The sequence below is a fragment of the Haliotis cracherodii genome, unplaced genomic scaffold (assembly GCF_022045235.1).
Source record: "Haliotis cracherodii isolate W230 unplaced genomic scaffold, xgHalCrac1.p SCAF_14, whole genome shotgun sequence".
NCBI lineage: Eukaryota > Metazoa > Mollusca > Gastropoda > Lepetellida > Haliotidae > Haliotis > Haliotis cracherodii.
The window spans coordinates 29,232,219-29,293,166 of record NW_027266269.1 but is presented as its reverse complement, the minus strand read 5'-3'; the positions used below and the strand labels follow the sequence as shown (position 1 = coordinate 29,293,166).

Sequence of the window (60,948 nt, the reverse complement as noted above, 5' to 3'; positions counted from 1 at the left end):
AACACATACTAATGATTATGGAGAAATGAACAACATTCGAGTGTTCTGACATTGTTAGTTGATTCATTTTCAATCCATTCAGATATCAGCTAAATCCATTGAATTATGATTCATATATAACAAAACGATGACACCATTTTCGAACTTTATTGTGGTGAATGGTTGGTCGAACAAGCCAAGAACACGTGTATTGATGACCAAATATTAAGCAATTACAGAGAATGAATATTTGAATTTTCGAAATTCATGTAGGAGTATTCTTTTTTTTGTAGGCCAACACAGCATTGCTAAAACCAAAAAGACACTGATGAACTAAAAACTACATGTTGATGAGGTCTTGGTCTACATGGTTGCTACAATCTAAATTGCACCGAAAAGAATTTAGAAGGAAAAGAATCCTTGGACATTAAGGACTTAATTTTATTGCCCCACTTGAAACGAAATAAAAATTAACATGTCAAAGGAAAAAAAGAAAATTAAAAAAAATGTTGACGAAGTAGTTTCAGGGGCAGATCCCTTTGACTGAATCAAAGCTATAAGGACTGAATCAAAGCTGAGCTTGCTTACCATGTGTTCATCAATGCATATTTCTGAATGTGATTTAATAATCATATCTTTATAAAACAATTTTTTAAAAGGGTAATATTTAATTCATATGACATAAGTCGGGAGGTGAATAGTCTGTGTGATACATGGTCCGCTGATTGTCATATCATGTGTGTGCATATCAGTGGCTCTGCATAGTCCATCTCAGCATCACGCCATGAACGAAGCTGCCACTGAAATTTAATGTCAATTCCTATATCTGGTGTTACTTTGACACATTGACATAAACGATTTTCTGGTCTGTGAAAGGCATTTAGAAGTGATATCCATAAGGAATCAGAGTCCATTATGCGATTCCAACTCTACCATACGCATGCATATATGAATCACTATCAAACAGTGATGCTAAGTTTTTGCTAAAAGTCACAAACACACGCAAAGACAAGTCAACTGTTCTCTAAAAAACCGCGGGAACATATTGTACAGACACAATAGGGAATTGCATCTGACATATTTTGTGTCACTGATACGTCAAATTGGATAAGCACGCAATGGCAGGATAATCCTATCCTTATTGCCAGTAAAATAATTATTTTATTATACAGGTAAACAATGTAACCGTTTCTCAGCTTAGAAGTTGATATGTTTTCTCTTTAACGCTACACATCGTGGAATACTAATTTACAACCTTTAATATTACGAGTATCTCAAATAATTGTGATTATACATTTTTGCGAACATATATAAATTCATACTTACATAAACCTGCGTTTGAGCCTGAAATGAAATTATGGAATTGTTAACCAACAAACTCTATCAACTTACAAAATTTACAAAATGATATACTAGTATTACATAATACTACAACCACTATTATTGTATTTGTTATTTATTACGCTTGAAGCCTGTTGAGGACAAGTATTCCAAAGTACCTGAACATATTAACCTAACACATAGTGATATGAATTAAATCTTCACTCACTCACCAAAACTCACCCAAAACTCACTCAGTGACCCCAAACTCACTCACTCACTCACTCACTCACTCACTCACTCACTCACTCACTCCACATATATGCAATACAATCCTTCTCATAGACAAATAAGATTTTCATAAAACTATATGACATGCATTTCACAAATTTATAAATGAAAGGAATTGCAAAAAAGAACGCTTTGTGACAGAAAAAACACTTCGTAAAACAAAGTTACCTCGTTTCCAAGTCGTCGACATCATTTGGATAATCAAACCGCTGGATAAGATAAGGAAAGGTGTGTTATCATTACCCAAGGGGCAGGCGTTATGCGTTTACATTGTTTAAATGTACCATATACACAATATCATACATAAGCATACTTAATAGATTGGGGTAAAGGATTATATGGAAGGATAGGGAAAGCAGATCACAAAGAGACGATATAGTGTTATATTCAGAGGGGACGCATCTAGTACCGAATATTGTATTAGCATGCACACAAAAGCATTTCATCAAAAAGGTATAACGTTAGCATACATGTATATTGTATTAGTAGCATCATCATATTCAATGAAACCTCGATAGTAACCTGTTTGTCCTGAAACCTCATCTTTCGGCCAAATTGGGAATAGACTTACATATTTTAATACTTGCGACAACACGCTTTCCATAATATTTGTTTGTTTGTTGTTTAACGCCGCATTTAGCAATATTCCAGCTATATAACGGCGGTCTGTAAATAATCGAGTGTGGACCAGACAATCCAGTGAATGACATCATGAGCATCGATCCTCGCGATTGGGATACGATGGCATGCATCAACCAAGTCAGAGAGCTTGACCAGCCGTTCCCGTTAGTCGCCTCTTACGACAAGCATAGTCGCCTCTTGTGGCAAGCATGGGTTGCTGAAGACCTATTCTAAACCAGAACTGCACGGATCACAATTCGTTGTGAAAATAAATGATCAAATATGTTCATGTAAAAGATAACTAGACTTTCATTTCAACAATTGCATGATTGCGTCATGTGACAACAGTAACTACTAAGAAAGGATAACGTATGTCACAAAGGGTACTTAGAGTAGTTTCAGTTGAACAACCTGATTTTTCTTTTGATGCAAGTGAGTGGACGAGTATGGTTTTACCCGCTGTTAGCAATATTAAAGCAATATCACGATAGGGGACACCAGAAATGGGCCATTTATCCATTTGTACCAATGTGTGGAATCGAACCCGTGTCTTGACGTGACCAGCGAACGCTTGAACCACTAGGCTACCATCGCCCCTCTCACAGTAGTACACTTATGTGATATTTGAAGTGTGTAAAACTTGACATTCCACAAATCGACCTTTTCCATTAATTGTAGCAATAATTATGTGTTTTATCGTGTCAGTTCAAATCTTGCAAGTGTAAGAAAGAAAAAAGCCAGATAGCAAAATGAACATATTTGATAATGTTTAAACCAATGCTTCAGAGGGTTTATATTAATTGTAAATATTGCCATTTCCAGTTAGCCATAAAGCTTAAGGTCCCTTATTACCCCCTTTGCTACACAGACGAAACCAGTAGAAACGGTACCGTCCGCATTAACGAGGTTTTACTGTATACCAGGAATACAATCTAAAGCATAGGAATCATGAAAGATGGCGTAGACAGCTTACTGACCCTGGATACTGACTGTTGACAGCACAATGTTTTATAAATAAAGCGGCAAAGCCCTTTCTATACCCAATAGAAATCTGCATGAAGCAGAGTCGATGGTACGATTCCGAATACGTCATGAGCATAGTTTATGAATCATGAAAAAGTGATAACATGTGTTCGTGAAAAGGTGAACGTTTCCTGCCCCACCGGTGGCAGAACTCTACGGAATTAATAGCATTGATGCCATGTCCTTTATGTAGGACTGATTTCGAACATTATTACTTGTGAGTGACCATATTTGGAACTGCACACTGAGGTGTTTACAATAACTTCTTTGGGGACGTCAAGGGGAATGTTAATCCGGTAGGGGCCATATTTGGAACAATTCATGACATTAGATTATAATAATTTTGGCATGTCTATCATAGAAATATTGGCATCAGTCAATTCAGGCCTCAATGTCCAGGGAGGGAGTAAGTTTTTACGCCGCTTTTATCACGTAATACCACGGCGGGGGCACCAGAATTGGGCTTCACACATTGTACCTATATTGGGAATCTAACCAGGGTCTTCGCGCGTGACCAGCGAACGCTTTAACCACTAGGCTACACCACCGCCCCATCAATGTTAAGAGGTGTATATAAACTGCGGTTCGCAAGGTCATAAGCAATATTTGTTGAAGTGCGATAAGGTGAAATGAAATGGGGTTTAACGTCGCGTCCAAGTTTAATGCACTTATATAGCGACGTGCATGCACATGTGTGTGTGTGTGTGTGTGTGTGTGTGTGTGTGTGTACGTGTGTGTGTGTGTGTGTGTGTGTGTGTGTGTGTGTGTGTGTGTGTGTGTGTGTGTGTGTGTGTGTGCTTGTACTAGTCCGTACTGATGCCGATTTAAAGTGCTGGCCCACTGAGATACCATGCCGCAGTTTAACATGAATACCTCACTCAGACACAGTATACTGACTCCGAGCCGACCAGTCCTTGTTTTAGCCCTTTTATGCTGAGCGCCAGACAGGGTTACAACAAGTACCATCATTTAACATCGTTTGGTATGACGCGGTTCGGAATCGAACCCCACACCTTCCGCTCTCCGGCCGGAAGCTCTACCACTAGACCACGGAGGCGGTCGTTTGTTGAGGTAGTGAAATCGATTGCACAGTCCTTGTCGAATTGTTTTTAAACCAAGAATTCCAAAATGGACACATTCATGTGTCACGCTACAAGACGACCCCCTCGGTGGTAGAGTCAACAGAACAACAGTGTGGAAGGTCGGTCGTTCGATCCCCTGGCCGCGTCATACCAAACGACATTAAGAGGGTACTTGTTGTTACCCTGCCTGTCCCTCGGCCTTATGCAGATTAAACGTCTCGGAGTATACTGTATGTGAATGGGGTATCAATGTTACACTGCGGCTAGCACTATACAACCAGCATAAGTCCGGACTAGTGCAAGCATTAGCACACACACACGTGCATGCAAGTCACTATAAGTGTGATCATCCTGAACGGGACGTTTTAAACCGTTTAAATCGTCTTAAATATGTTTAATGCCTGCCATATAATAATAATAATAATAATAATAATAATGATGATGATGATGATAATATAATGATGATGATGACGATGATGATGATGATGATGATGATGATGATGATGATGATGATGATGATGATGTACTCACCCGTTCCTCCGAGGCCGAATGGGTCGTTGGAATTGGGTCCAGCCCCCGCCGGAAGCACGGGATCAAAAACAGCAGTGGACCAGGAGTTGGATACCCGGGGTTTGGGCTGGGTGTTACCGAACAATGCTGACAGGAACCCTCCGGCTGGGCTACCTGCTGCGCCTCCACGCGCATTGGCTGGAATATAAAGAGTGAGTGAGTGACTTGGGTTCAGCACCACTTTGAACACGATCTCATTTACATCGTAGCAGGTCAGGTTCATAAGAGATTTGATTGATTGGTTGTTGTTTAAGGCCGCACTCAGCAATATTCCAGCTATATGACGGCGGTCTGTAAATAATCGAGTCTGGACCAGACAATCCGGTGATTAATATCATGAGCATCGATCCACGCAATGGGGATCGATGACATGCATCAACCAAGTCAGCGAGCCTGACCACCCGATCCTGTTAGTCGCCTCTTCCGGCAAGCATAGTCGCCTTTTACGGCAAGCATGGGTTGCTGAAGACCTATTCTACCCCGGATCTTCACGGGTCTCATAAGAGAGCAAAGACCGATGTGATGTGGGTCTCAGGCCTTTGCCGCTATGTTGAAACCTATGAGCAGGGTTATGGGGTTTGGCAAACCTAGAAAGGTAGTCGGCGCTAACCGGGATTCGAAACAAATTCAGAATCTGGAATTCGAACCACCGATCAAAGATTAATGGAACATCTGAGGGAATTTTGGGGCGTGAGTGAGTGAGTTGGGTGAAACACCGCTTTGAACACAATTTCAGTCATATCACGACCCGTGAAGATCCGGGGTAGAATAGGTCTTCAGCAACCAATGCTTGTCATAAAAGGCGACTATGCTTGTCGTAAGAGGCGACTAACGGGATCGGGTGGTCAGGTTGCTGACTTGGTTGATGCATGTCATCGTATCCAAATTCTGTGGATCGATGTTCATGATGTAAATCACCCGATTATTTAGAGACCGCCTTCATATAGCTAGAATATTGCTGAGTGCGGCGTCAAAACAACAAACAAACAAAAAAACAGTCATGTCACTGCGTGCCATCTTATTGTGGGAGGAAAGTCCGAAGTGATGCACGGCTTAGATGTTTTCCATTTTGGTGAAATTAGCGAACATGGTATGGTTCTGGTTTTGGACAAGCACCGAGGCAGCAAAAGACACTCACAACTGCTATTTACTATTAATGTAACATTACTGTTATCGCATCCTAATTGTGTAGATCAAGGCTCACGATGGCAATCACTGGATTGTCTGGTCCAGATCCAGACCGCCGTCATATAGCTGGAATATTTCTAAGTACGGCGTTAGTAAATAATGCAACATTAAGCCGCACGAATGATTCTTTAATCCGGAAATGTGTTCTTGTGGGTGACAATCTACACCCAAGAACGACACAGTCCGGTTTAACGAGGTTTGGCTGTATAAGCCGTACAAACCTGCTGGGGGGTCGGGCATGTCGATGCCGAGGGCATTCATCATCAACATCGTCATTGGATTACCCATCATGCTCATCATGTTGTTTCCTGAAGAAAGGAAACATTCCGAATATAAAATTGGACAGGGACTAAACTGAGACAAGTTTTCGCGAACAGGTATCATCACTATTTGATAGTGATTCATAAACACATGCTCATGATATAGTCTGAATCGAACAATCGACTCTGCTTTATGCAGAGATTTCTATTGGATATGGAAAGGGTTTTGTCGTTTTATTTAAATAATGTCATGATGTGAATTATGACTTTTATCTACTCAATAAAAACAAGACCATTGCTATAATTATACGTGAAATATTACTTTTTTGGTCGGAGTCGGACAATAGATTCTGCATTTGGCAGACATCTTTTTGCGATTATGGTTAGATTTAGTTTCTTTCATTTTACACATTCAATTAAAATAGCAAGGCCATTGAGATATAGTGAATAACACATCTTCCAGTTTCATCTTAACGACAATTCAAGGTTATTAAAAGCGCAAGGGTATTCAGAACTACCTCCCATAGATCCAGCTCCTCCCATGGCTCCTCCCATGGCTCCTCCCATTGATCCTCCCATGGATCCTCCCATGGATCCTCCCATGGCTCCTCCCATTGATCCTCCCATGGCTCCTCCCATTGACCCCATGCCTCCGGCACCACCTGTGCTTCCACTCCCTGCCGCACCTCCACTCATCCCTGGCATCATAGACATCATGGCCATTGCGGCGCCTAAGCCCTCTCCTCCCCCTAAGAGACCAGCCATACCACCCATACCACCCATACCACCCATGCCACCCATACCACCCATACCACCCAAACCACTCATGCCACCCATACCAGTCATACCAGCCAAACCACCCATGCCAGACATCCCACCCATACCAGACATCCCACCCATGCCAGCCAAACCGCCCATACCAGCCATACCAGCCATACCACCCATACCACCCATTCCTCCCATACCACCGCGTCCGCGAGCTGAATAAAAAAGTAAAATTTAAATTTAAGCACATGTAATAAGGTTGTTCACAAAATACATTACACATTCGTTAATAAATAATTGCATAACTAAGCTCAAAGTAAAGGAGTAAATAAAATTAAATTTAATATTTGAAATGCGCAAAGTGGTTTTTCATGATTTTCCTTAATTGACGCATAACGTCCTCATGACTTCGCCTCGAAGAGCTGAAAGGCTGCTGATATGTCGTTAAGCAATACGAACGAACGAACGAACGAACGAACGAACGAACGAACGAACGAACGAACGAACGAACTGATCATATTTGAACAAACATTTTCCATTGCAAATCAGATTGAGAACCGAGCGATTAGTGACTGCACGGGTGAGCAACGCCACTGGTCTTGGAATTGGGACAGGTTGAACACCACGTCAAACACACTGTTGTCCTCTCGTGGTATAAGGTATATATCTAAATAAACTTACTGGGGAGCTCGATAGGATCTCCTGACATAGCTGACATCATAGCTAGCATGTTGAACATGGACATATCTGAAAAGAGTTTAAATGAAAGATTTAGAAACAATAATGCATGTTCCGTGCATCTCTAAAGTGCTATTCGTGAATATGTCAACAGAGACTGAACAAGAGAAACTAATGTGCTGTCTACATAACGTCCTAACCTTACTCCAAAAGCTATAGGACCCGTGAAGATTCGGGATAGAATAGGTCTTCAGCAACTTGCCGTATAAGGCGACTATGCTTGTCGTAAAAGGCGACTAACGGGACCGGGTGGTCAGGCTCGCTGACTTGGTTGATGCATGTCATCGATCCCAATTACGTGGATCGATGCTCATGATGTCAATCACTGGATTGTCTGGTCCAGACTCGATTATTTACAGACCGCCGTCATATAGCTGTAATATTGCTGAGTGCGGCGTTAAACAACAAACCAACAACCAACCAAAAGCTACAGTGGTCTAGACAGACTGAAAGTATCTCCGGATAAAGTGTTATTATCGATTGAGATATCGATTATATAGTTTCAGTAAAATAATGTATTTCATAGCTGAAGACATAAGGTTTCTTTTCAGTCTTTTAATCAATGAGGTAAATTTCTTATGCTCGAATCCTACAGAGCTTTTGACGATCCTTTAGAAATAATTTACTAATAGCATGTTGATACATGTGAGCATATTGACCGAAAATGCTTTATGTCACCATAATAAATAATAGTGATATACGTATGCTTTCCCTCCTCAATACTAATATGTAAACGTCAACGCCAGGGAAAAATCCTCCGAATCAAATTCCACTGGACGTAAAAGGCTAAATAGTTGTGGAAATGTGATGAAGGCATCAGTGAAAATCAGTACTGACACCAGGTTTACATAAGATGCTTTCCCCAAGTATCTATCACAATGAATCTACAGACGAAGGAGAAACGCTACGTCTTATCCTTGATTAATTACACCAGGGCCCACTTGCACAAAGCGATCTTAGCGCTAAGATGATCTTAACTCCCATTCTTTAACATAGGCTTACAATGGTCTTAGCGCTAAGATCGTTTTGTGCAAGTGGGCCCTGATTGGAGTCTCTGCCAAACATTTGTGTTTCGTGTGTTTCGTGTGAATATATAATATGTAGATGACCTCCTGTCTCACGTGGTTCAGAATAGTGACTTTGATTAATACATTGTGGCCTTACAAAATCATTCACCATAAGTGAGGTGAGGTGAAATAAGTTTAACGTCGCGTCCAAGATTATTGCACTTATGTAGCGACGTGCATGAGCGTGTGTATGCTTGTACTAGTCCGGACTGATGCCGATTTATATTGCTAGCCCACTGAGATACCATGCCGCAGTTTAACATGAATACCCCACTCAGACACTGTATACTGACTCCGAGCCGACCAGTGTTTGTTTTAGCCCCTTACTGTCGAGCGCCAGACAGGGTAACAACAAGTACCATCTTTTAACGTCTTTTGGTATGACGCGGCCGAGATCGAACCCCGGACCTTCCGCTCTCCGGGCGGAAGCTCTACCACTAGACCACGGAGGCGGTCATTCACCACAAGTGATTTGTGTTGCATCTGTTGTGATTACCGTTCTGCTTCCTTTGTTTCGCTGCTCCCATTGGCAAACTGAATGGATTCTGTTGTTGTGGTTGTTGCTGTCCGCCTCCATACTGACCCAGAGGTCCTTGTCCTTGACCGTGACCTAGATTCTGACCTTGTCCCTGACCTTGTCCTTGTCCCATCGCTGCAGACATTCCCAAAGCATTAGGCTGTCCCCATCCGGTCCCACCCCATCCAGACCCACCCCACTGGGATCCTCCCCATTGTGGCTGTCGCGGGGTCATAAACTGACCTTGACTTGTGAATGCTGGCAGACTTTGCGGGTTCCTCATACCAAACTGATACTGATTTGTCTGTTGTTGCATGTTGTGTGTTTGCGATGGGTGCATGAATCCTCTGTTGCCCATCATATTAAACATGGACTGTTGCTGTTGCTGTTGCTGTTGCGGCTGCGGTTGCGGTTGCTGCTGTTGTTGCTGTTGCTTTTGTCTTTGAAGTTGAAGTAGTTGCTGTTGTTGTAAATAGTTCATTTGTGTGTTTCCAAATGGGAAACGTTGAGATGTCTGTTGATTAGGAATTGATTGTTTCTGTGTTGCCTGGCTTTGAGTTGCCTGTTGGTTTGTATACGGCGTCTGGTTTTGTGTTGTTTGAGTTTGAGCTGCCTGTTGGTTTGTATACGGTGTCTGGCTTTGAGTTGCCTGTTGGTTGGTATACGGCGTCTGGCTTTGAGCTGCTTGCTGGTTTGTATACGGATTCTGGCTTTGAGCTGCCTGCTGGTTGGTATAAGATGTCTGGCTTTGTGTTGTTTGAGTTTGAGCTGCTTGCTGGTTGGTATACGGCGTCTGGCTTTGAGCTGCTTGCTGGTTGGTATACGGCGTCTGGCTTTGAGCTGCTTGTTGGTTGGTATATGATGTCTGGCTTTGAGCTGCTTGCTGGTTGGTATACGGCGTCTGGCTTTGAGCTGCTTGCTGGTTAGTATATGATGTCTGGCTTTGTGTTGCTTGAGTTTGAGCTGCCTGTTGGTTGGTATATGATGTCTGGCTAGGATTTGTTTGTTGGTTGGAAGTTGTGCCCGTTAGCTGAGCGGTTTGGCTAGTTTGTTGCGATGGCACTGGAGCAGCGTAAGGAAGCAGCTGAGAGTTTGTGCGTGTGGTCAGAGTCGATCCTCCATAGGGGACGGCTTGAGTATTACGTGTAGCCCCTTGAACACCACCTGTTGATGGAGCCTGTGAAATAATGGGCATCCCAGAAGACATAGCCTGAGACCTTGTCTGAGCATTGCTGAGAAGGTTGAAGAGTTGACTGGTCAAATCAGTCATAGTTGAAGGCATATTAGCAGCCTGACCTGATGGCTGTGTCTGAACTTGGGGGTTGGTCTGGGCAGTTGTGCCTACAAAACAAAAAGAACAAAAACATATAAATGCGTCGCCGAACTAAAATTCGTAATGAAATATTCAACGTAAAATCCTCACATGGATCATAATGTATACAGCTTCTTACAAACACAGAAGAATGTACACTAAAACCTAGTTAATCATATAGTGTTCACAGCAATGTCATCCTTATTACCAATGTCAGATTAACGAATTATGGATGTTGATCTTTGCTGCCTCAAAATATCTTGACTTTCTAAACACTGTCGTCCTAAAGACAGGGTTTCCAGACTAAGGGGTTCTAGAAAATATGGTTTCTACTTTTCACAACCTTAGAGGTAAATCGAGCATTCGCTTTCTACGAATATTTCAAAGGTCATATGACTCTTGATCGAACACTGTTTGGTCATACTTACAACATTCAAGGCCTCAGAAAAGATTTCAAAAACATATAGTTGTAATCTCGTGGAGAACATTTCCAAATCTGACACATCAGTGACACAATTATGTCTGATGGCTTATACCATATGTGCCAGTGTTTTAGTGGGTAAACAATTGAATTTTGATTCATAAGTAGATATTTGTAATGATTATGGAAATGATTTTAGTCACCGTCATGTATTGTACACGAGAGCGTGTTGTGACTGAGTTCAGTGCTGGCAGATGGCCTGTGGATTTGAATAGTGACTTTGATTTATCCATTGTGGCCATACAAAATTACCGTATTCGACGTAATAAGCGCCCCGCTCTTATAAGCGCCCACGGCGATATTTGCACATATATTGGCTAGTGAACAATCCTAATTAGCACCCCTTCCGATAGATCAATGTACTCAAGACTTATCTATTCGTGTATAATACGCACTCGTGTGTTATGCACCCTTAATAATGGGCAACTGAGTTCTGGAAGAATATATCTGGCGTATGCAAACATTTTAGGCTGTCAGCATAAACCACGGAATTTACGATTTTTCAACTCTGTTTTTTTTCACCAAAATAATATTCTAATAAGAGCCCACTATTCCTAATTTTGAGAGCGCCCTGGGCGTTTATTATGTCGAATACGGTATTCATCACAAGTGAGGTGAGGTGTAGTTCGTCACCACTCGCCCCTTTCCGTAACCTGCAAGAAGACTCGTTCCCCTGTCGATGAATGTTATGTGCGAAAATACGACAAACCAATCAAAATGCGCGTATGGTTTCAAGTTCTTCGTCAAAGAATCCCTCAGAAATAATTTTTGATTTTACATACGTCTTGTATCTAAAAATATACCCAACACACAGTTAAATGTGTTCAATCATACTGTATAATTCCGCATGTCCCGATGTGCTGTAAATTGCTTCTGAAATATATATAATATATGGGGAAATATATGTGAACCATTACGCAAAGAGTTGACAGTTGTTTTAGGTATGCCCGTTTGCGCTAAGACGGAACCCGGTCACAAAAATGGCCACGAGGGGGGCACGAGTCGCTATTCGGCTTGTCCCTGAATAACACGAGTTGGTCACGAATGGTGAGGTGAAATGGGAAATGATTTGAGTTAGGGTCATGTATTGTACACAGGAGCGTGTTGTTACTCCTGCATGTACCGTTGCATGACCTTTGTCCTATTTCCGATATGACTTCACTGCTGACAGATGGCCTGCGGATTTCAGGTAGTTCCATCATGCTGGAGTACGTGAACACGTTCCCTGGGGGTGACGAGCACGTTCCCTAGGGGTCACAAGCGTGATCCAGCTGACATGTACAGTCATCACGCCGGCCATAGCTGTCACGTTTCTGTCCTGTTATATATTATTGCGACGCAACTGTCAGCGATGCCTACTTATCCTACGTATAACAGCGATAAGTCTCACAATACACTATGACCGTATTATACATGCAGTCTATAAATGGACCATTATTTTAGTTGTGTGATACGTTAAGGCTGCACAAGTAATACTATTCTATGCTGGAATTAAGACTATCATGCAATGGGCCCTTGTCGTCCTTTATAGACTACCCAGAAGTTGCGAGAAGGGATATCTTGATTAACATTCTGAATGATACCGTAAAAAAGTATATAGTTCTTAGTTATGCTTCTGAAGTATTTCAGCAAAATAAAAAGGTTCTAAACTCTGTTAAGTGGGATATACAGTAAACTACGTTTATACCGAACACGCTTATAACGAACTGACGGATATAACGAACATAATTTTGGTCCCTGTCATTTGCTGTAAATATGCTTATAACGAACTACGGTTATATCGAACTAAAATCAGTGGTTCCTTTAAGTTCGTTATAACTGTAGTTTACTGTACCAGCATCTCGTCGATCTAAATATATGACACTTTTTATTGAAAATAATGTCTTTGTGAGGACATTTCAGACCTACTTCTTGCCCCATCCTCAAGAGGTTATTCATAAAAAAGTGCCATGTATTCATGTTCTTCCAACTTCTAAATGCACATCAGCTACTTCATCTCGTCCATCTGCAGATCTGAACAAAAGCGCCATTTTGGGGCTACAATGATGTCATAAAACAAGTTCTGTCGTCATCAACACATCAGTGAGTTAAATCAGCATTCTTTCAGCCATATATCGACGAGAACTGAATCCATCAAACTTATTTACAGAAACAATTTGTCCAACAGAACTAAACGGAATATACTTATTGCCAATACCACGAGCATATGGTAAACACCGCTTCCCTTTGAGTGAATATATTTAGGATGTATAGTAAATCCTAAACTATCCTATACTATCCTCATTACTGAGATGGGGCACGGGTGGGCCAGTCGTCTAAGGCGCCGCGATTCGCTGTGCAGAGTTGCGTCCCTTAGGCACGCCAGAAACCTATGATTGTGGGTTTGAATCCCGGTTCGCCCCGATTATGTTTCTAGGTTTGTCAGCACCATACCCGTGCTCGTGGGTTTCACCGAAGTGGTAAACGTCTGAGACCTGCATCACTTCGGGCTTTCCTTCTACATTAAGCTGACACCCCGTGATATGACTGGAATACTGTTAAAAGCACCGTTAAACCCATTTCACTCACTCATTACTGAGAACGTTTTCCCACGCACGCCTTATGTTATGTATTTAGTATCATATTTTACCTTTATATATAATAAAAGAAAAGCAGGCCTACAAAAAACTTTTTTTTCTCTGTCTTTCATGTTGAAAGCCAAATGGCTAAGATTTCAAATGATATGAAGATTAAGTGAATAAACCTTTTAACAACAGTCTTCATAAAGTACATATTTTCATTTACATAAGGTTTTTTTAAGTACAAGACAAACCTTTCAGTCTGTTTATATTTGTTGAAGACTAATAATAAATAACAACGTGTATTAGCCTCGTAGCGTTTATTAATTGTATACGCTGTATACAAAGGAGTTTTTCTTATTTTGTTTCAGGTTATCTTCTGGTGTTGACGTTTTCTACATATTTCCTTGTCCTTGATAGGATGATAATTGAAGGTTATATAAAGTACTTCTGACAGATGTGTCTCATAAGCGTCTCCGAACAAAAAAGTCATCTGAGTGTCTAACGTTCTTTTTACAGAGACATGTGTCATTCACCTAAAGCTAAAAAAAGCAACCATAAATCTGATAAAAATCGTGATTCTCAGCTTTACATTTTACAGCGATTTATGATAGCATACAGAAGGAAGTACGTGTGTGAGATGCATCGGCACGAAATAATAATATGTTATAATGTTGTTGTTGTTGTTGTTGTTGTTGTTGTTAGCTGCAAATAATGGAAAGATCAACAGGGTATCTAACATTAAGCATTTGCTCTATTCCAATGGATTCGGTAATATTTGGGGAACATTAATCTGTCGGTAACGTTCTGACATTTATTTGATAATTTACATTCCGATTAAAGTCCTCCAATATTCAAAATTGCCATGACGCCCGTCACAACAGTTAAAAAACTATAATTATTCTCTGCATCAAGAGTCATTTGTATTAGAAATGTATCTAAATATAATTAATATTTTTTAAATTTAGACATTGCCTTGCAAAACTGAGATACAGATTCTATCAGATACGAATTGAAACCGGACTGCAGACAACCAAGTGAGTGAGTGAGTGAGTTGGGTTTAACGCCGCGTTTAACATTATTCCAGTTATATCACGGCATGTCAGCTTAATGAGGGAGGAAAGCCCGAAGTGATGCAGGTCTCAGACGTTTACCACTTCGGTGAAACCCACGAGCACGGGTATGGTGCTGACAAACCTAGAAACATAATCGGGGCGAACCGGGATTCAAACCCACAATCATAGGTTTCTGGTGTGCCCAAGGGACGCAACTCTGCACAGCGAAACGCGGCACCTTAGACGACTGGGCCACCCGTGCCCCTTGCAGACAACTAAGAGGGGAGTGTATGTTTACTGTGTACCAACATGTACATAGAGGATCAGTACCATTTTATCCTTGGTTGTAACAGGTAGCAATCCATCAGGAACTGTTATACACATCAACATTCTGTGTCAATCATTGTACAGGAAAATACGGTTATAACGAACACGCTTATAACGAACTGACGGATATAACAAACTTACTTTTTTGTCCCTAAAATTTGCTGTAGTTATGCCGTATATATGCTTATAACGAAATTCGGTTATAACGAACTAAAATTAGTGATCCCTTTGAGTTCGTTATAACCGTAGTTTACTGTATATATAAATTTAATATGCTCATGCCTAGTAAAAATGAGAATTTAAAAAAAAAAAATTAATTTAAAAATTTAAAGAATTGTGCAATGAGTGTATATAAGTCTACAAAATAACATGGTCTCTCTGATATGGACCACTGGCCTACACACCTTTGTGAATAAAACAGATTAATATAGGCCCGTCACAGCCTTCGCCAACAGCAACACAAGAACACAGGCCTCTGTGCCGACAAGGTAAGAATTATGTGAAAGATAAAATCATCATTCACCATTATGGCGGTAAGTAAAAGCAATAAATAAGGCTATATTTATGTTAGCCATGATGGATGTTGGTTCCCATAAACAAATATTTCCACAGAAAGCGTGACGTTTCTCCGCGTGACGTATACTCTCACGGTTCACCTGTAGCAGGGTTAAGTACTGTTGACCAATTGAGGATCCGTACCAGCAGCGGATCCTGGCAAGGTCAAGGGACGCAACTTTAGATATACACACAGGGACCATTGAAATTTACGAGGAAACAAATCAATCGATGCAAAACATTTGTTTCCGAGATAAAAAATATAATACATCTGTTATACATACACCTGACTGTTTGACAATCTAGAAGTTGTTTGATTGCATGTAGCAACTTTTTTATGTAGATTCTGACACCGTTATCAAGATGGAGAGCCGGACTCTAGCTTGATAATGGTGTGAAAATCTACATCAAAACATCACTACATGCGATTAACCAGAAGTTGTTATACATATAAACATTTATATGGTATATAAAGTTGTAAGTTTTTATTATGTAAACCTGGTTTTCAATCCAGATATCATTTGCAAGAATTGCACATGCGGAGCCCGCCACACTATATGTAAGTGAATAAACACGCTGCTTTCATGGGTTAAGAAATAAGCGGTGATGATACACAGACGCTATTTAAAAATCATTGACGTATATGGATGCGCATTCCTATAAGGGTCGCTTCTTATGATTTGCAATGGAATCTATTTCGCTGGATATTCGAGACTGATTTTTCTCGTTTTATAGTTTCATCAAACATTCATTTAATTCGTCAGCAAAACGAGAGAGAGAGACAGACAGACAGAGAGAGAGAGACAGAGAGACAGAGAGACAGAGAGAGAGAGACAGAGACAGAGAGAGAGAGACAGACAGACAGAGAGAGAGACAGAGAGAGAGAGAGACAGAGAGAGAGAGAGACAGAGAGAGAGAGAGACAGAGAGAGAGAGACAGAGACAGAGAGAGAGAGACAGACAGACAGAGAGAGAGAGAGAGAGAGAGAGAGAGAGAGAGAGAGAGAGAGACAGAGAGACAGAGACAGAGACAGAGACAGAGACAGAGATTGCATGGCCCATTGTTGAGGTGTTTCGTCAAACAGAAAACCCAGGATCGAATCCCCACATGTGTAGCTCATTCATGGTATTCCAAGCCATTGACATTGACACTGATTGAGGCGGTGCATGTTCATTTATCATGGAGACTAGCATCGACCAATCAATCAGACACATCACGATTTCTGTTGATTCACACCTCCTGTTATGTAGGGCAGTGTCATGGCCCATGAACGTTAATCATTTGTTCAAAACTTCGTTTAGGTAAAATACTCAATTTTGTTTACCGTGACATGTGACTTTACTGTAAAGTGAATATTATGAAGTCCTATTGAACGTTTACTGCTCTAGTTCACGGCAACGAGACGACCTGTAAACTTCTTTTAAGTAAATGCTCAATTTTGTTTACCGTGACATGTGACTTTACTGTAAAGTGATTACTATGAAGTCCTATTGAACGTTTACTGCTCTAGTTCACGGCCACGAGACGACATGTAAACTTCTTTTAAGTAAATGCTCAATTTTGTTTACTGTGACATGTGACTTTACTGTAAAGTGAATATTATGAAATCCTATTGAACGTTTACTGCTCTAGATCACGGCCACGAGACGACCTGTAAACTTCTTTTAAGTAAATGCTCAATTGTGTTTACCGTGACATGTGACTTTAATGTAAAGTGAATACTATGAGGTCCTTTTGAACGTTTACTGCTCTAACTTTTACAGTAGATGCTCAATTCAGTTTCTCTATTGTACTTCAACCGCTTTAAATCACGCATGCGCAGCTGTATGCCTGAGTTGAAGGAAATGTCTATGAATGACAGTTGTAAATATATATCAGTTACAATATATAAAAGACGTTTCGAGAATAGGTCACGAGATACAGGTATAACAGACAGTTTATAGCGAATGAATAGTGTAGGCCCGGTGTTTGGCCTTTGAGTGAGTGAGTGAGTTTGGATTTACGCCGCTTTTAGCAATATTCCAGCAATATCACGGCGGGGGACACCAGAAATGGGTTTCACCCATGGTACCCATGTCGAGAATCAAACCCGGGTGTTATTCATGACGAGCGAACGCTTTAACCTCTAGGCTGTCCCACTGCCAGTTGACATTAAGATGTTTCGAGCAGGCGATTCTATATTGTACTTATTGTCATTTTAAGAAAGATAATAAAGAAAAACGTACGAAAAGTGACCACTGTCGAGAGACTTCAGTGACGTCATCCTATTGGTTTTGACGTAGTGTTAACACATTGTGTAATACCAAAACGCATGCGTATGTACTCTCGGAACACGTTTCACGAACAAATATTGAAAGCTCTCAACATCCCTTGGCTTATTCAACGACATTGTGTGTGGTGATGATAGATCACTGGGAGGAGCTTATGCACACTCGATGACCCCAGCAACCTTGTTGCTAGGCTGACGTCACATGGCATTGTTTCGCCGATGGATCTTGCAACAAAATTCCACAAATTACGTCATCGGGTGACGTGATTGTAAACTTTGAGGTGCAAGGCCCCGTTCCACAAGGCGATCGTATTGTAGCGCAACGACAGTCGTTAGTCTAAGTTAAAGTATGTGAATTGCAATAGCCTTAGCGCTACAATAATTTTGTGGGACGGACGCGCCTGAATTCTAAAGGTGGACTATTGTATGATATTAAATTAACTTTTGACGTGTTTGAAGTATTATTCTGTTAAACTCGATTTGACTATGCCATGGATCGTGTAGGTGTCAGCCTATTTACACTCAACAGTATAATTCTAAGAACATTATAAATGACAAGTAATAAATAAAATACTAAAGTCGCTCCCGTGTAAAACCAATTTTATGAAACTCTTGAATAGCTGTGGTATCTGCCTCGCTTTCGCTCGTCAGATACCAGAACTATTCACTCGTTTCATAAAATTGGTATTACACGGGAGCTAGTTTAGTATTCTATATATGGCTTCAAAAGGCACTGACAATGACTAACGTACCTATGCAATATAGGACGAGTATTTCTCTCAATCTTGTGTGAATTAAACTTTCACAATCAGTGAACGTGATTGAGGACAAATTCTTCTAACTTAGATTTTCCTCTCCCAGCTGGTATTAACAAACTTCAAAATTCAACATATACTCCCCGACAAAAGAAACGCAAATACCATACATGTTGGTTAATGTATGAAGAATTACTCATATTCAAGATATATTAGATTAGTTCGATGCACAAACCAACATACTGGTATGTTGTGTGAACTGACGCTCATGCACGCATTACATGTGACGTCATAGATCCATGCCTCGAGATGCCCCATTTGTCTCGCCCAGGATTAGGTTGTAAAGTTGGGAAATCACGTGTTGCATATCGTGATAAGAAAAAAGACACTCTGTGGCAATACTTGTCTGATTGTTAGTTTTGTCATTAAGTTTATATGTGTGAGGATATCTCGCTATAGGACCGTGTGATCAAAGAAACATGTGTTTAATATATCTTAATTCTCAACGTCATAAAACTATCGGGACATGAGACAATTACGTCATAATTAGCACAACACGCATTCGCGTTTGCCTTGGAGCAATTGACGGGCTATGGTAGAGCGGGGATGTGTTTCCACGTTACTACAAACTGCATGTCTTCGTTAAATTGACTCCAGATATAAGTCATTATAGTGTCGGTGATGTTTAACATGACAGATCAATATGTGTTCTTGTCAGGAAGTTAGTAGTAGGCTAGTATAAGTTATGATGGAAATAACCTGATGGAAATAACCTGATGGAAATAACCTGATGGAAATAAGGTTTTTTTCTTCTATTATTTAACGACCCGCTCTGCAAACTTACAGCTAAATGACGGCGGTCTCAAAATAATCGAATCTGGACCAGATAATTTAGTGATTGGCATCATGTGAATAGTTCTACGCAATTGGGATTATTATTATTATTATTATTATTATTATTATTATTATTATTATTATTATTATCATCTGTGTTCATATTGCTCAGAAATTCACACATAATGTATGCTCTTTGTGCTGTGATGTGTCTATCACAGTCTATTTTGAAATGCCAAGCAGATCTCAACACGATTAACAAACAAAAAAGAAAAAAATGAAAGTAAAAGCGTGTTAGGAGAAAGGCTTGTTCGTAAAATGCATAGAAGCGTAACACGCTTTCAAAAAAAAATTAAAATATTACACCATTACACTTGTCAGTACAATACAGACACGTAATTCCAAAAAACGTCAATCATAAATAATACATGTAATCCTTACCTGCAAGCACAAGAAGCCCTATAACAATCCGAAACATTTTTTTCTTTATAATCCACGGAAATGGTGTGTCGTCTGAGCCAGGTCTTCTGTAGGATCTCTGCTAAACCACTACCCCAAGTTGCAGACGGTGTACACCAGTGTAAATATACCCGTCTCACAGCCGAAACCACGCCCCCTGTTGTCGTGATGGTATAAAGCAAGGACGGACATTTATATGTCATATGTCCATCACAGGACACATCAATCTCCATCGTGAAATGTACTACATGAAATGTACAACGCTCTGTTCTCAACGGGCGGCGTGTCTGTTGACGGGAAGGGTCGCATTCCTGTTCTGACGTAATGGATTTTGTCCTGTTTCATTGTTCTGTGTGTCTCATAAAGATAACTAGGAGACTCGCAGATGCTTTATGATATCGTATGAAAATTCACGTTTCTTAAACTCTTTCACACAAAGGTTAAGGGATATCTACTTGCAGAACTGGTGTCAAAATATATATTTATTCAGTACATTTCTGTATTTTACAACGTTAAAAAGACACAGTAATGCGAAACAGTATCATCTGATAGTGTTAAAAAAATAAACATGCTGTATGAAAATGTAGTTATTCTTTACATGAATTTAACAGAAGTTGAGGATATATTGATATGCCAAAGAATTGAAGAACCTTATGTGACCTTAGATTAGTGACCCGTGAAGATCCGAGGTAGAATAGGTCTTCAGCAACCCATGCTTGCTGTGAAAGGCGACTATGCTTGCCGTAAGAGTCGACTAACGGGATCGGGTGGTCAGGCTCGCTGACTTGGTTGATGCATGTCATCGTATCCCAGTTGCGTGGATCGATGCTCATGATGTCAATCACTGGATTGGCTGGTCCTCACTCGATTATTCTCAGACAACGTTAGTTGACGATGTATTGATATGCCAAAGACTTGAAGAGCATGTTCACTGTGATTAGATTAGTTACCCGTGAAGATCCGGGTTAGAGTTGGTCTTCAGCAACTCATGCGTGCTGTGAAAGGCGACTATGCTTGTCGTAAGAGGCGACTAACAGGATCCGGTGGTCAGGCTCGCTGACTTGGTTGATGCATGTCCATCCCAATTATTTCGATTATTTACAGACCACCGTTATATAGCTGGACTATTGCTGAGTGCGGCGTTTAACAACATACAAACAAACAAACGTATCTGTTTCAGTTTTTAGTTTCTAGTTGTATGTCTTTTCGATCAGAAATAAGTATATCCCATCTAAATATATGAAAGGACCAGACTATATATTTTAATGCACTTATGTAAGTAACAAATATGTCCATGTATTTGTACAATGTACAAACATATCTCCCTACATGTACTATAAGGCAATATATTATTCAATATTACATATACATGGTACTACAGGCCTACTAAGAACGGGGGTGGTCGGGTAGCCTAGTGGTTAAAGCGTTCGCTCGTCACGCCAAAGGCCAGGGTTCGATTCCCCACATGGGTACAATGTGTGAAGCCCATTTCCGGTGTCCCCCGCAGTGATATTGCTGGAATATTGTTAAAAGCGGCGTAAATCCATACTCACTCACTCCTAACAACGGGGAGCGGTTGCGTAGCCGGGTGGTTAAAGCGTTCATTCGTCACGCCAAAGGCCAGGGTTCGATTCATTCCCCACATGGGTACAATATGTGAAGCCCTTTTGCGGTGTCCCCCGCCGTGATATTGCTGGAATTGCGTTGTAAAACCATATTCACTCACCAACTCCCAAGAACGGGAATAAATCAATAGAAACTTACAGGGATGTACAAATGATAAACTGCGGGGCAAAATAAAGTATCCATTTGGAAATTCGAAACTAGTAACGTCGGGTAGCTGAGTAAGTGGCCACGTTTAGCAGCTTGACACCTGAGTGTTTCTCAAGTTTCGGTACTGCCCAACACTGAAACACAGGTGTGTCTCTTTAGGCAACAGGGGCACGGGTGGCCCAGTCGTCTAAAGCGCCGCGATTCGCTGTGCAGAGTTGCGTCCCTTAGGCACGCCAGAAACCTATGATTGCGGGTCCGAATCCCGGTTCGCCCCGATTATGTTTCTAGGTTTGTCAGCACCATACCCGTGCTCGTGGGTTTCACCGAAGTGGTAAACGTCTGAGACCTGCATCACTTCGGGCTTTCCTCCCACATTAAGCTGACACGCCGTGATATGACTGGAATACTGTTAAAAGCGGCGTTAAACCCATCTCACTCACTCACTTTAGGCAATAGACCATGTTCGAAATATGCATCTGTTCACCCAGCGGTGAATGGGTACCCGGTAGAACGAGATTGTAATGTGACTCAACCTTGCGCTTCATATCCTCCTAAGGGAGTTCAGAATGAAATTGGAGGCCTGGGTAATAATAATGAGAATTATTATTTCGAGCATTCTCTTGGTAATGGAATCTGACGCATAAGTTTGTTTGTTGTTTAACGCCGTACATCACTTTTGACTTGGTTGATGCATGGCATCGTATCCCAATTGCGTGGATCGATGCCCCTGATGTCAGTCACTGGATTGGCTGGTCCAAACTCGATTATTTACAGACCGCCGTCATATAGATGGAATATTGCTGAGTGCGGCGTTAAACAACATTCAAACAAACAAATAAAAAATGGCATTTCTCCTCAGCACAATTAGGGTAATTAACAAACTCTTTCATTCAAAGGTACATTTGTATAGCGGCCCGTCTCAACATGTAATGGGGCGACTGCGCATCGAAAAAGGGGCGGTGGGGTAGCCTAGTGGTTATAGCGTTCGCTCGTCATGAATAAGACCCGGGTTCGATTCCCGACATGGGTACACTTTGTGAAGCCCATTTCTGGTGTCCCCCGCCGTGATATTGCTGGAATATTGCTAAAAGCGGTGTAAAACCACATTCACTCACTCACTCACTCTGGTAAACGTCTAAGGCCTGTTTCACCTCGGCTTTTTTCACGTTTTGATACAAACCAGACTCACTCACTAACTCACTAACTCACTAACTCACTAACAACAATAGGTCTTCAGCAACCCATGCTTGTCGTAAAAGGTGACTATGCTTGTCCTAACAGGATCGGGTGGTCAGGCTCGCTGACTTGGTTGATGCATGCCATCGATCCTAATTGCGTGGATCGATGCTCATGATATCAATCATTGGATTGTCTTGTCCAGACTCGATTATCTTACAGAACGCCGTCATATAGCTGGAATATTGCTGAGTGCGGCGTTAAACAACCAACCAACCAACCAACCAACCAACCACTAACTCACTGACGTTGCAAAAAGATCATTCAACTTAAGGTATAATGCACTTTTTCCCCTACGGCGTGATACTGAAGCCGCACCTGACACGTGTGTCGTACAAGTCTGACCTCGTTTTATTGTTTTGGTTTTATAAACGTGACATGGCCATGGTCATAGGTTGAAGGTCACAAAGTAACAGGTCGCGATGCACTGTTTCATAGAGCGGCATACGACTCTTGCTCAGTAGTTGTTTGATCAAGGCTACAACATTCAAGGTCTGTGACGGGTGATATCGGTGGGGCGAGGACCTGGTATCCTTACTATTTAATAGTTATTCATAAACACATGCTCATGATATAGTCGGAATAGAACAATCGACTCTGCTTTACGCAGAGATTTCAAGTGGACATGGAAAGGATTTTGTCGCTTTATTTACCACAAAACCTACAGACTAATAATCTGTGTTTGTTTCCTATTTGCTTATTTAACGCCGTACACAACTATACGGCGGTGGTTTGTAAATAATCGAGTGGTGGCCAATCTTTCCAGTGATAAATACTAGATTGAAACTACCGGGCAAAAATAATATACAATTAAAAATTGGATTTGATTAAAAAAAATTACAAACGTACGGTGGCCCATACCCGCCACTGGTGAGATCAGTTTTCACTGTATGCCTCTATATTTTATCTGACGACCACCAGATACTTCCACTGGTGAGATAATTTTTCACTGTATGCCTCTTTATTTTATTTCAGGTCATATTTTATTACAGGTCACCACTGGTGAGTTAATTTGCCCCTGTAAACCTCTATATTTTATCTCACCAGTGGAAGTTTCTGGCGGCCGCGAGATAAAATGATCTCGGCATACAGTGAAAAATGATCTCACCAGTGGCGGGTATGGGCCACCGTACAAACGCTACTAGGCTGAAAAGAGTTTCCGAAACACTGAAAACCTAAGACCCAAAGCCCTACTAAGATACCCTTATTAAATACACCACATGAAACAATCGTTTTCTCTTTGTTTCATTTTTAGCCACCATCAAACAAGGGCGTCCCTCTATGCTTTCTTTATTTATGACACACAATCAAGTAAGTCCTCGAGCCTGACAGCCCATTACGTGGCCTGTTACGGGAGATGAGGATGCAAGCTTATCAAACACGGAACATGATAAAGAACAATAGAAGATCATAAACATCGCAGCACGACAAAGTACGAGAAGGATCGGTTGCATCACCCTCATCCCTGGCATAGTATTTGCATTGTTGCCTCGGAAGTAATTGATTAATGAAACAATAAATTCAATCAAGGATTACAATGGACATTTGCTCAACCCCACGCCAGAGGCAATGAGATTAGTGGCGCGTTGTGTTGACGGTTGACTGCTTCTATGTCTGTGTCTTCCTTGCTCTCCCTTTAGAATCGATCTTCAGCAACTCTTGCTTCTCGAAAGAGGCAACTAACGGGATCGGGGGTCTGTCCCGGAGACTCGGTTGATGAATGTCACCGTATCGCAATTGTTTTGTTTGTTTGTTTGTTTGTTTGTTTGTTGTTTAATACCGCACTCATCCCAGTTATATGATGTCGTATGCAAATAATCGGGTCTGGAGCAGACAATCCAGTGATTGACATCATGAGCATCGATCCACGCTGTTGAGATACGAGGAAGTCAGCAGGCCTGACCACCCGATCCCGTTAGGCGCCTCTTACGGCAAGCATGGGTTGCTGAAGACCTATTCCTACCCCGGATCTTCACGGGTCTCCGTAGATCGGTGTTCATGATATCAGTCACTGGATTGTCTGATCCAGACTGGATTATTTTTTTATTTTCGTAAATAAATTTTTATTGATCCCAGAGTTGGAGATTAATACAGTATTCCGTCAAAAACATATTGCGGATAGCATAGAATGGCACAATACACTCATAAAAAAAAATAAAGAGTTGGAAACAAACATTGTCCTATTTCAAACCTAAAACGGTTGCAACACACAATCAGACCATTTTCTTATGTTAAAGTTACTTTTACCCAATAAAACTCTATGATTGATTAAAGTATTAGAGTAGTTAGAACCAAACCAAATAAGATATTTCGTCAATCTATTTTTGTGTGGAAGATAATTATTAAGCCAAAGTTCAAGATCATTCCAAAATTGTTTAGTTTCATTACTATTCCCAAAAGACATGGCTAATTTCTTCATTGACAGGACCCGTGAAGATCCGGGGTAGAATAGGTCTTCAGCAACCCATGCTTGTCGTAAAAGGTGACTATCCTTGTCGCAAAAGGCGACTAACGGGATCGGGTGGTCAGGCTCGCTGACTTGGTTGATGCAAGTCATCGATCCCAATTGCGTGGATCGATGCTCATGATATCAATCACTGGATTGTCTGGTCCAGACTCGATTATTCACAAACCGCCGTTCTATAGCTGGAATATTGCTGAGTGCGGCGTTCAACAACCAACCGTCTTTCTCTGCCCTGTAAGATAGAAGAAGATATCATAAATGCGTTTTCATACATGTTACACCATAAAAATGTGTTGGCAGATGACCAAAACGGTTTCCCCTGAAAGCGAACTACTCGGACGACCCCCATGATATGCACGACTATAGAACATACAGCCCAAGGATCATATTCAGCGCGAATCTGGGATTCGAACCCAAGGTCATAGAATCAAAGCGCGCCCCAGGGATGTAAGTCTCCACGTTAGACGACTCGGCATCCGGGACTTTGCTGTGCTGGTACATAAAACTGACATGCCGAAAATACGTTCCAGTGACTTAAAACTCACTGTGTCACTCCATTCGCGACGCAATAAGCTGGGGTATTAGTGATGGATTTCAAGGGAAATCATTAAAGTTTCTAGTTCCCTCATCACACGAACTCACCACATAAATTAAACACTTGACCGAGTTATGTTTAATAAATTATGTTGTGGAGTAGTGTATGTCTATATAGGCATTATTCAGTTGGCCTACACTTCATGGGAATACAATCTGATGCATGAGGGAGGTGAAATGGGGTTTAACGTCGCGTTCAAGATAACTACACTTATACAGTGACATGCGAATACGTGTGTGTGGCTGTTTGTACTAGTCCGGACTAATGCCTGTTTTGGTGTGCTTGCCTATTGAGATTCCATGCCGCAGTTTAACGTGGATAGCCAACTTAGTGGATAGACACATTATATATAGCAGACTTAGAGCCCATCAGTCCTTTTTGTATCTTCGTAATGCCGAGACCGCCTCCGTGGTCTAGTGGTAGTGCGTCCGCCCGGAGAGCGGAAGGTTTGGGGTTCTATCCCCGGCCGCGTCATACCAAAAGACGTTCAAAGATGTTACTTGTTGTTACCCTGTCTGGCGCTCGGCATTAAGGGGCTAAATCAAGGACGGGTCGGCTCGGAGTCAGTATACAGTGTCTGAGTGGGGTATTCATGTTAAACTGCGGCATGGTATCTCAGTGAGATAGCACTATAAATCGCCATCAGTCCGGACTAGTACAAGCAGCCACACACACACGTGCATGCACGTCGCTTTATAAGTGCAATAATCTTGGACGCGACGTTAAACCCAATTTCACCTCACCTCACCTCTTAATGCCGAACGCCAGTTAGGTTAACGCGTACGTTTCAAGTATTGGTTGGACGTCGACTCGCCTCGGGATTCAACGACCGGCTTTGCGCTCTCCATGCGGACGCTCTAGCCACTAGACAAGTCGGTTAAATGTGACATTAATTTCTAAACATTGTTGTAATTCCATTGACGATACATCGTAGAATTAGAACAAAACAACACTCAAGGTCACCGAGAGGTCAACATACATTTGTAAACAGCGTATGAGACATTCAGTTCTTCTTGACAAATGATCGATTGACCATTAATAAATCTAACTTCGGTCAAAACAGAAGTTGAAAACAATTATGTAGCATTATATATTTGTATTTACATTACGTTGATTCGTTTTACCTTTCGGGAATAGTAAATTGTTTGTTTCTTTGTTTGTTTATATATACAGCGTGTTGTGTAATACGTTATTCTTTTCATGTATCTACTTCTGTCAGAGAAGGCTTTGTTCTTTGCGCAACGGTTTTGCACTGACCATGCACAGATCAGTTTTCTTATAAAATAGTTATACTTCCCTTTGCTGGACCTTTGGAGTTGTACCATATTTTTCCAATCTTAAAAATATATTATGATATACATTCTTAGCTAATAAACTTAATGTTTCCGTTTCTGGATGTTGATCTTGGTCGGTCGAATCCATAAACAAAAACACACAAAAACGTTTCGCTTAATACACTGCAGTCTGTTAAATACTCTCTCTCTCTCTCTCTCTCTCTCTCTCTCTCTCTCTCTCTCTCTCTCTCTCTCTCTCTCTCTCTCTCTCTCTCTCTCTCTCTCTCTCTCTCTCTCTCTCGCCACTGGGTGGATATATATTATTATCACTGACTTTTGCTATCAGCACTGTATTTCTGTATTTGGGACTTACCACTCCCGTCATATTATTATACTGTCATTGATTATTGTACCAGCACTCTATTGGGTACCGCCATTGTAATTGCTGTACAGTAATGTGTGTTGATTTGTAAACCTAGTTAATTTTGTAAAACACTTTTTTATTGTATACCATTTGTTGGCTGGTTGTTAATTTCACACTAGGTTATTTTACGTATAGATTTCTGGGTGAACATATTGTGTCAATTTGGGAATCGACAAGTTACAACTGAAATACTGTTGAAACCACTCAATCATCAACGAACGCAGACACGCTCTGACATGACACATCCGTCCATGGAATCGTCATGATCCTATTGTGCATATTACTGTATATGTTACAGTCAATGTGTAAAATGTGATTCACTTCGGCAATTTACATAATGTCGCACTATTTCAGTCATACTACATATTGACTAGAAAATCTGTCCAAATTGATTGACTAAACAAAGTTCAAAAGGCCTTAAAAACACCTCAATAAACTAATTTGGCTAGGATTAAAAGCTAAACTAAATATATATTCACTTTCGTTTAGTTTTAATCAAATCATTTGCATTCACTGGGTTCTTAAATTCAACATCAAATGTTTGGAATTCGTTATCATAATGAAATATATGAACAGATGTTTCAGGCAATTTATACAATGACTGAAATATTAAGGCCCCAAAGTGGAAATTTAAGTAATTTTACACATAGATTGTAACTTATATAATACATAAACCGTCTTGGCGATATTGTGGATGGAGCTTCTGTCCTATGCTTGTCGTAAAAGGCGACTAAAGAGATCGGGTGGTCAGGCTCGCTGCGTGGATCGATGCTCATGATGTCAATCACTGGATTGTCTGGTCCAGACTCGATTATTTACAGACCTCCGTCATATACAGGTGTAGTTGGAATATTGCTGAATGCGGCGTTAAACAACAAACCCAACCAAAATCACTTCACCTCATGCTTCAGACTGCATTCCCATGAAGTGCGCCTACCAAGCAATGTCTACATACACATGTGCTGCTTCACGGTATAATTTATTTAACATAACTCGGTCAAGTGTTTAATTTATAGGATGAGTTCGTGTGATGAGGGAACTAGTTAAGATGAGTTAAACTGCGGCATGGAATCTCAATAGGCAAGCACCACAAAACAAGCATTAGTCCGGACTAGTTAGTACAAGCAGCCACACGCACGTATTCGCATGTCATTGTATAAGTGCAGTTATCTCAAACGCGGCGTTAAACCCCATTTCACCTCAACTCATGCATCAGATTGTATTCCCATGAAATGTAGGCCTACTGAGCAATGCCTATATAGACATACATTACTCGACAGCATAATTTATTAAACATGTCGGTCAAGTGTTTAATTTATAGGATGAGTTCGTGTGTTGAGTGAACTAGAAACTTTAATGATTTCCACTGAAATCCATCAGGCTAAACCACTAAGACCCCAGCTTATTGCGTCGCGAATGGAGTGACACAGTGATTTTTACGTCACTGGAACGTATTTTCGGCCCGTCAGTTTTATGTACCAGCACAGCAAAGTCCCGGATGCCGAGTCGTCTAACGTGGAGACTTACATCCCTCAGGCGCGCTTTGATTCTATGACCTAGGGTTCGAGTCCCAGATTGGCACTGAATATGATCCTTGGGCTGTAAGTTTTATAGTCGTGCATATTTATATGGCTATTGCAAACTTGGAAGGAAAATGAAGTCAAGTATATATTTACAACAATTGCACAAATAAAAAAATATGTATTAGACACAGAACTGCTTTTTTAATAAATGTATTATTTATTTATCAAAAACATATTGTTGTACATTAAGTTAATTTTAATCAAACATGTGAAAATTGTAAAGCTCCTCGGTTGACACCGGTTCATACGTCGTCGTGTTTTCAGCTGTACTGTGCATCGGGAAACAAAATGAAAATATATGCATATGGATTTAAGAAGCAGTTGAATTGAATTGTTTGATAAACACAGCATTCAGCGTGAAACTCCCTTTAGGGGACTCCCAGCTGTAGGAACATTCGTGACCAACTCGTGTTATTCCGGGACAAGTCGAATAGCGACTCTTGCCCCTCTCGTGGCCATTTTTGCGACCGAGTTCCGTCTTAGCGCAAACGGGCATACCTAAAACAATTGTCAACTCGTTGCGTGATGATTCACATGTATGGTTTCCCCATATATTATATATATTTCAGATGCAATTTACAGCACATCGGGGCCTGCGGAATTATACAGTAGGATTGAACACATTTAACTGTGTCTTGGGTATATTTGTAGATGCCAGACATAATTATGTAAAATCAAAAATTATTTCTGGGAGATTCTTTGACGAAGAACGCGCATTCTGACTGGTTTGTCATATTTTCGCACATAACATTCATCGATATGGGGACGATTCTTCTTGCAGGTTCCGGAAAGGGGCGAATGCTATTTGGGAACTGTAAACGAATGACAACAGTTTAGCCGAAACCCATGTTGGGTGATAATGCTTCCATGACGAATGTCTCAACTATTATTTACGTAATTGTGACGACATTGATCAGATGTTGAGGCTCGGTGACTTGGTTGTTGCCTGTAATCGTATCACGGCGTGAGACGTTGCTAATACCTTAATCACTCCCTCGTATACCCATCCACCCCTATGACACCACTCCCTCTCCACACCCGTGAAGATCCGGGTGTGGAGCAACCCAACTTCAGCAACCCATGTCGCCTAAAGGCGACTATGTTTGTCGTAAGAGGCGACTAACGAGTGAGTGAGTGAGTTTGGTTTTACGCCGCTTTTAGCAATATCCCAGCAATATCACGGCAGGGGACACCAGAAATGGGCTTCACACATTGTACCCATGTCGGGAATCGAACCCGGGTCTTCGGCGTGACGAGCGAACGCTTTAACCACTAGGCTACCCGACAGCCCCGGTGACTAACGAATACACATTCATATTCGACGTGGTTAAAAAGAGACCCAACTACATTTTGAATTTATTTAAAATTATTAAGTCTGTAAAACTTAAATATCGTAAAAATAGTAAACTTTGGCTTGGGGTCCTTCGCGTTCGACAGTACATGTTACAGTGTACATGAACATGAAAATGTACAGTGCATGCCCCGTGAGAGTTTACGGTATCACATCGTTAATACTCCAACGCTCAGTGACAACTGACAGAGACAGTTAAGAGTTAAATGGGATTTTCTGAAAGCTGATAACATTAAAGTCTGAATTATATTCATCCTTCTTCTGCCTTGATTAAAGTCAGGTACAACAAACATAAATCATTAAAGTCGGACTATTGTGAGGAATGTCCGCACGCATGTGACGTCAAGAATGACCCGACGATGACCGTCCCCTGTTCTGTGTTACTCCAAGGATGCTGTTGGGCGGCGATGTGCGACCCACGGGATTTAGAATGATTTAGGATGTCTGAAGCTATTTATTTAATTTCAAGTAGCGATGGAAGGCTTGTGAGTTGGGTTATGTAAGAAATGTCATTTGAAGATGTCGTATTTGTCGAAGTAATGGGGATTTGGCATGCATGAATGTGGTTAATGTGGAAAAATTTATTGTTGAGTGAGTGTGTAGCATTGAGTGTGAGTGTGTGACATGTGAGTGAGTGAGTGAGTGAGTGAGTGAAGGAGTAGCGAGTGAGAGAGTGTGTAGTATCTGAGTGAGTGAGTCAGTCAGTCAGTCAGTGATGTAGGAAGTGAGTGAGTCAGTCAGTCAGTGAGTAAAGGAGTGAGTGAGTGAAGAGGCAGCGAGTGAGAGAGTGTGTAGTATGTGAGTGAGTGAGTCAGTCAGTGACTGAAGGCGTAGCGAGCGCGTGAGTGAGTGAGTGTGTGAGTGAAGGAGTGAGTGAGTGAAGGAGCAGCGAGCGATTGAGTGAGTGAAGGAGTGAGTGTGTGAGTAAAGGAGTGAGTGTGTGAGTGAAGGAGTGTGTGAGTGAAGAGGTGAGAGTGAAGGAGTAGAAAGTGAGAGAGTGTGTAGTATGTGAGTGAGTGAATGAGTGAATGAATGAGTGAGTGAATGAGTGAGTGAGTCAGTCATTCAGTCTGTCAGTGAAGACGTAGGGAGTGTGAGTGAGTCATTGAGTGAGTCAGTCAGTGAGTGAAGGAGTAGCGAGTGAGAGAGTGTGTAGTATGTGAGTGAGTGAATGAGTGAGTGAGTGAGTCAGTCAGGCAGTGAAGACGTAGGGAGTGTGAGTGAGTCAGTGAGTGTGAGATTGAAAGAGTAGCGAGCGCGTGAGTGAGTGAGTGTGTGAGTGAGTGAGTCAGTGAGTGTGAGAGTGAAGGAGTAGCGAGTGAGAGAGTGTAGTATGTGAGTGAGTGAGTCAGTCAGTCAGTTCGTGAAGACGTAGGGAGTGTGAGTCAGTGAGAGAGATTTTTTTTGTTTACTTATATATATAATTATGTTTTTGTTGTTTAAGACCGCACTCTGCAGTATTCAACCTATATGACAGCGGTCTGTAGAAAATCGAGTCTGGACCAGACAATGCAGTGATTGACATCACGAGCATCGATCTACGCAATTGGGATACGATGACATGCATCAACCAAGTCAGCGAGACTGACCTCCCGATCCCGTTAGTCGCCTCTTCCGACAAGCATAGTCGCCATTTACGGCAAGCATGGGTTGCTGAAGACCTATTCTACCCCAGATCTTCACGGGTCTCCTTAGATCGATGTTCATAATATCAGTCACTGGATTGTCTGGTCCAGACTGGATTATTTACAGACCGTCGTCATTCATCTGGAATACTGCTGAGTGTTAAACAACACGGCAAGCATGGGTTGCTGAAGACCCATTCTACCCCGGATCTTCACGGGTCTCCTCGAGTGTAGCCAAGGTATCAGCCATTATGCCACCACACTGCCCCCAACAACGTTTGGTTTCTCTCATCCCAGTATAACAAAACAAAGGACAGGTTAGGATGGGGGCACTTTTCAGCCTAAATGATCAGCAAGATTTAGGACTTGAGCAAAAAGTTTAAAAAGCGTTGTGAATGTTATCAGATGAGAAATTGACTTTGTTCATTTCAACAATTGAATGTTTGGGACTAAATTTAAGGTCAGTAAAACATGTGTCAACATTTTTGTGGTTGTCTGGAAGCCAGGTTTTAGACAAAGCTGATAATTAGGAGGTGAAGATATAAACGATAATAACACATGGTAAAATAATTATCTTTCTTTGGAGTGAGTTAGTGAGTTTGGTTTTACGCCGCTTTTAGCAACATTCCAGCAATATCACGGCGGGGGACACCAGAAATGGACTTCACACATTGTACCCATGTGGGGAATCGAACCCGGGTCTTCGGCGTGACGAGCGAACGCTTTTACCGCTAGGCTACCAAACCGCCCCTGTTTCTTTGGAAGTTTGGGACATCGACATTTTCTATTCATTTCTGTTTGCCATGTTTTTCCCAAATTTGGACATTCACATTGGTGTCAAAATTCAATGATATAAATGATTTCATTAGATGTATCAAAAAGGACAAGATCAGGTTTGTTGGCCTGGATAGATCTGAGGCTGTACATGGGCCTATTCCAAAGTTCGGAAAACTGACATTTTTCACTTATTTTAGCCATACTTAAATCATGGTTCTTCAGCCAAGTTTTATACAAAGTTTCCAAGTTCAAGAAATTTGACATTTCCAGTGCATAATTCCTTAAATGTAGAGTTATACCCCATGACAAAATGACCCTGTTCCATGGTGCCCGTTCTGACAAAGGCAATACGGTTCGTAATTTTGCAAATCAGAAAAAGCTGCAAAAAAGAATCCTTTTGGCGACCTTTTTTTCAGTACACGTTTGAAATTTGGTTGAAGCGGTTGGTCAATCCGAATAAAACTCTTCAAACCAGGTTCGAATTTGAAATAGTGTTTAAAAAGGTGATGAGAAGCAAGGCTTCGCTTTTAAGGTTTATTATTAATATGTGGCCTTACATGTTATATTCCACCGTATTTTGTCCTGCCCATGCTATACATAAGGCAAAGAGGGTTTGGGTGATACTGGCAGTCTGGCTGGTTAGGCTCATCATCAGCTCAGGGCCATTGCCCCCTCTACACGCAGCCTAGACAACAGCGAATGGGACTTCTCCAAGGAAGCGCTGCCAAATCAAACCCACCCAGAACTCTTTTTTAATTTTTAATTTTTATTCTTATTCTTATTATTCTTATTCTTCTTATTATTATTATTATCATTATCATTATTATTATTTACAGATTAAAATTTAAAATGCAGCAAAGAGGGTTTTGTTGATCCTGGCACATACAGGCTGGTTAGACTCATCATCAGCTCAGGGCCCTTGCCCCTCTAAACGCAGCCCCGAGAGTAGTAGTAGTAGTAGTAGCAGCAGCAGCAGCAGCAGCAGCAGCAGCAGCAGCAGTAGTAGTAGTAGTAGTAGTAGTAGTAGTAGTAGTGGTAGTAGTAGTATAGTAGTATAAATATCCTAGAATGTGACGTTAACTCCCCATATAACTTCACCCATTTAAGTATGTTTCCCAGACGGAGACTGCAAGCTTGGCTCTCAGACGAAATTGACATTTGAGACTGTCGTGTTTTCTGTCCCGATTACGTACGAATACGCATGTAAAGTGTGGGTTCTGAGTATCACTAGTCGGGGAGAAATGTTATTGACCCTCGTGGACATAACTCACATGTACTGGTCAATGGCCGGAGACTGCCTGGGGCCAAACCAGATGTGTAATACTATCAACTCATGTTTCTTGTCGAGGGCTGTCAGTAATGCAATAAGACTATGCGATACATTTTGAATTGACAGCTGTTGATAAATTGCGTATTGATTGAGCACGTAAGGATGATAAACAAACGAGCGCAATCTTTACATGATATAATAATGGACCATGCTTTGTCCCTCATACAACCTAACGGTAGTTTGTGCAATACTGTAAGAGACATTCTCTCGTTCTTGCATTCCCGTCCAATGAAAACAACTATGTGAGCAAAACAACAAAAGAATGTGTGACTACACCTTTCTCGCACTTTGTACACATTTTTCCCTCACATGTTCCTACGATTTTCCGTTGTACGTATTCCGTATTTTTCGTATTCCGCATATTTGTATTTCATCCTGGTAAATGGCAAATTCGAGGTACCAAGAGTTATCTCCCTTCTCTAATTGACAGTAGGGAGATTTTACTGCATCTCAAGACCGGTGAAAAGTATTTTTAATATAGAAAGATTCCACGAGATTTGAAGTTCTTTATTCGGTTTTGGCGACCTCAGTTTACACATTGTTGTATAAGCCTTTGTGTGTGACTACATTGCCATTTACCGTAAACTACGGTTATAACGAACTCAAAGGGACCACTTATTTTAGTTCGTTATAACCGTAGTTCGTTATAAGCATATCTACAGCATATATACAACAATTGGCCGGTACTAAGAAATAAGCTCGTTATATCGGTCAGTTCGTTATAAGCGTGTTCGTTATAACCGTAGTTTACTGTAGCAGATATAAGATCAAGTACATGATCGCCTATAAGAAAACGTACAACTTCATGGATAACCACTTCTGGTTTGTAGCATATAGCGACGGGCCTAATCCAAAGAGTTTTGTATTTATCATTTACCATTACGCCCTCTACATAGTCTGGGTTGTACCATGGATGGACCTCTGTGTCAAAACCACTGGCAATGTGTTGGACAGTCTCATTATATTCATTACTTAATCCACATTTCATATTTACATTTTGATGCAAAATCACACATTGACGGTTTCGAGTGGGAAGTGACTGGCCCTGAGCAGCAAACAGAAAGCCTACTGTTTCACTTTTCAGGCCAGTCGACTTCATCCAAAAGATGGCTCCGCAGGGTTGCTGACCCTCTCAACACACTACACATTAACTCGATGCAGTGGTCGTTCAGTTAACCTCTCCTGGTAAAACTGAGTCTGGGCCGATTTGATATGGCACTTCGCTTGGTTGACACTCATTTGTGTACCACCCAGCAGTACAGAACCATCAACAAAATCAACACCATTGAGATTGAGATTATGTCCTACATCCCTGGCTCGTTTAAGAAAACTGTGGAATGCCTTGTTTTCATCATGAGTCTTGATATGCTTCACAAGAGGGTCATCAGACAAATAAATGTGTGCAAAAGTGCACAAAACAATTCTATCTGAAGAGTCTCTATTCTAACAATTCTATCATGAATCAATCCACGCCCTCCTATCATAATTGGTAAATATCAACGATTAAGGGAAGAGCAAGGGTGGTGGGATCTATTGTCTGACATGATTCTTCGTGTGAGGGTGTCAATACCCTGAATGTCTTGTTTCGTCCAATCAACAACATCAACAGAATACGAAAGGACGGGTACAGCATAAGTGGCTTTGACTATATTTCGAGCGTTCAGCTCTGAACTTCAGATTTTCTTAAGCCTACATTTGTACAATTATAATTATGATTATGATAATTATCATAATATTATTGATTTTGTGAGGCGTTGTTTTCCATCCACTATATCATATTATAGCGACGACGACCATGCACGTTTATGTGGCTGCTTCTACTTGTTGGAACTCATAATGCTAATGAGATACCATGCCGCAGTTGAACACGAATGCCCCACTCATTTACGTTATACTGACTAACATCTTTCGAGGGGCGGTCGGGTAGCCTGGTGGTTAAAACGTTCGCTCGTCACGCCGAAGACTCGGGTTCGATTCCCGACATGGGTACAATTTTTGAAGCCCATTACTGGTGTCCCCGCCGTGATATTGCTGGAATAATGCTAAAAGCGACGTAAAACCATTCTCACTCACTCACCCCAGGTTCGACATGCGTACAATATGCGAAGCCCATTTCTGGTGTCCCCGCCGTGATATTGATAAAAGCGGCGTAAAATCATATTCAGTCAATTCTGACTAAGATCTTTCGGCATCGAATATGTTTTAACCGCGGACCATTAATTACACACACGAAGAGGTCGATTCTAATGCCTCGGTCGCTGTTTATATCGAAATAGACTGAAAATGTATTTTGCCATATGTTATGTACCCGTAAGCACGAACGAGCCTACTTTACAGCCTCGAACCCTGCATCTAATAATATTAACAGGCCGTGGCATTATTCTCGATCCTTTACGTTTTAAGGCTTATGTCTCTTGTAAATATACATTTCAAAAGGATTGGCTAAATTCAAAGGCAAAATGTATGGGACAAATTGGGAATAAACATGTTCAACGATATTCTGCATTTTGGCGGAGCTTGTGAAGACCGGTTCAAAATCAGCACCGGAACTGAGTAGAGTGTTATAGTGAGTAATATCACAGCGTGTCAGCTTAATGTGGGAGGAAAGGCCGAAGTGATGCTGGTCTCAGACGTTTACCACTTCGGTGAAACCCAGGAGCACGGGTATGGTGCTGACAAACCTAGAAACATAATCGAATCACAGATTTCTGGCGTGTCCAAGGGACGCAACTCTGCACAGCGAATCGCTAAGACGACTTGGCCACCTGTGCCCCTGGTAGAGTGTTATAAAGTATAGCGCTTTGTGTATCTGCTGCCAGTAGGTCTTGAAGTAGTAGTAGTAGTAGTAGTAGTAGTTCATACATGTAGCTACTATTTCGCAGCTAATTTCGTGACATTGTATTTTGACAAAGACTTGATTAATTACCGACCTATGTCGTACAACTGGAATATTGCTGACCGTGTCGTAAAACAATATGCACTCACTGACCACGATCAAGTCCACCCAACCCGTGAAGATCCGGGGTAGAATAGGTCTTCAGCAACCCATGCTTGCTGTTAAAGGCGACTGTGCTTGTCATAAGAGGCGATTAACGTGATAGGGAGGTCAGGCTCGCTGACTTGGTTGACATATGTCATCGTATCCCAATTGCGTGGATCAATGCTCATGATATCAATCACTGGATTTTATGGTCCAGACTCGATTATTTCCAGACCGCCGTCATATAGCTCGAATATTGCTGAGTGCTGCGTTAAACAACAAACCAACCAAACCACTTTTTTTCTGAAAATTGTGGTCGTGGTGGAAGCTACCGGAAGAGCAAAACATGTTAAAATATGACTGTTTACACATAGATTTGGATATGTGTGGATTTCACAAGAGGTGGATGATGTGTTATTTCTTAACATTTTTGGACAAACACTGCTTGTCGTAAGAGGTGACTAACGGGATCAACAACATACCCCGTACCGTGACATTATCGTGGTGTCTTCACACCTCTTATTAGGCAACAAACAATAATTATTTTCTCTGAAACTTGTCGGAATGGCGGTGCAACCGGTTGAGCAAGACATGCTCACCATGTTCACCTGCTGTCATCACTGATTGCCAGTGATCCATTCCTGTCCTTGTCATCACTATTTTGTCTTCCTGCATAATCTGTTTCGACAGATGACAGACTGATTATTCTGTGGCGTTGACATTTTATATTTAGATATCTTAAACTGATGGACAGTCGTTTGTAAGAGATAGACATATAATGTTACAAATTGGTCATTCTGCAAAGCTATATGGTTCATATTATCATACTTACTGAATTTATATAATCAGTCTCTTTTGCCCTTGAGAATAGTTCTACCTGATTTTACACCTGTACTATCTTAAATAATCTTATTCATAAATTGCGCCCTACTTCGGTAGCGTAAAAAATAATAATAATAAAAAAATAAAAATAAATAAAAAATAAATAAGTAAATAATAAAAAAACAAACATCGGTAGCGTCATCACTATTTCACTTTTAATCTTTTTCGGCAGATAATTGAGACTGGTTATTCTCTGGCGTTGACGTTTTGTAATCCATGTGCATATTGCAAAAGTAATCAAAGCCGAACATGTTCATTTTAAATGTATTACATATTATTAGAATTACACAAATCAGCAATTCCGCATTTTCTATGAAGATTAAATGTGTTCTCTGTGACGATTTTGAATTTTGTTGAATTTTAATGTGAACCAATTTAATATTCATATCATCATACTTATTGAATTTATTTGATCAGTCTCTTGTGCCCGTGAGAATAGTTCTTCCTGAATTTACACCTTGTGTACACGTCTTATTCACAAATTGTGCCCTACATCTACATGTACGTTCGACCCGTGAAGACCCGGGATAGAATATGTCTTCAGCAACCCATGCTTGCCGTAAGGCTTGGTTTATACATGTCATCGATCCCAATTGCGTGGATCGATGCTCATGATATTAATCACTGGATTGTCTGGTCCAGACTCGATTATTCACAGACCGCCTCATATAGCTGAAATATTGCTGAGTGCGGCGTTAAACAACAAACAAGCGCACACATACACACATCTCAAAGCACTGAAGAGCTAATTTTGCCATATCGCGTTGACCTGGAATCTTCTGATTGCTCTGATTCACGAATTCGGGGGGGATCACCATGACAACATCAACACGTGCTCGAACTGACACGTATTTCAATCAATGTCACAAATGAAAAATTAAAATAGAGATGTTTCCTGGTTTTCTTGTCAAATTTATTTAAAAAATGAAGAACATGTCAGCAGCGTTTGGTTGCATGAAATGTTTTATATCCTGCAGGTAAATCCTTTTGTTCGTTATTGCATGTTCCTTCGTCAACAACTGCCAGTGGCGGTGAATGATACAATGCTGAAGAGATGTATGTGAAACCACTGACTTGACTTTAATTGTAAGAGATAAATTTGTTATTGTTCAGAAGCGAATCCAGGACTCTGAAAGGCCGGGAAGTGTGAAGTAACAAAGTAAATCATGTGAAATGGTCTCTTTCCTCCAGCGACCATGTCAAATTATATTATTAGGGGGCGGTCGGGTAGCCTAGTGGTTAAAGCGTTCGCTCGTCACGCCGAAGACCGGGTTCGATTCCCGACATGTGTACAATGTGCGAAGCCCATTTCTATGTCCCCCGCCGTGATATTGCTGGGATATTGCTAAAAGTGACTTAAGGTCGCACTCACTCATTCACTGAAATTGTATTAAACATTCCCGTCAATGCGTGAACACTGCCTCTGTATGCGTGTGTGTTCTTTTGCGACACTTTGCGTGAGTTTGTGTGTGTGTGAGTGTGTGTGCGTGCGTGCGTGCGTGCGTTCTTTTGCGACACTTGTGTGAGTTTGTGTATGTGAGTGTGTGAGTGTATGTGTGTGCGTTCTTTTGCGACACTTTGCGTGAGTTTGTGTGTGTGTGAGTGTGTGTGCGTGCGTGCGTGCGTGCGTGCGTGCGTGCGTGCGTGCGTGCGTGCGTGCGATTTTGTGTTCTTGGTTTTGTTTTCGTAGCTTTTAGAGTTGAGAGAAGTCCTCGTTAGAAATATCTTCCGGAATTGGTCTCAAAGTCGTTAATGTTCGCCTGTTCGGGGTTCCTTCAATTAGGACAAGGTTGAACAGATATTTTTTCAAAGGTATTCGTATTGGTAAATGAAGGTATTGTTTTTGGAGTCCTCAGTCCAATGCATTCCTCATTACAGAATTCCCGCAGCCAAAACGACGTTGCCTCGGTCCTTCTGTTTAGCACTCATATGCAAGGCTAACGTTTTCGATCTGTTGTCTGAGCCACTGCTGTGCGCTGTGCATTGTATACCCCTTGTGCCTAAGGCATGGCGTAATCCTATACTTATGGGGTCGAATCCAGGTTCGCCCTATGTTCGTGCCACTATGTTCGTGCTCGTGGGTTTTATCAAACTGGTACACGTATAAGGCTTGCATTACAGCTTTCTCTCCCGATGACACGGCGTGATGCAACTGTAATACTGCTGGAAGCAGCGTTATATACACTCACTCACTCACTCAATACACGTAAACGTTTCCTGTGGTATATGAGAAAGAATAAGGGGATGTATTATTGTCACTTGACGTATCGAAATCAACTGCCCTGGTATGATAAGTAATCGAATATTTAAGATTTTGGCTATTGTTTAATCGAAACCACTTGTTCAGTTATTTAATTTATCTCTGCCCCAACATATCTTTCCTGTGTCATGGAAACAGTCGTCAGTAATCCCAATTTGTACGGAAAATGATATCCATGCTTGTTGCAATCATAGGCCGATCGCGTCAACAAGTTGCCTCTCAAAAAGCATTTGAAAAGTGTGTTCTTAAACTTGTGTACAGTTATTTCTTGGATAATCAGGTTATTTCTAGTTTGCCATCCGGGTTTACCGCCGGTGACTCAACTGTCTACCAACTAACCAAGCTTTACGATTTCACAGGCAAGGATGGACACAGCAATATTATGTTCCATTAGTAAAGCTTTGGATCGCGTCTGGCACAGAGGTTTTATAAATATATTGAGCAAGTATGGGATATAAGGGGCTCTCTTAAAATGATTCCCAAGTTACTTAACTGGTTGAAAGCAACATACAGATATTAATGGACAGCAAATCTGTACTTGTCGGTGTTCCGCAAGGTTCAGTGTTGGGACCCTCATTACTTTTAGCAATCATCAATGAGATTGTCTGTAATATCCAATGTGATGTATATATATATACAACTTGTTTGTCATGACTTGTTTGCTGAAGATACATCGCTCTATGCCATTGTTGGTTATCCAGTATCAACAAGTATGTCAATGACTGATCTGGTTCTGTGTCATGACACAAGACAGTGACCTGGATAATTCTGTGTCATGACACAAGACAGTGGCCTGGATAATGCTGTGTTATGACACAAGACTGACCTGGATAATTCTGTGTTATGACACAAGACAGTGACCTGGATAATTCTGTGCCATGACACAAGACAGTGGCCTGGATAATGCTGTGTTATGACACAAGACAGTGACCTGGATAATTCTGTGTCATGACACAAGACAGTGGCCTGGATAATGCTGTGTTATGACAAAAGACAGTGACCTGGATAATGCTGTGTTATGACACAAGACTGACCTGAATAATTCTGTGTCATGACACAAGACAGTGGCCTGGATAATTATGTGTTATGACACAAGACAGTTACCTGGATAATTATGTGTTATGACACAAGACAGTGACCTGGATAATTCTGTGTCATGACACAAGACAGTGACCTGGATAATTATGTGTCATGACACAAGACAGTGACCTGGATAATTATATGTCATGACACAAGACAGTGACCTGGATAATTATATGTCATGACACAAGACAGTGACATGGATAATTCTGTGGCATGACACAAGACAGTGACCTGGGTAATGCTGTGTCATGACACAGGACAGTGACCTGGAAAATGATGTGTTTTGACACAAGACTGACCTGGATAATTATGTGTCATGACACAAGACAGTGACCTGGGTAATGCTGTGTCATGACACAGGACAGTGACCTGGAAAATGATGTGTTATGACACAAGATTGACCTGGATAATTATGTGTCATGACACAAGACAGTGGCCTGGATAATTCTGAGTCATACCACAAGGCAGTGACCTGGGTAATGCTGTGTCATGACACAAGACAGTGACCTGGATAATTCTGTGTCATGACATGAGACAGTGACCTGGATAATTCTGAGTTATGACACAAGACAGTGACCTGAATAATTCTATGTCATGACACAAGACAGTGACCTGGATAATTCTGTGTCATGGCACAAGACAGTGACATATGTGATTCTGTATCATGACAAAAGACAGTGATACATGTGATTCTGTATCATGACACAAGACAGTGACATATGTGATTCTGTATCATGACACAAGACAGTTACCTATGCGATTGTGTATCATGACACAAGACAGTATCATGTGTGAGTATCATGACACAAAACGGTGAACTATGTCATTTTGTTCTGACACAAGACTTGACCTGTATGATTCTGTGTCATGACACAAGACAGTGACATACATGTATGTGATTCTGTATCATGACAAAAGACAGTGATAAATGTGATTCTGTATCATGACACAAGACAGTGACATATGTGATTCTGTATCATGACACAAGACAGTGACATATGTAATTCTATATCATGACACAAGACAGTGACATATGTGATTCTGTATCATGACACAAGACAGTGACATATATGATTCTGTATCATGACAAAAGACAGTGACATATGTGATTCTGTATCATGACACAAGACAGTGACATATGTGATTCTGTATCATCACACAAGACAGTGACATATGTGATTCTGTATCATCACACAAGACAGTGACATATGTGATTCTGTATCATCACAAAAGACAGTGACATATATGATTATGTATCATCACACAAGACAGTGACATATGTGATTCTGTATCATCACAAAAGACAGTGACATATGTGATTCTGTATCATCACACAAGACAGTGACATATGTGATTCTGTATCATCACAAAAGACAGTGACATATGATTCAATATCATGACAAAAGACAGTGACATATGTGATTCTGTATAATCACACAAGACAGTGATATATATGATTATGTATCATCACACAAGACAGTGACATATATGATTCTGTATCATCACACAAGACAGTGACATATGTGATTCTGTATCATCACACAAGACAGTGACATATATGATTCTGTATCATGACAAAAGACAGTGACATATGTGATTCTGTATCATCACACAAGACAGTGATATATATGATTATGTATCATCACACAAGACAGTGACATATATGATTCTGTATCATCACACAAGACAGTGATATATATGATTATGTATCATCACACAAGACAGTGACATATGTGATTCTGTATCATGACACAAGACACTGATGTATATGATTATGTATCATCACAAAAGACAGTGACATATATGATTATGTATCATCACACAAGACAGTGTCATATATGATTCTGTATCATCACACAAGACAGTGACATATGTGATTCTGTATCATCACACTTAAGCTCTGGTCACATTGTGACTTTACACAAATGTAGTGAATACCATTGAACGTACGACCCTATCAAGCTTAAGCGATTGAAATGCGAATCAATCATGATATTTCACCCAGTGGTCGATTATAGACCTTTGAAAATCAGAAATGCATTAAACAAAAAAAGGTACATCTTTTATTTTGCTGATTTCACCTGAATTACAAGGAAAGAATGAATTATATTCATCGTCCATACTGACCATCTAAGCTATGTATATTTGTGGTAAATTTAGAAATAGATTGACGAGACTGCCCGGGGGGCACGGTATGGTAACCTGTCGTCTAAACGTTGTGTGGACTGGTCGTGCCTGAAGTGTTCGAATCCCTCTGATTATGATCTTTGGTGTGTCACAACTATTCCCTTGCTCTTGGGCTGCCCCAAAGGCCTCTATGACCTGCCTTACTTTGAGCGTCTCCCCAGCGCATGCCGATATACCGTTATATGACTGTAATAACGATCTAGCGGCGTGGAAACAAACGCAACACCTCCCCTTTCAAAATAATGTCCAGGATGTACAATCTGTAACCGTGCAACAATAAGCAGCTTTCATCCCAGCTGTGACTATCTTTTTTTGCCATATCTTCCAACGATGCCTTTCTTCACTGAACAACTTGTATTGCATTGTATGCCATGCAGTTTCAAGAACACTACCAGCTATTCTAGACGTGTGTCATTCTTGTTGTGTGACTAAGGTCCTACATGTTATTTTTGAGTATGATATAGAATGTAAGTAAACAAAAACCTACATTATGCAACCTATCCAGAATGCATAAATTGCTTGCACGTTGTGTGACTAGTGTCCTACATGTTATTTTTGAGTATGATATAAAATGTAAGGAAAGAAATACCTACATGATCAGCCTAGCCAAAATTGTATAAATAGCTTGCACGTTTACAGTCCATGAAAATCATATTCTAAACGAAAGCGGAGGATGTTATGATTATGTACCTGTCAGAAACTACATTCGAGATTATTAAGTTCAATAAAATGAGACATTGAAAACATTTTCACTAGTACTAAAACCAATCAAGCACTCATCCAATTGCAAAATGAAATTCCCCCAAAGCATATAAATACACTGCTTGAAGAAGGACAAGCACTCCCTTGTGTCCTATACAAACTGCCGTCATTACAGGGGTCTGGTCATATTTTCCCTTGCTTTCTATTCCCCTATTTTCGAGGCAATGATATTGTTGGTTTGTTTGTTGTGTAACGCCTCACTGAGCCATGACGAATGCTTATAAATAATCGATTTCACTGTGAACGATATTGTGAGACACGATCCATGCAGTCACGGTACAAGGACACCTTATCAACCAAATCACCGAGCCTGACCACCAGATCCATTTTGTCGCCTCTTACGTTAAGCATAGGTTGCTGTGGGCCAATTCGAACTCAGAAATCCCAAGGGGTTAGTCATGGAGGTGTGGAGTCACATCAAGGAATAGCTAAGAGGATTCTTCGTTGAGGAACTCAACTATTGACTTGTACCCACACGTTTCAGCAACTTGTAACGGTGTTTTCCCCGCTTTGTTTTTCTTATGGATATCCACGACGCCCTGAAGCGTGACGAGGTACTTAACAATGTCTATGTTACCTCCATAACAGGCTACATGGAAAATGTTGTCACCGTCATCGTCAACTGCTGTCATGTCACACTCCTTGCTTACAAGAAGGACAAATACGCCTTTGTGCCCCATACTTACTGCTTTCATTACAGGGGTCTGGCCATACTTTCCCTTACTTTCTATACCCCCTATTTTTGAGGCAATGATATGGTTCACCATGTCCAAATTACCACCCTGACAAGCAACGTGAAGGACATTATCACCGTCAGCATTCACAAAGGAAGTGTTGCAGCCCTTGCTCACGAGTAAATCGAAGATGTGTCTGTGGCCGGCACTTGCTGCCTTCATCACTGGTGTTTGGCCATACCAGCCCTTGCTCTCTATACTGATGATGTCCAGAGCGACAATGTGGTTGACCATGTCTTCGTTGCCATGGAAACATGCTTGGTGAAGGATGTTGTCGCCGTGATCGTCTACGGTCTTCACATCACTTCCTTCACTCACAAGGAAGTCAAAGACAGGTATGTGTCCCTTCTGTGCCGAAATAATTAATCCTGTTCTTCCATGTTTCCCTCGACTTTCGAGGTCAGCTATCTTCAGAGACACGATGTGGATCACCATGTTCAGGTTTCCCCCAAGACAGGCAACATGGAGGATGTTGTCGTTGTAATTATCCACAGCAAGCTTTGAACTTCCTTCAGACAAGAGTAAGTCCACTACGCTCGTGTGAGATGTTCGTGCTGCCTTTATCAAAGCTGTTTGGCCATACTGGCCCTTAGCGTCAATATCTAATACCTTCTGTGAAAGGATGTAGTGCAAGGTGTCCACACTCCCACCTTTGGTTGCTAGGTGAAGAACATTGTCTTTATTGCTATCCATCACAGAAAGATCACACCCATTCGTAACCAGCAGGTCCAACACGTCCCTATGTCCTTTGTTTGCAGCATGCATGACTCCAGTTCTTCCATATTTCCCCCTGCTTTCTAGGGGTAGAACGTCCTTTGAGACGATCACCTTCACCATGGCAACATTGCCTCCAAGACATGCAACATGAAGAATATTATCTCCGTCATCATCAGCTACTGATAAATCAGCCCCTTCATTGAGAAGCAGCTCGAACACGTCGATGCGACCAAAGAATGCTGCTTGCATAATAGGAGTCCTTCCATATTTTCCTCTGGATTCGATGCCACAGACCTTTTGGGATATTAGATGCATGACCATATCCACATTGCCACAGTAGCAGGCAACATGAAGGATATTGTCACCATTGGCGTCCACTACAGAGAGATCACACCCCTTGCTGACCAGAAAATCAAAGATATTCATGTGACCAAAATCGGCTGCAGTCATGACGGGTGTTCTGCCATACTTGCCCTTGGTTTCAATACCAACCACCCCTTTCGAGAGAACAGCTTCAACTAGTTCCTGATTTCCGCCATAGCAGGCCATGTGTAGAATTGTGTCTCCATCACTATCAATCACTGACAAACTGCACCCTTTGCTCACCAAATAGTCAAAGACTTCGTTCTGACCAAAATATGCGGCATGCATCACTGGCGTGCGACCTAGCCTCCCCTTCACCTCTGCAGGAAATATTTTCTGAGAAATGATGTACTTCACCATGCCCAAACTGCCTCCTTGACAAGCTACATGGAGAATGTTATTCGTGTCCTCGTCCACTGCTGCCACGTCACAACCCATGCTGACAAGAAATTCAAAGAGTCTCTTGTGTCCCTTGTTTGCTGCAACCATTAACGGTGTTCTGCCATATTGTCCCTTGCTTTCGATGTCCAGTTTTGTTTTGGTAAGAACATGACTCACCATATCAATGTCCCCACCAAAACATGCAACATGGAGGACGTTGTATCCTTGAAAGTCCAAAGCCTTGATGTCACAAGCTCTGTTGATGAGGGAATCAAAGACCCGGATTTGCCCCTTTTCAGCTGCCATCATGAGTGGTGTCCTTCCAAATTTGCCACGATCCTCTGGACCGAACTGTTTATTGCATAGAACATGTTTCACCATGTGCACATCACCACCACAGCAGGCGACATGGAGTATGTTGTTGCCATCATCATCGAGTACGGACAGATTACAACCCTTGCTGACCAGCAAGTCATAGATACCACGATGTCCTTTCTCAGCGGCTTTCATCAGCGGGGTCCTTCCATACTGACCGCGACACTCCAGGTCCAGTATTCTTTTAGAGAGCAGGAGAGACGTCACAAGATCTACATTACCACTGAGGCAGGCGACGTGAAGAATGTTATCACCACCATAATCCACTATGGAAAAGTTACTTCCATTTTCAATCAATAAATCAAACACCTCAGCGTGGCCCATCCTTGCAGCCTTCGTTAACGCGGTCTGCCCAAACTGCCCTCTGCTCTCAATGCCAATTATCCTTTGAGACAGAATGTGTCTCACCATGTCAATCTTGCCACCAAGACATGCTATGTGTAGAATGTTGTCGTCGTGATCGTCCAAGAGTTTCATGGCACATTTCCTACTCTCCAGCAAATCATAAACCGCTTTGTGTCCATAGTAGACAGCTATCATCAAAGGAGTTCGTCCATACTTCCCTCGGCTGTCGATGGCAACTGCTTTCTGCAACAGGATGATCTTGACGACTTCCGCATTACCACCTGTACAAGCCAAATGCAGTATGTTTTCGCCATCATCATCAACAAGCGACAGGTCACTCCCTTGCCTGATGAGAAGCGTCAAGGCATCCTTTTGTCCTGTGACTGCAGCAACCATGACAGGGGTTCTTCCCATCTTCCCCTTGACATGCAGTTCCTCTGGGGTTTGTGTCAGTATGACTCTGATAGTGTCAAGCTTCCCCTGTTCGCATGCTTGGGGAAGGGTGATTCCTACTTTCTGTTTGACTTGGTTCTTGTTCATTGTCCTGGATTTCCTTCGGTGACCGGTCAGAAATGTACTGCTCAAATCTGCAAAAGAAAACAAGTGATTTCTTAAAATGTTTTGGGGGCACGGGTGGCCCAGTCGTCTAAGGCGCTGCGATTCGCTGTGCAGATTTGCGTCCCTTGGGCACGCCAAAAACCTATGATTGTGGGTTCGAATCCCAGTTCGCCCCGATTATGTTTCCAGGTTAGTCAGCACCATACCCGTGCTCGTGGGTTTCACCGAAGTGGTAAACGTCTAAGACATGCATCAATTCGGGCTTTCCTCCCACATTAAGCTGGAAGACTGTTAAAAGCGGCGTTAAACCCAACTCACTCACTCATTCACTCACTCACTATAATGTTTTGTGGTGTCATAATGGGTGAGTGGTTTGATTTTAAAACTGCTTTTTACATTTGTTTTCAATTATATCTGGCGTATCAGCTTCATGTGTGAGGAAAGTCCGAAGTGTTGTAGACCCCAGATGTACCTCTGTACCTCTTTGATGAAACCCATGAACACAGGGATAGAGCTGACAAACCAAGAACCAAAATCAAGACGAACCGATTTTCGAACACATGATCTTGGGTTTTTCCATGTCTAAGGGACGCAACTCTGCACAGTGTTTTTTTAACAATGCATCATCGATGAAAATTAACAACAGTAAAATACAGGCAGGAGAGTTTTGCGCTTATTAATCTTATATTTATATTACGACAGCTAGTAAATGACCGAATATGTCCCAGATAAACATACAGATGAAGTGCGTGGCTGCTTGTACTAGTCCGGACGAATGCCGATTTTATCGTGCTAGCTCCCTGAGATACCATGCCACAGTTTAACATGAATATCCCACTCAGACACAGTACACTGATTCCTAGCCGACCAGTCCTTGTTTTAGCCCCTTAATGCCGAGCACCAGACAGGGTAACAACAAGTACCATCTTGTAAGCGAACACCAGGTATCATCACTGATTTTCAATGACCCATTCATATAATTTTAGCCGCTATTTTAACACTATGCCATCTGTGTCACGGTGTAGGCCTTCGATCATCATTAACTTGATTCGGTGTGATACAACTGAAATACTGTTCAAAGCCAACCCAACGTTAAACCAGCTCAACAATACGGCTCGATCCAATAGCTTTGAAGTTCAATATTACTTTATACTACACCCTGTTTTCATTCATACAAATGTAATTAATGATATTTATTTTGTCATGCATTCCGTTGGGACCTTGTCACGGCTCAAGGACGCAAGTCTGTACAATGGACCTTGACCATAACCACAGTGACACACTATGGATACTGTATGTCCTTGTATACAACAGAAAGACATCCAGTGTCACACAGCGAAATGCTGTTTAAATACGTTGTCCCCCGTCCTGCGTTTGATGTCTACAGACCGTCAGTATCTCTGATCAATTCAGTCTATCATATCGGGGCTATTTATCCAGTGTGGCAAACGGTTTGTGCACGACGTAGCCACTAAAACCCATTGTAGTTAACAAACCGATCTGATTTGGTGTGTATTCACCGAACGCACCCGTTAGACAGGATTAGTAATTGCAGGCTCTAGTGACAGCTATTCATTTCATGCTATGAATATGGCATCAAGCACTATCACGGCTTTTGTTGAGAGTAATATATGGTATTCGGTACTATTAGAAGGGTTCTATTTCATCTTTTGTACTTTGACGTCGATTTATCACGTCGATACAAAACGAAAATATTTTGTGTCATGTTAATTTGTTTGCACCTGAAAAGATTCCGCGATAGAACTGGTTCCAATAACTAGGCTTGTTGAAAGAGGCGACTTAATGGATCCGATGGTCACGTGATGGATAGCGCGTCATCGTACCCGATGACGTGAGACGTAACACACACACTGAAAAATACAGTTGTGGGGGGAATGACTATTTGGGGGGATATTTTTGTAGTGAAGACAGTACACAATATATTAATATCCCCAAAAATATTCATGATCCGTAACTTGTTTTGCTCAGTGTACTATGAATCACATGGCCAGGATTCGATTATTTCAAGAAAATCGTCGTATAACTGGACAACAACATATATATATAAAACATATTTTATTGTCGACCGCCTCCGTGGTCTAGTGGTAGAGCGTTCGCCCGGAGAGCGGAGGGTCCGGGGTTCGATCCCCAGCCGCGTCATACCAAAAGACGTTAACAGATGGTACTTGTTGTTACCCTGTCTGGCGCTCGGCATTAAGGGGCTAAAACAAGAACTAGTCGGCTCGGAGTCGGTATACTGTGTCTGAGGGGTATTCATGTTAAAGTGCGGCATGGTATCTAAGTGTCCTAGCTCTATAAATCGGCATCAATCGTTTGCTGTATTTAGAAAACCAGAGACAACTTTCAACACAATTTCTGTCGCATGGACAGCTGGTGCTTTGGACTTACGTTATTTCCAAGACTCGTCTAGCGGCATAGCCATAAGTACATAACAGTGCAGAGTTAAGCTACGTGATCCGACCGTTATATGGTGAGGTTTCTGATTGTTCCGACTGTAAACGGGTTTCAAAGGGTCCAATTATTACCTTGAGCAATACACGCGTTATTGACGCATGCAGTGACTATGTCAACAGTTGTGTAAAAAGAAATCGTGAACTAGTATGTGTGAATGCAATGTTTGGACCAGCTCCTACGGCCATGTGAATGAGGGGATATGATAAGTAAAAGAATATCAAGATATTAATCTGAATACAACCAAGTCGTAAACCTAGATATGCAAAATGTATTGACGATCATGTGATATGCATGCGTGATATAAGTCCAGTCATGTAAAACTAGATATGTATGCGTGATATAAGACCGGTCATGTAAAACTAGATATGTATGCGTGATATAAGACCAGTCATGTAAAACTAGATATGCATGCGTGATATAAGACCAGTCATGTAAAACTAGATATGCATGCGTGATATAAGACCAGTTATGTAAAACTAGATATGTATGCGTGATATAAGACCAGTCATGTAAAACTAGATATGTATGCGTCATATAAGGCCAGTAATGTAAAACTAGAAATGTATGCGTGATATAAGTCCAGTCATGTAAAACTAGATATGCATGCGCGATATAAGGCCAGTCATGTAAAACTGGATATGCATGCGTGATATAAGACCATTCATGTAAAACTGGATATGTCGGCGTGATATAAGGCCAGTCATGTAAAACTGGAAATGTCGGCGTGATATAAGGCCAGTCATGTAAAACAAGATATGTATGCGTGATATAAGACCAGTCATGTAAAACTGGATATGCATGCGTGATTTAAGACCAGTCATGTAAAACTTGATATGCATGCGTGATATGAGACCATTCATGTAAAACTGGATATGTCGGTGTGATATAAGGCCAGTCATATAAAACTAGATATGTATGTGTGATATTAGGCCAGTCATATAAAACTAGATATGTATGCGTGATATAAGACCATTCATTTAAAACTGGAAATGTCGGCGTGATGAATGGTCGGTCATGTAAAACTAGATATGCATGCGTGATATAAGGCCAGTCATGTAAAACCAGATATGTCGGCCTGATGAACGGACAGTTATGTGTACAAATAGATATGAATGTGTGATGTGAGGACTTTCATGTGTAGGAGTGTAGATGGTCATGTCATGTATCTGAATCACGAATATGCCCGTTTTACCCAAATAAGTTCATGCTTTTATACTGTTGTACTCCAAGCCTCCAGAACTATCTACCAGGAACTTACCTCACTGCCTGCAATGGTCCGCCATGTCGGCTACTGATCGTGTTGTATACTGGAGTATCTAAGTGACGTCCACACCATTGTGGACATTTCTGTGAGTAGTGAATCTTTACAAAGCACAGTGTACCTGTCGTCGCTCGTTCAATACAGAATCATGTCTGGGGTAGACCACTGCATGAATAGAAATCCCACGTTTGCAGTTTTACATGTAGAGTTTCAGACACGTGCCCAGGGATTTCACTGTACATAGAAATTAGCCTCGGCGTTTAAAGGTGTCCCCCGCCGTGATATTGCTGAAATATTGCTAAAAGCGGCGTGACGAGCTAACGCTTTAACCACTAGGCTAGCCGACCCTCCCTTTGTCGTCATAAAGCGACTGTATAACTGACACGATGCTCACGTTATCAATCACCGGTTTACCGGATCCTGACTCGAGATTTACAAGTACCGTAATACAGCTGAAATATTGCTAACTGCGGCATAAAGTAATATTCACTCATTCTTATTAAGTACTTGCAACCTCGTTAACTCAAAAACACTGAGAATCAATATGAAGGTGACAGTCCCCAATATTTCGAGTTCATGTTCACGTGTACGGTGTCCCGATGCACACACAATTAAGCTCCTTGAATAGAGCTGGCATTGTTAGGACTGGGCACGGTTTGGTAGCCCAGTGGTTAAAGCGTTCGCTCGTCACGCCGAAGACCCAGGTTCGATTCCCATTATGGGTACGAGATGTGCAGCCCATTACTGGCGTCCCATGAAGATATGGTGCGAAATTAACTATAAATTGTTTTCATAATTTTGCATAATTCTTAAAAGCTCAAAAATAACATGCATAATTTTGTATATAATGTTGTGTTAGAGCAGGTTACCTTTGGCAATGTTCATATTCATAGCAATTAGATTGGTTGGTTGGTTTGTAGTTTAACGCCGCACTCAGCAATATTCCAGCTATATGACGGCGGTCTGTAAATAATCGAGTCTGGACCAGACAATCCAGTGATTTACATCATGAGCATCGATATGCAATTGGGATCGATGACATGCATCAACCAAGTCAGCGAGCCTGACTAGATTATTAGCCTGTAATTAGAGCCTGTAATTAGATAAACTTTCAGGTAAACATATACATATCCTTGTTCGGGGCTCTATATTTCCTATCATCCCCGTCATCAGGTATATTTACAATGTGCAAGCGATTGATTAAATTAAATCGGAGAATATCCTCGTAACTCTCCATTTCTGAAAAATAATTGACCTCGGCCATTGCGGGGCCTCTGCTCCATTATTGTTAAGGAATAGAGAGTGAGTTCGACATTCCCCCTACGTATCTCCAAAACAAAGCAAAGAGATATTACAGACAAGTCAGTAACATGTTTTAACACCGAACGAGCACCTGTCATGACGCATCTAGATGTACTCGTTATAGACGCTTACACAATTCTCTCTTGACTGTCAGGATACAGTTGAATAAAGAGGCTAATATATAAATAATGCATTCGTTTTCATGCATAACTCTATCGCTTGTCATCTTCTTGTGTCGCCTCAACATGTTCTGTGAGGCTTAGAATAGTTAAAAGCATGCCCTTTCAGTACCATGATATTCATGGGAATTGTGAAGTGAAATGGGGTTTGACCTCGCGTTCAAATTTTTTACAGCTGTAAAGCGTGTTTGTGTGTGCCTGTTTGTCGTCCGGACAAACACCAGTGTATAGTGACATTTCATGCCGCAGTTTTGACATGGATATGCCATTCGGACACAGCATACTGACTCCGAGCCGACCAGTCCCTTGTTTTATTCTCTTCATGCCGAGCGCCAGGCAGGGTAATAACAGATACCATTATTTAACGTAATTTGGTATGGCGCGACCGGGGATCGTACCTCCCACCTACGCTCTCCGGGCGCACGGTCTATTCCCCACACCACGGGGTTTCTGGCGTGCCCAAGGGACGCAACTCTGCACAGCGAATCGCGGCGCCTTACACGACTGGGCCAATTACGACAAGCATAGTCGCCTTATATGGCAAGCATGGGTTGCTTAAGACCTATTCTACCCCGGATCTTCACGGGTCAGCTTAACGGTAAATACTTGAAGCACGACAACATTTGCCAAAGATGGCAGAAGCATCTTCAAGGGTATGGAAGATCACTGCTGAACAAAAAAAGAATTACATAAGTTCTGACAATTTGATCAAAACCTTTTTATTTTCTCTTATTGCGCAGAAGTTGAAACAATGTTATGTGGTAAGAGACGTGAAATTGATAATCATGTGTAAAAACAATTAAAAATAAACAACAGATAGTGTGTGAATGAGTTATATATTTAACGTTCGTGCAGCGTGCATGTCTGGCAATTCAGCACATTGCACGAGATGGATTACAAATGTTTCGGCGGCTTGCGATAAAGGTGAGGTGAGGTGAAATTGGGTTTAACGTCGCGTTCAAGATAATTGCACTTATATAGCGACGTGCATGTACGTGTGTGTGTTTGTTTGGCTGCTTGTACAAGTCCGGACTGATGCCGATTTATAGTGCTAGCTCACTGAGTGAGTATGGTTTTACGCCGCTTTTAGCAATATTCCAGCAATATCACGGCGGGGGACACAAGAAATGGGCTTCACACATTGTACCCATGTCGGGAATCGAACCCGGGTCTTCGGCGTGACGAGCGAACGCTGTAACCACTAGACTACCCAAACGCCCTCTAGCTCACTGAGATACCATGCCGCAATTTAACATGAATACCCCACTCAGACACAGTATACGACCAGTCCTTGTTTTAGCCCCTTAATGCCGAGCGCCAGACAGGGTAACAACAAGTACCATCTTTTAACGTCTTTTGGTATGACGCGGTCGGGGATCGAACCCCGGACCTTCCGCTCTCCGGGCGGACGCACTACCACTAGACCATGGAGGCGGTCCCTTGCGATAACGGCAAACTAAGTACCATAACAACTGTATAAAAGCGTATTCCAAACATACAGGACGCAACGTTAACTTGAGTGAGTGAGTGAGTTGGGTTTAACGCCGCTTTTGACATTATTCCAGCTATATCACGGCGTGTCAGCTTAAGTTGGGTTGGTTGGTTGGTTTGTTGTTTAACGCCGCACTCAGCAATGTTCCAGCTATATGACGGCGGTCTGTAAATAATCGAGTCTGGACCAGACAATCCAGTGATTAATATCATGAGCATCGACCCATGCACTTGGGATCAATGACATGTATCAACCAAGTCAGCGAGCCTGACCACCAAATCCCGTTAGTCGTCTTTTACGACAAGCATTGTCGCCATTTACGGCAAGCATGGGTTGCTGAAGACCTATTCTACCCCGGATCTTCGCGGCCCTGTAAGGAAAGCCCAAAGTGATGCAGGTCTCAGACGTTTACCACTTCGATGAAACCCACGAGCACGGGTATGGTGCTGACAAACCTAGAAACATAATCGGAGCTAACCGGGATTCGAACCCCCAGCGAATAGCGGCGCCTTAGACGACTGGGCCACCCGTGCCCCGAACGTTAACTTGAGAATGAGAATGAGTGACTTTAACTCTTTGAACACTCAATAACGGGTATGGCGATGACAAAAGTCGAAACATAATCAGGGCGAATCGGCTTTTCGAAACAACGATCACAGGTATCCTGGCAAGCCTAAGGGCCGTAACTCTGCAGCGAATTGTGGTCATCCCTCCGGTGGATAGGTTAGTGGCGTTTTATACTTCTTTTAATTAGCTTGTATGGCAGTTTGTAAGTCTCTGGTAGCACCTTAAAGAAATTCCATCCATCCATTCTTTGGAACCATTTATTGACGGAAGCATAATATATTTCAACTTTTGAGTGGTGTTTGTACTCCACTACCTGTTCCACTTCAATCTAAAATTAAAACAAAGGAAATCTGAAATTGAAATAATTGTTACTTATGGTTAAACTAATGTCTGTCATTAGTAAAGGAACATTTATTCACACTTGATCAACTTTACTTGACGGTCAAGTCACCTAAAAGTTATCTTATTTGAAGCATCCGTGAAGATCAGGGTTGGAATTTGTCTTCAGCAACCCATGCTTGTCGTAAGAGGCGACTAACGGGATCAGGTGGTCATCCTCCCCGACTTGGTTGATGGATGTCACCCATCTCAATGACGTAGATCGATGCTCATGATGCAATCACAGGAATGTCTGGTCCAGACTCGATTATTTCCAGACAGCCGTCATTTTGCTGTTATATACCTATGTGCGTCTTTAAACACAAAAATAAACCAGCAAAACTAAAACGTATGAGGACATCAATACGATTGGATGATTATATTTTTAAAGACACATATTGGTCATTTCTTTAGCTGAATCTCCTTGATTGTGGTTTACTCTCGAAATACGAAAATGTTCAGAACGTTCAGATCGCGTGTTGTTTTGTCCTTGCATTCTGTGAATCAATTATTGTCAAGGGGCTAAACCAAATTATTGTTACAAGGTGAATAAAAGCACCAAATTTGGTACACAGATACAACCCCCATACTGATTAATATTGGGATAGGAGCCACCTTGAAATATATTTGTTACTTCCGGTAGCCACTAAAATCCAATATGGCCGCCAAATCGCTTTTACCGCCATGTAAAAATTAGTGAATATTTAAATCTTTCTCACAACTATGACGGGCCTGTGCATACTCTGACTCATAATGTGATTATATTTAACATTTATATATGGAGGAAAAAGAAAAGCAAATATCAGAAATAAGATGGCCCGACAACAAAACATGAATACTTACCCCAACCAAAAGCCATCCTGGTGCGGTTCCATACTTCGCGACAGTTAGAACCATATCAGTTATGTTACCTACGTCAATGTTCGTCGTTTGCTGCAATTCACGTATATCATATTTTACATTTATAACATCGCCGATTATCCAGTGTTTAATAACTCCATTATGTTATCATAAATACCCTAGACCCATTCGCTAACTTCTTCTTTTTTTATAATTTTTTTTCTTTCAATCATTTTACATTTATTTGATAAAATGTGACATTCCAGTACATAGTTGATTAATTCGCTAACATTATTTCGTTTTCAGCTCGATTCGAGATACACCACGCATAAAATAGCCGTCCGACCAAATAACGTTCATCGACGAGAGCTAAAGATAGAGATGGAGGGGTAAGATGGTTTTGTCTTCGACAACCCATTGGTGACTATGGTTGTCGTAATAGGCGACTAATGGTATCGGGTGGCCAGGCGCGCTGACTTGGTTGATGCACGTCATCGTATCCCAATTGCGTAGATCGATGCTCATGATGTCAATCGACCCGTGAAGATCCGGGAAAGAATAGGTCTTCAGCAACCCATGCTTGCCGTAAAAGGCGACTATGCTTGTAAGAGGCGACTAACGGGATCGGGTGGTCACTGACAGGCTCTCTGACTTGGTTGATACATGTCATCTTATACCAGTTGCGTGGATCGATACTCATGATGCCAATCACTGGATTGTCTGGTCCATATAGCTGGAATATTGATGAGCGCGGCGTTAAACAACAAACAAACAAACTTCTAAAGCGAAGCTTTTGTGGCGAATGTGCCCAGGATATTTATCAAAACAGAGCGGATATATCAACAAAAACTGGATAATTCATGATGTAATTTGACAAACTAGCATATTATCTTAATGGGTGTTTAAATAATGTAAACATTAAGTTTACGTGGATACTATGATTTATATTTAAATCAATGCATTGACTTAAATATACTCTTTAAAAAAAGAAACGCAATACAGATATTATTTGGCCATAAAAACAAAATTAGCGGAACAAGAGGTGCAAGATGAAGAAGACACCCAGCGCATTAACAAAAGGGCCGACGAGCTGCACGCACTGCACGTGCAGCAGCACTACGAACGGTATTAAATTGCAGGGTTTTTAATGTGGCGCACAGCACCATCACAAGGCTATGGATCGGTTTCAACAGCATGGGTCAACACGTGATCGGCCAAGGTGGGGACGACCAAGAGTAACCATCCCCGCCCAAGATCGCTACATCCGACTGCGCCACCTTCGTGAAAGGACCCCAGTTACCCGGGCTGCGCAGAATCCCCGACCAGACCGTACGAAACCGTTTAAGAGCAGCGTGGCTACGAGCATGACGTCCTGTTCGACGCGTCATATTGAGTCGACAACGACTGCATTGGTGTCGTCAACATAGGCTATGGCCTCAACTGCGATGGGGAGATGTCTGATTTCACGACGAATCAAGATTTCTCCGCCGTTGAGGTTATGGAAGAGCAGGGGTCTACAGACATCACGCCGAAAACTGTGTACAGGAAGTGGACAGGTTTGGTGGGGGTAGCGTTATGATGTGGGAGACTATCTCTCACCAAGGGCAGGACAGCTTTGTTCCATATCCAGGGCAATCTTACGGCGGAACGATACATCAACGAAATTCTCCTACCACACGTCCTCACAATTGCAGCCAACGGCAACGGTGTATTCCAGTAGGACAACGCTCGACCGCATACAGCACAGATCACAAGAGCCTGTCTACACAACAACAACATTGATGTTCTCCCCTGGCCCTCACGATCCCCTGATTTGAACCCGATAGAGCACCTGTGGGATGAATTGGATAGACGGCTACGCCGACGTCAATCACAACCCCCGACGTTGCAGCAGTTGGCTTCTTCGTTGCAGGCCGAGTGGACTACCATTCCCCAAGATGTGATTCGCATACTCGTCTCTTCCATGGGCAGGTGATGTCAGTCCGCTATCGATTCCAACGGGGGACATGCGCGTTAATGATGGTAGCTGGCCTTCACCTTGGACTTTTCCTATGTACTGAGATGACTACAATCACCAAGTGCCTCTCCATAACATTTTGGCTCAATACCTTGTACGGTTCCTTGTATAAATGTATTTTCCTACCTCACACAAATCTGGCTTTGCGTTTCTATATTTTGAAGAGCATATAGTACCAGAATTCATTAGGGTTTGAGCACGAGTGGCCAATTCATTTAACGACCTTGCAGAGTTTCGTCCCTTAGGCGTCCCGCTATCTATGATGAGGTTCGAATCCTGGATTTATCCTTGGTGTGTCAGCACATGCCAATTTCAAGTTGTAAGATACCATAGATGACGAAAAATATCCGTCTCCTCTAGCAGTGGTTCGGAATTTGGATGTAAACTTTCTTCGGCTTTGTGATCAAGGCAAATGCAGGTAAATACCTAATAAAGTCGATATTTTTAATTTAATAGCATATATATAAATATAAAAAAATTGGAGCTCGATAGTCACATGTTCTTGTTGTTGTACAAAGGCATCGAAAACTGTTCATTGTCATGTCATATAAGGCCACAAGGTTGCGCTGAACTCGTTTATATACCGGATTTTTTTGTGTATTCAGGTTCAGTGAACTACATACTACCTGTGCGTTTCTTTTTTTGAAGAGTGTAGATCTAGAACTAGTATGAGAATTAATCTAAGTAAAACTAAAATAATTGTGTTTAGACATAATTTACGATAATCCTTTAAGAAATTATGAAAAATAGTATTATGATTATAAACACGTGTCAGCTGTTTATTTCTATAGGTAGTCATGCGTTGCGTTCACTTCTTCGCTCTCTTATACCAAGGTTCAAGATTGTTTAACCTCACAGCTAAATAAAACTGTTATGTCTATTTGCCTCTCACAGAAGATTTGGTGGTATTTAACGTGCTTATCTCCTTAAGATATTTGGTGCAAATATTCTTTAAGTCATTGCTATAAATGTGGAGTCTGGATAATTTCTTACTGTCAAAAAATAGAACATTTCTGAACCAAAATATGTAAACATTAGTTAAGAGTTGTTGAAAATGTAAACAAGAATATTGCTCTTGGTGAATGTGGGAGATTACCATCGTAGTTTACTTATATGTCAAGGGCGGTTAAATATTGGTGATGATTAATTCATCTAGATTCATTCACATTACCTCGCCGGTGCTATCTCATGTTACAATTGGGGCGGTCGGGTAGCCTAGTGTTTTAAGCGTTCGCCCGGGTTCGATACCCGACATGGGTACAATGTGTGAAGCCCATTTCTGGTCTCCCCCGCTGTGATATTGCTGGAATATTGCTAAAAGCGGCGTAAAACCATACTCACTCACTCATTCATGTTAAAATCATGAATCAGGTCGAACAAAAGATGTTACTTATATCTAGGATTTTCACTTCCCGTTTTTTGTAAAGGTTTTGAGTAGGGGTGGCTCTGTCAAGAAGTTGGTGACAATAAGTTATTTATGCGACAGTTTTTTAGACAATCTAAGACAAACATGGTATGGATCCGTTGACAGTCTACCGCATTCTTATTGTAAATAAAGCTATAAGTCACTTCTATATATAAAGGTGATATTTCTTTACCAAGTAATATTAGCTAAATTTTGATGAAGTAACTTTGATAACTTGATTCCCTCGTGAAGAAACAGATTATTTTTATTGAAGATGAAATATATGTTTTTCGTGGATTATTCAAGGATTATTGGAAATTCATAATTGGCCCCGATATTCATTTTACATGACTCAGTAAATAAATTACTGTCCCTATAGTACAAGGACCAGGGCCCACTTGCACAAAGCGAACTTAGCGCTAAGATGATCGTAACTCCCATACATTAACATAGGCTTACAATAGTCTTAGCGCTAAGATCGCTTTGTGCAAGTGGACCCTGGTTTAGAAAATATCCTCATATATTCTCGTATGAGACGATTACATTGGACCCGGGAGTCCGGATCTGCCATCGTTTTCTAATTGCACGATCGTTGCTCCTGTTTTCACTTACAGGTTTTCCTGGTCCGTGGTCGAGTATCTGCAGACCTCCACGATATAGCTAGACTATTGCCGGCTTAGACGTTACACAAACAAGCAAACATAAAAATTATACTCACCAGGAATGTGTCGTTACTTCCTAGTTCCATTTCTTCCCCAGGGTTGTTAAGATAAATCCGAATTGAGTCGTTTTCGCCATGTATACGGAGATGAATAAAACAGTTGGTATCGCTGCCTGGCTCTGTGCCAGTTTGGGTTAGAACTCGGTACTTGCACTGGACAAACTCATCATCTGCAAGAATGAGAGTGAGTGACCGAGTTGGGTTTAACGCCGCTTTTAACAGTATT

At 41.5% G+C, this 60,948-nt stretch overlaps 2 protein-coding genes across 3 annotated transcripts; both read right to left on the bottom strand.

Moving 5' to 3' along the window:
• Positions 1–283: 283 nt before the first annotated feature.
• LOC139460690 (uncharacterized) lies at positions 284–20,130 on the bottom strand. Of its 2 annotated transcripts, XR_011652822.1 has the most exons (9): positions 20,009–20,130; positions 9,401–10,762; positions 7,781–7,846; positions 6,853–7,314; positions 6,296–6,382; positions 4,848–5,024; positions 1,759–1,799; positions 1,306–1,323; positions 284–779 (listed from the first exon to the last, which is right to left on the bottom strand). XR_011652822.1 is itself a non-coding variant. In XM_071242169.1 (8 exons), the coding sequence occupies exons 1-8, from the start codon at positions 20,043–20,045 to the stop codon at positions 757–759; spliced, it is 2,232 nt and encodes a 743-aa protein (XP_071098270.1). In that variant the 5' UTR covers positions 20,046–20,130; the 3' UTR covers positions 284–756. The 2 variants fall into 2 exon arrangements, 1 of the variants encoding a protein (XP_071098270.1); XM_071242169.1 differs by lacking the exon at positions 1,759–1,799.
• A 24,756-nt stretch (positions 20,131–44,886) lies between these two features.
• LOC139460689 (serine/threonine-protein phosphatase 6 regulatory ankyrin repeat subunit A-like) lies at positions 44,887–48,110 on the bottom strand. The gene has a single exon (XM_071242168.1). It carries the CDS (start codon positions 48,065–48,067, stop codon positions 45,041–45,043), a length of 3,027 nt encoding a protein of 1,008 aa, XP_071098269.1. The 5' UTR covers positions 48,068–48,110; the 3' UTR covers positions 44,887–45,040.
• Between the last annotated feature and the right edge of the window lie 12,838 nt (positions 48,111–60,948).

Excerpts from the sequence above, each read along its gene's own strand:
- LOC139460690 (XM_071242169.1), bottom strand. The coding sequence starts at position 20,045 with ATGTTTCGGATTGTTATAGGGCTTCTTGTGCTTGCAG. Across the intron at positions 7,847-9,400 it reads GAAACAAAGGAAGCAGAACG|ATATGTCCATGTTCAACATG; the intron begins GTAATCACAACA and ends AACTCTTTTCAG. Across the intron at positions 6,383-6,852 it reads AGGAGCTGGATCTATGGGAG|GAAACAACATGATGAGCATG; the intron begins GTAGTTCTGAAT and ends TCCTTTCTTCAG.
- LOC139460689 (XM_071242168.1), bottom strand. The coding sequence starts at position 48,067 with ATGAACAAGAACCAAGTCAAACAGAAAGTAGGAATCACCCTTCCCCAA.